This window comes from Marmota flaviventris, chromosome 8 (assembly GCF_047511675.1).
Source record: "Marmota flaviventris isolate mMarFla1 chromosome 8, mMarFla1.hap1, whole genome shotgun sequence".
Lineage (NCBI taxonomy): Eukaryota > Metazoa > Chordata > Mammalia > Rodentia > Sciuridae > Marmota > Marmota flaviventris.
Window position 1 is genome coordinate 14,454,904 of NC_092505.1, and position 72,089 is coordinate 14,526,992.

Consider the following 72,089-nt stretch of genomic DNA (forward strand, 5'->3'; position numbering starts at 1 on the left):
CTCAAATAAAACCGTATGGTCTTGGGCTTTGAAGACCCAAGAAGGGGGCACTATTGGCTCTTTTGAGTTTAGGAGAGGGGCTCTATGGAGTAGTACTAAGACCTTTGAAGACAGTGCTACCCGATTGCTCACTGGTCCCTTTGAGGAGGGCAATAAAGTCCATTCTGAGATTGTTGGAGAAATCTACTGCTGGCTAAAGCAAATGCTGCTCCTAGGGTAAAGGGCTGTTACTGGAATTGTAATGCCAGATTCGTGGGACCCAATAGACCTCCAGGAGCCGAATCCAATGCAATCACACAAGAGTCTTTATTGCAAGCTCCAGCCTTGACTCACAACCCTTTCTGACGCAGTGGTCCCAAGGAGTGAGTCACGGCCCTTAGTTCAGTGAGGATTTCTAGGTTTTTTTGGGTACTCGATGCGTCACAACATCACACAGCAAATCATTTCATACCACAGGGAAATCAAACAACAACTCTCAACATTGATTAGCATATTCATTGGCGGGAACAAGTGGGTAAGGGAACAAGTGGTGGATTCCTTTTAACTGATTGGTTTAGGCTGCGAGGGGTTGCAAGAGTATATACGCTAAACTTGCAGGTTTGCTTAATCATGTTATCAATCATAAAACTCTGGGAGGGTCACCTGACTTTTCAGATATTTTTCCTGGTCCGAATTAGGCCTCGAGCATTCTTTTGGTCTTTTCAGGAACTTGTATTTGCTGAGTCAAGGACATCTGGAGTCTGGTACCAAAATTACTCAGCAGGATAGCTATGTGCCTAAAAAACGGGTTTTCCAAGGACAAGGTCACCACTCCCCCCTTTGGACAGGCCCTGCTCTGAGACAGAGGCTGGTTTCTCAAAAATAGAGTCACATCAGTTTCTCAGAATGATGCTAACAATGGAGCAAGGTCTTCTCCTTCCTCTTGTCTTCCTGTCTTTCTCCAGTGACCCTCTTGAGGGATTCTAACGGGAAGATAGATGAATAAAAAGAGAAACAGTTTGCAGAGCCCTGTCATCATTAAGTAGAAAGGTGAGTGTGTGGACAAGACAGGCAACATCTACCACACAAGTGTTTATGATTTTCTAATGTGATTCTGAGAAGCAAAGCAGTACGTCACAGGACCTGTACATATCATACATTAGTGGAGACTGCCGTACTACCTTCTTTTCTAAAAACTGCACATAACATTTTCAATATGGAAAAAAGGAAGAATATCGTCTAGAGCAGTACTCAAATTTTTACAAGAATGGGAAACTTGTTAAAATTCAAATCTGGTTCACTAGATCCCAGGTGGGCTTGAGCGTGAAACGCACAGGTGTTGCCAATGATTGCATCACTTCAAAAACCTAGCACCTTCCTAGCTTTGCACAGCCACTACAATATCATTTCTTCCATATTTTCAAATCGGTGCCTTACAGTTGTACTACTATATTATTTTATTGATACCCTTATGTGAAACTCACGCTCTACAGTTCAGAACAACATCCTAGGGAACAACTCTGGCCCCTGAAAGCACGGAAGACACGATTTGGCGCCACGGGTCCAAACCGTGGCTTCCTATTGGCCAGTAGTGACGAAACGCAGGCAGGCGTGATTTTAATTGTGGCGACCCGGGCAACCGACGGTCAGAAACTCAGCTGGAGTCAGGAGCGGAAGTGGGGCGGCAGGAGGGCGGGGTGGGAGGCGGAAGGGGAGGGTCGGGGGAAGTTGTTACTGTAGGCCCCCTTCCGGCACAAGAGACCGGAAGTTGTGGCCCGGCCGTGTCAACCTCGGGGCTGCAGATTGAGAGTGCGGCAGCTACAGCGATCATGGGCGGGAAGAACAAGCAGCGGACCAAGGGGAACCTGAGGGTGAGTGCAGGTTGGCCTGGCCGACTGGGGAGGCTGCGCCTCGCCGCCTGTGGCTCCGCCGGGCGAGCAGCCTGAGGGTGTCTGGAGCGTGGCTGTGGGGAGGCGTGTTTCCGTGTCGAGTGTGACCTCTCTGTTGTGAGTCCCTGAGGGCGGGATGGGCTGTCTTTGAGCAGATTGGGCAATCGTGAGAGAAAAGATGTTCGATGCTAGAGCGTGCACGGTTTTCACTAAGAAATGGTTCAGTGTCAGCTTCAACTGGAAGGTTACCTGGCCGAGGTATCGGGCGGCGGGGCTGGGGGCTGGGAGGTAGAGTTGGGTGGGAGGAAATTACCTTGAGCTTGGCGTGCGAGATACCTCGGACCATGTCCTTCCTTTGCTCAGAAGCCTGTCGTGGCTCCCCTCGTGCCTCCGGATAAAGGTGAGTGGCCTTAGGTGGTATACATGGTTTATGGGCGACTTTCTCCGCTTTCTGTTGCTTCTTTCCCATCCAGCCTCATCCCCAACTCCCTCCTCTTAGCTCACTTCATCTGGCTGCGCTGACCTCACTGTGCCTTGGCCTTGCCTGGCAGGTTCCCAGTGCTCTTCTGTTAGGTGGCTCCAGATTTTCCTGTAGACATTTCAGTGATGTCAATGAAATCTCCCGTGGTCGACCTATTTTAAATCTAAATACTGTCCCCTAGTCCCTGTTTTTCTTTCCTACGTTTACTCTGGATGTATGACTTTTAACATTCTACGTAATTTACCGACTTACTTCACTGGAATGTAAAAATAGTTCTTTTTACTTGTTGGTGGACTTTTACTTTATTCACTTATTTCCCTATGGGGTGCTGAGATTCTAACCCAGTGCCTCACACACGTGAGGCAAGCACTCTACCACTGAGCCACAACCCCACCACACTAGAATGTAAATATTTTGAAGGCAAGTGTTTTTATATGATACTTCTGTTGCTCTTATCCTTAGGGATGTAACAATGTTACAATTTATGATGCACAATGTGTTATGTCCAGTTTTATGGAAAGGCCCTTCTTCTGTTTGGATTCAGTTAATTTTGATGTTGAAGTTGTATTTATTTAGATCTGTCACTTAAGTCTGTTTTGGAAGGTAATATCAACAATTGTAGTAACTTACTTTAAGTACTGTGCTAAGTACTTTACTTGGATTTTCACTTAATGATTTATCTTGTAAAACATTTTTCAATATTTTTGAAAAGTTCTTAATATGAGCAAAGGTTGCAAGAATATTAGAACAACAATCTGTATGTGTTTTACCTGGATTCACCAATTGTTAGCATTTGGTCACATTTGCTTTTAGTCTCAATTTATGTATTTTGCTGAGCCTTAGGAGAGTTAGTTGCAGAAATTGGTTCCTTTTTTATTGATTTATATATGACAGTGGAATGTATTACAATTCTTATTACACATATAGAGCACAATTTTTCGTATCTCTGGTTGTATACAAAGTATAGTCACACCAATTCGTGTCTTCATACATGTACTTTGGATAATAATGATCATCCCATTCCACCATCATTTCAAAATTGGGTTCTTTAACTCCTAAGTACTTTAGGATGTATTTTCTAAAAACAATGCCTTTCTTCTCCATAATTGAGAGCAATTATAACATGCAGAAATTTTAATTTTGGTATAACACTCTAAGAATTGGCCATGTATTCACATTCTGTACTCATCTCAGTAGTGTTCTCTATAATCTTTTTATTTTCTTGTTTAAGAGATAAGTCATTTGAAAACCGTGTTCCCTTGATCTAGAGAGTTTTACCAGTGGTTCCCTGCCTTCCCCTGCTACTGGGGGAACATTCAGAACTTGGAAGAGTCTGGGTGAATGTTTTTGTTTAATTTAGATTTTCTAATGGTTTCCATATGATTTGAAACAGTTTTTGACAGAAATGCTTCAAAGTTGATGCATCTTTTTCAGTGCATCTCACTAGGGCACATGACTTTTGTTTGTCCCATTATTAATGGTACTTGTTTAATCACTAGGTTAAGGTGTATCCTCCACTATAAAGTTATCTTTTTCCGGGGCTGGGGTTGTGGCTCTGGTAGAGCACTCGCCTAGCACGTTCGAGGCCCTGGGTTTGATCCTCAGCACCACATAAACATAAATATATCAAATAAAGGTAAAAAATTTAAAAAAATGCTGATTGATCACTCCATTAAAAAATAAAGTTATCTTTTTCCATTGGCTAAAAACAAATATGAATAGTGGTAATCTGAGACTGAATGTACTATTCTCCCACAAACTTTCATTAATGATTTTAGCATCCTTTGACATTACTTGCTGAAATCTCTTATTATTGGATAATAATAATAAGTTTAAATAAGATAATAAGTTTAAATAATAAGTTTAAAAAACTTAAGTTTGGGGCTGGGGCTAGGGCTATGGCTCCATGGTACAGCACTCACCTGGCACGCATGAGGCATTGGGTTTGATCCTCAGCACTACTTAAAAATAAAATAAAGGTATTGTGTCCATCTACAACTAAAATCATAGTATTATCTATCTATATTAAAAAATACATAAAAATAAAAAAGTATTGTGTCCATCTACAACTAAAATAAATCTATCTATATTAAAAAAGTTTGATGTTGACAGGGACTCAAGGAATGGGTTAATTACTCTTGTCTCTAAACTGAGGTTTAGAGACATTAACTTGCCTAAGCTCATGAAGCCAGGAAATGTCAGAGTTTAGAATTGAACTTTAGAGTGACATTCATTTAACAGAAAATTGAGTATTGCATGCCCTTTATGCAAAGATGATAGAGAAATGTCTGCTGTTCTTGAACTATTGGTTTGAAGATAGCGACAGATCATAACCAATGTCATAATGTATTAAATAATTATAATACAGTATAAGCAGAAAGCGTGGGAGAACAGAAAAGTATGGTGACTGATCTGAGGGAGATAAATGTTATAAATATGAGTGTTTTGAAGGATGAGTAGAAGTTTGACAGGCATTGAAAAGGAAGAATTTTCAGTTGGAGAAAGGATTTTATATAAAGATTGAATTTTGAAAGGGCAAAGGGCATGTGACATATTCAGGGAACCTTGAATTCAATTTGGAACTGGAACATGGACAAGGGCAGCAAAATTAAGAGAAAGTAGGTTTGGATAGAGAGGAGATAAGATTTGGAAAAGTTGACATATGAACAGATGATGAAAGACTTTTTTTTCCTATTGGTTTGAACCCAGGGTGCTTAATCACTGAGCCACATTCCTTTAAAATTTTTTATTTAAAGACAGGGTCAAACTAAGTTGCTTAGGCCTTTGCTAAGTCGCTGAGGCTGGCTTTAAATTTACAATCCTTGTGCCTCAGTCTCCCCAGATGCTGGGATCACAGGCATGTGACATTGCCACCAGTGTGAAAGATCTTGTAAGACTTCTTTAGTTTGGTCTTTAAACCTAGACTAAGGGTTGCTACCTCAAATACCTGCAGAAGCCAGGTACAAAAGAATGTAGACAGAAGTAGAGACAGGATAAGAAAAATTAATTGCCAAAAATAGAATCAAGGTTCTTAATTTTGATTAAAGTATGTGTGTAAGCATCTAACCCACAAAGATTATCATTGCAATTGTATTTTAAATTCAAAGTAGAGGGGCTGGGGATGTGGCTCAAGCGGTAGCGCGCTCGCCTGGCATGCGTGCGGCCCAGGTTCGATCCTCAGCACCACATACAAACAAATATGTTGTGTCCGCCGAAAACTAAAAAAAAAAATAAAAAATAAAAGAAATAAATATTAAAATTCTCTCTCACTCCTCTCTCTCTCTCTTAAAAGAAATTCAAAGTAGACATGAGTAAAACATACAATTAATACATTAAAAAATAATGGTTACTTTTAAATTGGAAATTGAAAATATGATACTGTTTATTCTACCCTAGTAATTGTTGTCAGCTTTGGTATTTCAAGTTAGTTTGGAATGTAGCCTTCACTCCTTCAGTGGCAATTAGTCTTATTGTTTTATAATGAAAAACTGTTTACAAATGAAATTATAAGTGACATTCTAATAGCCTGTTGTCATTGTATTTAGTTTTCAGCATTTTATTATAATTCATTAATTACCTTTGTACTCTTTATTCATGTACCAATATTGAGAAAACTGAAGTGAATAATATTAGTTCATTTTAATAAAGCTTCAAATATAGAGATTTTTTTTGTTGAATTAGTCTTAAATGCTGCAGTTTGGAAAAAAAATGTTATTCAGGCCATGATTTTTATTTCTGATTACTCAGTTTAGATTAGAAAGTAGGCCAGATTATTCCTTGTCAAGTAAGTTTTCCAAACATGATTTTGCTAGATACGAGTTGTTTGTATCACACATTTGGATATCCCTTTGCAAATATCCCTATAGAGAAGTAAGAAATATAGAAATATAGATGTCGTAATTCCAGTGTAACATCATCATGGTGGTTGAACTGAGGCATTTTCCGCTGAAATGATAATGAATAAGTTACTTTCTTTTAAATAGTTCAAATATTTTCTTTCTCTGTAACAACTGTTTAACTTTTAGTACTAAGGGAATACTATATTGTTTATCAGTCAAACCCTTGACTATGGTTCAAACAGAAGAGTATATTTTATATTTTGACCATTGCATTGATCTTTGTATCCATAACAATGTAATATTAATCCAAAGAGGTTAGGTGTCGAGTGTGTGGAAATAAATGTATCTACTCTTGAGGGACTCTGTCTAGAAGCAGCTGTCATTAGATCTAGCCCATGGTGATTGCTTAATAAATCTCTGTTGGGCTGGACACAGTGGCACATGCCTGTACTCCAGGCTGAGGCAGGAAGATCTCAAGTTTAAGGCCATCCTTAGCAATTTAGTGAGGACCTAAGCAATTTAATGAGACTTTGTCTCAAAATAAATAAAAAGAGAGCTGGGGATGTGGTTCAAGGGGTATCGCGCTCGCCTGGCATGCGCGGGGTGCTGGGTTCGATCCTCAGCACCACATAAAAAAATAAAGATGTTGTGTCCACCGAAAACTAAAAAATAAATAAATAAATAAATAATTGTTGGGGATGTGGTTCAGTGGCTAAGCACCCCTGGGTTCTATCCCCAGTACTGAAATTAAATAAATAATTACATACCTTTTGAATGAATGGATAAATGAAAAAAATCAGACCCATTTATCATTTAATTTTATATCATTATAAAATGCACATATATGTGAATAAGGGCTATTTATGTGAAAATCTGACAAAAAAACTTGACAAAATAACATTTATGAAAATTTTACTACATGTGATGCATTCTGGTTTTTAAAATTTTATTCTATTCTTTAAAATTCTCAAATGACCCATTATGTTGATACCATAAGCCACTAATGGATTGTATCCACGGTTTCAAAAACATTGTTCAATGTTCAAAAACATTGAAACCAGGAAATAATAGTGGGTAGCTTGTAGGATCATTATTGATAAGTTCTTGGTGACAGAAATAGTCATCTTTGGGAAACTTTGCAATAGATGAAATCTTAGACTAGGAAAAAAATTATTCACGAAAATTTGTTCTTATGAGAGTTGTCAAGGAATTATGTAATTAAAATTAAAATTTGAATTCTTCTTGGAATCTGACTTTTCTTCCTATTTTCTTATCAGCCTTCAAACAGTGGCCGAGCTGCAGAACTCCTTGCCAAAGAACAGGGAACGGTGCCTGGATTTATTGGTTTTGGAACATCTCATAGTGACCTAGGCTATGTTCCTGCTATTCAAGGAGCTGAAGAAATAGACAGTCTTGTAGATTCTGATTTCCGAATGGTGCTTCGGAAACTTTCTAAGAAAGACGTCACAACAAAATTAAAAGCAAGTTTTCTTGTTTTCATAAAATAAACAAAAAACACCTTTTTTTAAAAACAAAAACAAAAAACAAATGGGCATATCCAGTGCAAAGAAAAGTAAATTGTTATTAATTCTTTTACAGTCATATACTTTTTTCTGACATGTTGTTGTAAGTTTAGTTAACACTTTCTGGCTTATAAATTAGTTTGTTGCTCTGAAACATTTTAAATTTTTAGAATTTTGACTATATGTTTTTTACTATTAAGGAATGTAATTTTATCTTTTATTTAAAAATGGAGTCTTACTATATTGTCTAGACTAATCTAGAGCTTCTGGTCTGAAATGATCCTTCTGCCTCAACCCTTTTGAGTAGCTGGGATATAGACAGAGGTATCATTGTGTCCAGCTCAGCACTGTGATTTAAAAAATTTTTTTGTTTGTACATTAATTTCTTTAAAAAGCAGCTGAATAGTTTCTACTTTTATAGACTGAAACAACTGTGTATATTAATCCCTATGACATACACAGAAATAATATCTTCTCTCATTACATAAAATAGACTGAGCTTCCAGAACAGAATAATCAGTAGCCAATATTACAGTTGTTAATACTTAATGATGTTAATAAATTACTTTTAGGCCATGCAGGAATTTGGAACCATGTGTACAGAGAGAGAGACAGAAATTGTAAAAGGAGTTCTTCCATATTGGCCAAGAATTTTCTGTAAAATTTCACTTGTAAGTATTAGGAATTTACTAGTTTATTTTTGTTGTGTATGTTTGTGTGTACACACACACACACACACATATTTAGGTGAAATCATGGTGACTGTCATTTAAGTGATCCATTATTGGTGAGAGTTATGAAATCTTATGTCAGGATTGTTATGCAGTTTAAATCATGTTGGTTTGAAAGAGTGTTTAGAGTCTGTATTTTCAGAAATTAGATCATTACTAGAGAATGACACAGATACTTTGCAGTTGTAATAAATTTTGGCAGTTATTTTATTTCCTTGTATATTTGCAGCCAAAGAAGGAGAATGAATTACATGATTAGTGCCCAGCTTTGAATCTGTCTTGAATACAATCTTAATCTTACTGGGGAAGGGGAAAAAGGAAACATTAATTATTTTACATAATTTCTGATATAATAAATCCCAAGTTCTCAACATTTCAAAATAATTTCTCTGTTGTTATTCTGGGTATCAAACCTAGGGCTGTATGTATACAAAACGTATTTTTCCACTGAGCTATACCCTCAAAAAATTGATTTTTAGTTTGGCTCTGTACACAGGTGAATTCTTAATAATGGGTCATTGTAGCTTAAATAGAAATGTCTGTATTTGTATTTATTTTAAAATGACATGTTTTTTCAATAGGATCATGACCGCCGGGTTCGAGAAGCCACACAACAAGCTTTTGAAAAACTTATCCTAAAAGTAAAGAAACACTTGGCTCCCTACTTAAAAAGTGTAATGGGATATTGGTTAATGGCTCAGTGTGATACATACACACCAGCCGCATGTGCAGCAAAAGACGCATTTGAAGCAGCTTTCCCTCCAAGCAAGCAGCCTGAAGCCATAGCATTTTGTAAGGATGAAATTACCATTGTAAGTTTTTGGAAACTTTTTCTATTTTTTTCTTAAGCATTTAAGGTATTTGTTACAATGACAGTTCTCTTACCTGCCATCATAGGTGTGTCAGGAAAAAAGGTTTTTTGTTTTTTTTTGGTACCAGAGATTGAACCCAAGTGCCCTTAACCACTGAGCCACATCCCCTGCTCTTTTTGTATTTTAGTTTGAGACAGAGTCTTGCTAAATTGCTTAGGACCTTGCTAAATTTCTGAGGCTGGCTTTGAACTCACAATCCTCCTGCCTCAGCCTCCTGAGCCCTGGGATTATAGGCGTGTGCGCGCCTGGCCAGGATAAAAGTTTTATCCTCTACTTTGATCATAGTCAGCACAGAAGACTTTCATGACCTCAAAGGGTATGGGGATTTCTTTCCACCTGCTGGATGTCCTTGGACTTAATTCTGTTCTGATACTGTTTTCTTGGACATAGCTTTAATTGAGGGCTTTTTTTTTTTTTTCCCCTAGGGTGAGGATTTGTATCTTCAACCATATTTTCAAAAGGAGTCCTAATCCTTCCATTGCTTCATTTAAAATACCAAATGATCAATGTTATGAGCGTGAGGTGTCATGGATTTAGACTCTCTAAGAATTTCAGGAAAAAAATTTGTGTTTTGGTTTGGTGCTGGGGATGCTTCACAACTGAGCTGTATCCCAGGTCTTTTTTATTTTGAACCTTAGGCTGGCCTCCAACTTGGAATCCTCCTGCTTCAGCCTTCTGAGTAGCTAGAATTATATGTGTATACCACTGTGTCTGGAGAAAATGTTTTTTTTTTTTTTGGGGGGGGGGTGGGGAGACCAGGGAGTGAACTCAGGGATACTCGACCATTGAGCCACATCCCCACCCCTATTTTGTATTTTATTTAGAGACAGGGTCTGAGTTGCTTAGTGTCTCTCCGTTGCTGAGGCTGGCTTTGAACTTGTGATTCTTCTGTCTCAGCATCCCAAGCTGCTGGGATTACAGGCGTGTGCCACTATGCCCAGCAAAAATGGTTTTAAAGACAACTGATTTGTCTGTTCATAGGCCTTTCTAAAAATTTTTGATTTTGGCTTTGTTGTGGGTAGATACTTGATCACATGTGGGTTATTTTCTCCATTTTATTTTCCTGTTATTTGTCTCTGCCATAGTTCTTTATAACTATTGGGTTATAACTTTCCCAAGTTCAAAGCCAATTTATTATAGAGGTATTAGGAAAACGAAGATCAAAGTGTCAGCATTATAGTTGGATGTGATGTTGAAAGCCTGTAATTGTAGGGATCCAGGAAGACAAGGCAGGAGGATCACTAGCTCTAGACCAGCTTCAGCAATTTAGCAAGGCTCTCAGGAACTTAGCAAGTTGCTAAAAAGAAAAAAAAAACAAAACCAAAACCAAATTGGGGCTGGGAATGTAGCTCAGTGTTAAAATGCTCCTGAGTTCAATCCCTAGTACCAAAAAAAAAAAATTTGGAGGGGGGTGCATTATAAAAAATATAACACACTATCTACTACTGACCCTGTGTCATACCATTGGGTTTTGCCATTTTGCCATTATTTAGGCGTGTGACCTTGGGCAAGTTCTGTGCTTACCTATCCTCATCTGTAAAACAGGAATTGTATTTCATGGAGTTGTTATGAGGGGTGATTTTGTTTATGCACAAAATATACCTAAAGCAATACCTGGCATGTGGAAAAGCTCAATAAATGTTAGCTGCTGATACTTGAACAGTGGATTCCCTGGTACTGCACACTAGAAGTAGGCAGACTTACCCAACATTTGAAAATTTTAGACCTTCCTATTAGATAAAGCAGAGCACAATGTGTGTTCTCTCTGGGCCAGGAGATTCCTGGAAGGAAGAGGAAAGTAGAGCCTAATTTCTTTCTAAGATTTACTAATTCATTATTACATTGCATTGCTGTGTGCAAGAGAAATAAAGGAACAAGTGACCAAAAATATTTAGTGGAAAATTTCTCTTGATGGGAACTGGAAGTGTAGAAAAGGAGTACCTTGTCCTTCTTACCCCAGCAGCTGTCAGCCTTGGAAATTGATAGGAAAAGGGCAGTGAGTAAAATTCAGACCTTTTAGTTTTACTACTTGATTTTGCTTAGGTAAGATGAGGTTTATGGGATTTAAAAAAATAAACTTATCTATATTCTCTCTGTTCATCCTTGACGGTTTAATAAAATCTTAAAGACTCTGGTATTTTTCTTCCATCTTTAGGTGCTGCAAGACCATCTTCTAAAAGAAACACCTGATACACTCAGTGACCCACAGTAAGTTGTATTGTTTGTAAGTAACTCATGTTAATGATTTGTTTTACTCATAGATAACCAGATATAATTTCAATATACTATTTTCTAAAAATAAGGAATTCTAAATGCAGAGATGAGAACTTAATATATTGCAACATACCAGATGCTTTTACTTGCAAGTTGTCTTGCTATTTAATGAGAACTATCTGGGAGCTGCAGATTTAGTTCTATTAGAAAGAGATATTTATATATTTTTACCGTGTTAATCTTATGACAGTCATACTAGGAACTGTTTTCTCATTGAAAATAGTTGAAGAAACTAAGTAGTTCTAAAGTAGTTTTATTGAAAGAGTAGTAGAATGGTTTATTTCTTTTTTTTCTTTTGGTGGTACTGGGGATTGAACCCAGAGCCTATGCATGCAAGAAGGCAGATACTCTATCACTGAGCTACATCACCAGCCCTTTTTATTTTCTGAGACTTGCTAAGTTGCCAAGCATAGCCTTGAACTTGTGATCATTCTGCCTCAGCCTCTCAGGTGGCTAGAATTATAGACAGGCCGCATTGTGCTTGATTGTTTTATTTACTTTTATGTTCTAATTAAACTTAAGACTGAATAAGGGAATGTAATCAGAGATGCTTTGATATCCTTACTAGAATCCCCCCAGTACATGCTACAGAGAGCAGCATACTTGTTCAGTCATTTCAAGCAATAACTTTTCATCTTCTTTCACTTAGTACTAGTAGTAAAACTGCATTTTGAAGAGAATTGGCAAAGGGAAGAGCAGAAGATAGAAATAAAGCAACTTTGGTAGATATTTAATGATAAAACATTTAAAATAGAGATGCAAATTATGTAGTTTAACTTATTCTCAATTCTTATGTATATTTATTTTCTTTTTAAATAAAGAACTGTTCCAGAGGAAGAAAGAGAAGCTAAATTCTATCGAGTTGTAACTTGTTCTTTATTGGCATTAAAGAAATTGCTTTGCCTCTTACCTGATAATGAGCTTGATTCTCTGGAGGAAAAATTTAAGTCTCTTTTATCACAGAATAAATTTTGGAAATATGGAAAACACAATGTACCACAGGTATCTTTAAGTTTATTTTTTTTAAATTTCAAGACATTTCTTATTAAATGATTATGCTTATATTTTATGTTTATTGTTTATATTTAAAATTTTGCAAGCACATCCTTGTGGTGGGTCATTTAGGTCTGAAGTACCTCTCTTTTAGAATGGTGTTCTTTTTTTTTTCGTTCTTTTGTGTGTGTGTGTGTTTGTGTATGTGTGTGTATGTGCGTGCACACACACATGCCTGGGGATTGAATCCAGGGAACTCTTGCCTGCTGAGTACCTGCTTTACGACCAAGCTCCACCTCAACTGTCTATTTTCACGTTTTTAATTTAGTTTGAGCCTCAGGTTCAACCTTGAATTATCATTTCTTTGTTCATGATCCCTTAAAATTGTTCATGTGTGTAGCACTCTTCTCATTTAATATATTATCTTTTCTCTTTTGTCCCTATCTCTCTCCCCTTTTCCATCTCCACTGGCTGATCCTTCTGACGTTTTTAATGTATGTATTTTGTTTGTATAATCCATTCTCATTATTCATAGTAGTTTATATTCTGTGACAGTATAACTACTGAATTAGTGAATACTAAAGCTTTGCTTTTAAGGAAAATACAGAGTTAGGTTTCTATGAGCCTCTGGTTGCATTTTTTTTTTTTTTAAACTGATCAATACAGCCTTTTCTTATGGGTTTCTAGTTAAAACACTGTGTGTATCTGATTCATTAACAGTAAACTCACAAATGGCAGCACTGAACTCATGCCTGAATGAAGCTTATCTGTTACATTTTCTCTGTAAGGCACATCACTGTTTTCTTGCCCTTAGACACAGTAGTCAGCACTTCAGCACTGTACTTGGAGGCCATTTAAAATGTGAAAATCATCAACCAAAAGCACAGAGTTTTAAAAGATACGGTAAAGCTTGAAAAGAATACTTTCTATAGTTTAAGAACTAAAATAAGAAGGCAGAACATCACTTTGTTTGACCACAGCTGGGAAAGTACATTTTGCTATTTAGGTCCTTTGCATCTAAGAATGCTTTAGTATTCTTTACAGTGAATATGTCTTTGTGGCTTTTATTGTTATTATGAAATGGGCTTTCTTATTTCATTTTCTACTTTGTTTCTACTGTTATGTAGGGAGGCTGTGCTTTTATATGCTAATTTTGTATCCAGTTAACTCTTTCACTCTTCTAGACTCCAGTTCTCAAAATTGTTTGTGTAGATTTTATTGTTTTCTCTATCTTGTTATATTGCTGCAATTATAGTTATTTGGGTTTTATAGTTATTTGGGTTCTTTTTCAAGTCTTTTTTTCCCTCTTATTTATTTGTATTGACTTATTTTGTATTGTTTATTTGTCCTCTTACCATGTTAAGAAGTGGTGATAGCATATTTTTCATGTTTCCAACTTCAGTGGAAATAGTTCTAGACTTTCAATGTTAAGTGTGGTGTTTCCTGTAGATTTTATAAGGTTTGAGAATTTCCTTTTTTTTTTTTCTTTTTTGTTATTTTGGTACTAGGATTGAACCCAGGGGCACCTAACCACTGAGTCACATCCCTTACTCTTTTTATTTTTTGAGAAGGGTCTTAACTAAGTTGCTTAAGGCCTCACTAAGTTGCTGAGGCTGACCTCAAACTTGCAATCAGGCATGGACACTCCACTTGGCTTATTTTTTGTTCATTTGGCTGTTTTATAGGCCCCAAATGAGGATTCTGCTAAGAAAAAGGAATTGTGTTTACTTTAGTCATTGAAAATGTTTTTTTTTTTTTTTTTAATAAAGAGAGTGAGAGTGAGAGAGAGAGAGAGAGAATTTTTTTTAATATTTATTTTTTAGTTATCGGAGGATACAACATCTTTGTTTGTATGTGGTGCTGAGGATTGAACCTGGGCCGCAGGCATGCCAGGCGAGCGCGCTACCACTTGAGCCACATCCCCAGCCCCCATTGAAAATGTTAAATTAAATCTTTCTGCCTTTACTTTGCCCTTATAATTCCTGATGTCTTTTTAGCCATTTGATATTCTTAAGTAGATTTTAAAAAGTATTTTTATAGCTATTTAGTTTTATCAGTGGCAGGGTTTATGTGAATATTCTTATCTGCTACTACCATAAATAAATCTTATCAAACTTTACTAGGTTTTAATTTAATTCACCTTTCTATTGCTTCTTTTAGATCCGCTCAGCATATTTTGAGTTAGTGTCTGCTTTGTGCCAACGCATTCCACATTTAATGAAAGATGAAGCTTCCAAAGTGAGCCCATCTGTTCTACTTAGCATTGATGACAGTGACCCAGTTGTTTGTCCAGCACTCTGGGAGGCTGTACTCTATACACTTACAACTGTTGAGGTATGTAAGAGAGGCACATTTATGCATTGGGGGAACACTTTTCTTTCTAGTTGTATTTTAGAAATCTTAGATACAATATGAGAGAGATACCATCAGATAATAATATCTAAGACTTACTGGAAAAATGCCTCTTGGAAATAAATACTTAATCTAAATTTAGTACAAATATTCAAGTGACTATAAAAATGGTGTAGAGATTTTTATTTTACTTTGTGTTTGGCCAATATTAATTATTTTTTGAATCTATGTTTCAGTATAGTCAGCATGCCTGAATCTTATATAAGATAAAATATAATTTGTCTCTTTAAGAGACCAGCTTTTATGAAAATACTTTAAATTAAATAATTATTCCTGATTAATATTGTCCTGTAAGCATACAGAATATGTGATTTTATATGTAGTATATTTATAATTTTAGATTTTTGTTTTAATGATGGTGAGATTTTAGTCTTTTTTAGGTAAAATATTTGATTTTTATTTTTGAGAGTCTATATGTCTATGTCTCAATTGAAAAGTGTTTATGATCTCTCATTATTATTATAATCTTTTCTTTGGTTAGGACTGTTGGCTTCATGTAAATGCAAAAAAAAGTGTGTTTCCAAAGTTGTCGACTGTGGTTCGTGATGGTGGTCGGGGCCTAGCTACAGTCATATATCCGTATCTTCTGCCATTTATCAGCAAATTGCCTCAGTCCATTACAGATCCAAAGTTGGATTTCTTCAAAAATTTCCTCACCTCTCTAGTAGCAGGGTAAAGAATTTAAATTCTATGTTTTTAAAAGCAAAGGACATTTTCTTGTTTATATTCTTATTTGAATTTCTCCAAATTGTTTTGCTGTTCATTAAATACTGTTAAACTTTTTGGAAAAATACAATTGGAGTTATTGTTATTATTATTATTTTTTACTGAAATGAGGGTTTCATTGTGAGTAGTAGTCCAGGCTGGGCTTGAACTCCTGAACTCAAGTGTCCCTTCTGCCTCAGCCTCCTAAGTGGCTGGGATTAAAGCACCTGAGAATATACTCAGCTCAGTATTGTTCCTCCACACCCCACCATACTACTAAACCCATGGTGTCATGCATGCTAGGCAACCACGCTGTCATTGAGCTATACCTCCAGCCCAGACTTCTTTTTTGGGGTACTCTCAAGGCTTCTTATTAGTACCTAGCAAAAAGCTAGGTAAATATGGTGAAATTCCTAGAAGAAATAGTCCATTTTTCAAATGTTATATTATTCTAATATTGATAACAAATGCCTTAATGCAGAAAATGAACCAGTTTTTCACTGATAAATTTTATAGTTGTTTATTAATACTTGAAAAATCTTTTCACTTAGTAAAAGATATACAGTTATGGTTCAAATTTCTATTTCTTCTTATGTTCTTATTCATGAAAGAGTAATCTATAGTTATTTATTATTTCTTAGGCTGGCAACAGAGAGAATTAGAACCAGCTTTTCAGAGTGTTCAGCAGTAGTGTCTGCTTTTTTTGAATGCTTACGTTTTATAATGCAACAAAACTTAGGCGAGGAAGAGATTGAACAGATGCTCATCAATGATCAGGTACTTAACATGAAAATCATCAATGCTTTGTACAAATATAATAAAGACATAAGCTCATTGTGTCTTGTTGCCATTTTCAGTAGTTAGCCTTCCATATATAGATTTTATTTAAATAATGTGTATGTTCGACCAAGTAAGTAAAAATTCTATTTTGTTAGTTTCTAGTGTAATATAATATCGAATGACTATGCATTAGGCTGATTAAATACTCCAAGTTCTGGATTTAAAATCCTGTTTGAGATATATACAGTGCAAAATTTTCTGAATTTGAAAGATGCTGTTATCTTTTGTTATTAAGTTTAAATTGTATAATATCATCTTGTTACTTTTAAAATACTCAAATACATTTATACTTTTGTGAGCAGTTGGGCTTGGCTTTTAAATCTAGTGATGAAAGCAGGTTCCACAGTATGGTCCCTACAATATGAAATTACAGAAGACTAGATCTTAGTTGTTGTTGTCTTAGATAGGTAACTTCTCTTACCTTTGAAATTTATTAAGAAGAAGTTATGAATTCTTTAGGCCTCATCTTTTACTTGTAGTCTCATATCTAGATGTTCCTGTAAAAGAAAGAAAAGCAAAAATTACCTGAAAAAGTCATGAAGATGCAAAGAAAACTGGATTATAAATCATGGTTAATCATAGCACAAAAATAAATAATTTCAGGTGGAATATGGTAGAATCATTAAGCTTTTTGTATGATAGAAAAATGATCTTTTTTTCACAGTTCTGAGGAAAAATTGTTTTTTGGTTATTAAATATGAAATTTTATAGTCTTATAAATTTGTTTAAAATTTATTTTTCTTGAAAACTGAATGTTTATATATTTTACTTTCTCTTTCAGTTGATCCCTTTTATTGATACAGTTCTCAAAGATCCAGGATTGCAACATGGTCAATTATTTAACCATTTAGCAGAAACTTTAAGTTCCTGGGAAGCTAAAGCAGACATAGAAAAAGATGATAAAATGGTGCAAAACTTGGAGAATGTACTGTTCAATTTCTGGGAAAAACTATCAGAGATCTGTGTCGAGAAAATCAATGAGCCAGAGGCTGATGTTAAATCTGTTTTGGGTGTATCTAACCTGTTAGAGGTCCTTCAGAAGCCAAAGAGCTCCTTGAAATCAAATAAAAAAAAAAATGGTAAGGTTAGATTTGCTGATCAGACATCTGAAGGTAATAAAGAGATTGAAAAATATGTATCTTCAGAAGGAGAGAACAGTGAAGCCTCTGAATTACCAACTGAATCTGAATCTTTTCTCACTAATAATTCTTCAGACATTATGTCTCCTCTAAGGAAAAAACCTTTGGAAGACTTGGTCTGTAAACTTGCAGAGATGAGTATTAATTATGTTAATGAACAAAAGTCAGAGCAACATTTAAGGTTTCTGTCTACTCTTCTTGACTCCTTCTCTTCAAGCCAAGTATTTAAAATGCTCCTTGGTGATGAAAAAGAGAGTATTGTCAAAGGCAAACCTCTTGAAATAACCAAACTTGCACAAAAAAATCCTGCAGTGCAATTTTTATATCGTAAACTAATAGGTTGGCTAAATGAAGATCAAAGGAAAGATGCTGGTTTCCTGGTGGACATTTTGTATAGTGCCCTCTGTTGCTGTGACAGTGACGTAGAAAGAAAAGATGTCTTGGATGATCTAACCAAGGTATTACTTTTGTATATCTTTCTAAGTTATTGTAATAATAAATGAGAGTAAGAAGTTTTCTTGGGATTGTTTTTGCTTTATTTCTTGCCTATGAATGTCAATGTAAAAACAAGCAATATGGGCTGGGGATATAGCTCAGTTGGTAGAGTGCTTGCCTCTCATGCACAAAGCCCTGGATTCAATTTCCAGCACCTCATACACCCCAAAACAAAAGAAAACAAAATAACCCAATGTATTTTTGATTGGGAAGTATCTGAGGCTTCTGGGCAGGTTCAGCAAAACAAAATGACAAAAAGTTAGGAATAAAAGGGTGAGTTCTTTCAGTCCATAATTTTTAAAATCGGACGAAATGTTTTAGTTTTGGATTGGTTACACGGAGATTTCATTACTTTAAAAAGTTTTGCTGTTCATTTTAGCATATTGTTTCTAACTCCTTTTCTTCTTTCAGGAGGACCTGGAATGGAATTCTCTTCATCAGGTTATTCAAAAGGTATCTTAGGCTTTTTTCTTTCTTTTTTGTATTTGTAGGTATAGAAAAGTCAAAGCCACAGTTATATTCACACACTGAATATGGCCAGGTAATCGGGTATCTGTGTTAGAGAACTTCCTTACTATTGTAACTTCCTTACCTTAATTTGAGAAGACATTTAGTTTTGCCTTTTTGTACAGTTATTCTTCTGGTTAGGCATATCAGGGAAAAACAAACAATTTCTGGGAAAGCCAGTGTTTCTTTCCTAACAAGCAATGCAGGGAGAATTAAACATTTTATTATCTTTTAATTAAGTATGCAAGTTGCTACTCTTATCCTAGGTACTTTATCTTTTGTAGAAGTGAATTGAGTGGTTGTACCTTTGCTAGAACAGTTCAGAAAATTAAATTTTCCCTACTCTGGAATACTGTGAAGGCAAATTAAAATATTCCAGCTTTTGTGTGACATGTAACTTGACTTAATAGGAATATTAATGGTGAAAATAAAGAACACACAACTTAGAATTTTAAAAAATGGCTTAAGTATTCCTTTCTAATGAAGATATGTTATAACGTTTTTCCAACTAGAATGACTAGCCATCTAAAATTCTTCCTCCTTTTAAAGCATTTGTTGCTTTTTTGTTTTACAAGTTTTTTTTTTTTTTCTTTTTTTAAAGTTAATATAAAGTTTATCGTCCTTTCTTCCTTCCTTCCTTCCTTCCTGGGAAGGAAGGGAATTGACTCAGGGCCTTATGCATGCTAACATTGATTTATATATATCCTAACTCTGTTCCAACCATTTCTTAATATACGGTTCAGTGGTGATAAGTATATTCACATTGTTGTGCAACCAGTCCTTAGAACTTTTTTGTATTGTAAGACCCATACTTGGTGTATATTAAACAATAAGTTCCCATTTTCCCCAGTAGTTTACTTTTACAAAACATACAAAATTTTACATTTCTTATTATTCAATGAACGTATAACTTACCAGGCACACTATTAATTTACTCAGTGCCTCCTTTCCCATAGCCAAGCTACATGAAATGCCAAATTATCACACGGCTGCTTGATAAGCCTAGAATTTCAGCTGAGGGAGTCAATAATTAGAATGATGAGTACTGTTTTGGCAGTACTGGGTATTGGACCCAAGGCCTCAGGCTTGCTAGGTAAGCACTCTACCACTGAGCTACATCCTCAGCAGGGGTCAATAATTAGATAAACATAGACTGATAACTCCTACCAGGTAGTCCTAGTATTCAGACCTTTTTAGAAGAATATCTGCTTCCAGCATACTGTTTGGAAGTTCCTAGCTAGTATTTGCCTCCTGTGTTTCTATGACTCATTAGCCTTGCATCTCCTTACAGCTGCTTGGATTTTTACATTAAACATGTCAGTGCATAAGATGTTGAACTTTATGACTTGCTAACCTGAGAGACGTTTTACTCAGAAGTTTTTTTTTTTTTTACTACAAGAATTCTATAGAATAGGTTGGATTATTTGGTAAATTAATTTAGGAAAGCCAGTATTATAGCCATTTAAATGCTAAATATTTTTAAATGATTTATAGAACCTGTTTCTTTAGGTAGAGTTATAAAATCAGTTTATTTAAAAATGAACCAAAAAAAAACAAAACTGAAATTTGGAATCATAAAAGGACCTTTGGGTTTCTGTAGGTTAATCTTTCTAGTTTTCAAATTAGTAGATAGGCCCAGGATGGTTAAGAGATTTGTCCAAGGTCATAAGGCTAGTTTAATGGTAAAGCTTGGACTAAAATATAAGCTCTGATTACTTATAATTTTTAAATAAAAGGATAAGCAGTTTATCAGGCACTACCCAATCCGCACTTGGATTTTTTTTTTCCAGATTGCTTTGAAATGAACCAAGTTGCAAATTCCTTTCTTCTCAGCCCATAAAGCAAAAGAAGCTCTGGGAACATGGATCAGCATGCTTTTGGGGGTGGATTTACAAGTTTTTTTCCTTACTTCTCCACCCAATGCAAATAAATAAGTTGCTGTCAGATACCTATCCCCAGTAATTCTGTTTCATAGAATTTGGGGAAATAAGTCCATTTGTTCATATTGAAGTAATTTACCATTATTATACATTAATTGTTCTTTAATTTTAGCAAAATTAATGAACAAAATGTCATATCTATAGAACGTTTATAAATCTTATCTTCAAAGTTCATCCATTCATTATTCATTGAACATAACTGCAGTGTTGATAGCAGGTATCAAAGAAGTTTAAGACAGTCTCTGCTCTCAAGGAACTTACAGTCTCATTGGAAAGACAAGACATACACAGATGAAACATTTAAGTAATAATACAATCCAGTAAGTGCTTTAGAAATTCAGAGAAAAGCAGTGATCTTTGTGGGCTAGAGCGGATGGGGGAAGATGTCATAAAGCAGGTGGGATTTAAACTGATTTTCAAAGAGTGGATGGGGTTTTGATAAAGAAGAGGGGTAATATTTATGGTTGGGAGGATAAACATTGTAACACATGGAAGTGTACATGAACCAGAGGTAGTGGGGAACAGGGTATATACCAATCTTTCTTGAACACTAGGATGAGGAGGAGTGGGGGATAAAGTTACGGCCATCATGATGAAGGGTGGTGATAATGGTACAGATAATAATTTAGAAATTTGTACTTTTTGATCTTGCTTCTAATCTTTGCTTTAATTTTATGGTTTTAGGCATGTTCTAGTTCAGATAAACATGCTTTAGTAACTTCTTGGCTAAAAGGCAATATCCTTGGAGAGAAACTGGTTGCCTTGGCAGATGGTCTTTGTAATAAGAACTTGGAACCCACCTTGTCTTCAGATTCTCACTTCTCGGAAGAATGGACTCTTCTAAGCTTGGTATTATCCCAACATGTTAAAAATGGTAGGGAAAATATGTTTTTTGTTCTCTAGCAGGAGATAATAATTTTTTTCACCTTTTGAGGGGATTCCTTGCTCAGATTGCAAATTATTGGTTCAGATTAATGAGACTTATTCAAATATCTTGATTTTTTTTTTTAAAGTACACTAAATGTTTATTCATCTTCATAGTGTGACTCCAAAGGTATTTAGTATTTTCTATTCAAAATGTTTTGGATATGGCAAAGCTACTTTTAATTTTGTAAACTATTGCAATTTTTTTAACTTAATTTAAAACTGCTTTATCTTTGGACTTTTATGTGTCAGGACAGATTGATTTGTTAATGTAATCTTTTATGTAATACATGAGCACCTTAAAAGACCCACATATAGGGCTGGGGTTGTGGCTCAGTTTTTAGAGCACTTGCTTAGCATGTATGAGGCACTGGGTTTGATTCTCAGCACCACATAAAAAATAAACAAAATAAAGGATTGTGTCCATCTATAACTAATAAAAATATTTTTTAAAAATTCACATAAAAAAGCTAATTCAAGGTAAGATATTTTAAAATACACTGTTAATATTTTTTATTTTTTGTTTGGACTTTTTTTTTTTCTAGATTACTTGATTGGAGAAGTATATGTTGGAAGAATTATTGATAAACTTCATGAAACTCTATACAAAACAAAGACATTGTCAGAAGCTGAAAATAGTGATTCATCAGTGTCTTTTATCTGTGATGTGGCGTATAACTATTTCAGCTCAGCAAAAGGATGCTTGCTAATGCCATCATCTGAAGATTTATTATTAACTCTCTTTCAGTTATGTGCTGAGAGCAAAGAAAAAACACATTTGCCAGGTAATAGCCTACTGCTCAAATATTTTGTTGGGAATCTCCGGCTCTGACCTTCATAGTGAGTGTAAGTGCCCAGGCTTTATTAATTGAATCATAACGTGTTTGAAAGTTTAAAGCATTATAAGTAAATATCTACAATCTTGTATAAATCAGTTTTAGAAACCAAATTAAAGATTAGGTGTTACTTGATCAAAGAAATAGTTTTGGAAGGGGGTATAATAGATAATTTAGAATCTTAGCCTCTCTACTTAGTAGCTCTGGCAGTTTGCTTAATTTCTTGATGCCTCAGTTTCCTCATTCATAAGAAGAGGGAAATCCTATTTCTTTGTTATTGTAAGAAACATTCTGTCTTGGTGCATATCAAAATGAAGTTGAGATTATGTGAGATCATTGCAAAACTTTTTCTTGCCCTATGTGTCAACTCCCATTTATTTATCAAAGGGATATAAAAAATGATATGATAGAGAACCCTTCTTCCCCAGCCCCTTCTTTAATACTAACTTGTCTGTTTGGAAATAGTGATCTCCTTATTGTATCTCCAAAAGGAAAACTTCTTTAGTAAAGAAGTTCAGAGCAGTAAATGACTTAACTTATAAAATCTTACCATTTTACATTTATATGATACAGGCTAGCTTGTAGTGTTGCATGTGTACAGCACAGTTAATTTTTAGCAATTGAATTTTTATTTTATTTTTAAAATGATATCTTAAATATCACAGATCTGCAATGAGTTCTTTAAGACATTTTGTATTGATGAGATTTAATTCAGTGAGATTATAAATTCCTATTAACATCTTAATTTTAGATTTTCTAATCTGTAAACTGAAAAATACTTGGCTGTCTGGTGTAAATTTATTGGTTCATCAAACTGGCAGTACACATAAACAGAGTACCTTCCTACATTCGTCTGCTCTGTGGCTGAAGACACAAGCTCAGTCTTCATCTTTGGATAACACAAGGTAAATTTTTTGTAGACAATTGCACAGTGTCTCTTTTATACCAAACCATTGTCCTTAAATAAGATTCCATGATTAGTGTGAGTGCCTATGAAAAATAACTTATAGGACTCTAAGAGATGATGCAAATATACACATTTTTTTCCAAAACAATTTTTTTAAATGATCTTCCATTAAACTTTCAATTAATTGAAGAATGATTTGTTTTATCTGCTGGACTGCTAATTTGTGGTCAGTGATATGGTGTTATTACTATCCTGTATTGAAGGCTGGTGTAGATTTTTTAAGTGTAATCTCTCATGACATGTGTATTCATTGTTCTTGGTTGTTTTATTGAATTACAAATATATTTCACATATCATACCTAAATACATATAATAAGAATGGAAACAGTGCCTATAGAGGTTTTTGGGGTTGGATCAAAGAATTGTGCTCTTTTCATGAAATAAGGTAGTTGTATTTCAGAAATATCGGATCTGAAATTGGTCTAGTCCCCTTCATTATGAAATAGAAGCAGCTCTCTATTTTGTTTGACTGTATGTCTACAGGGAAGAGGGCGTCTTTTACTGCTATTTCTATTTTTGTCTTTTTTCTTTCAAGTATGCTATTATCTATTAGAGTATTAAAGCTGGTCATAGCATAATTACAACAGTTAAATTCTTTACATTATTTTCAGTCTGCAGGTCCTCTTGTCTGCTGTTGATGATTTGTTAAATACACTTCTAGAGAGTGAAGGTACTTATCTTTTGGGAGTTTATATTGGAAGTGTAATGCCAAACAACAGTGAGTGGGAAGAGATGAGACAGTCTCTTCCTATTCAGGTATGTTTGAGATTGGAGAGTGCATATCACATTCTTAAGTTTGGATTTCATACAGACTTGAATATTTTATTTTGTTCTGGGAAAAGAAAAAAAATGAGTATCTTGTTTTGCCTTTGACATTGTCAGAGCTGGGTGTAAAGGTGAATGAGACTTGGTTTTGTCCTTAGAAATCTTGAAGAAATATACATGTTGATAATTTCCTGTAATAAAAACCAAACTTCCATGTTTTTGAGGTTTTATTAATAAACTATACATTCTAATAACCTCAGCTGTTTCCTGCATGAATTACATAGATAGTAAATAATTTAGAATGTTAATGATTTTTGTATATAATTGTATGTATTTTTTTTTTTCACAGTGGTTATACAGACCGCTTTTAGAGGGAAGACTGAGTTTAAATTATGAGTGTTTTAAAACAGATTTTAAGGAACAAGATACAAAAACACTTCCCAGCCATTTGTGTACTTCAGCATTATTAAGCAAGATGATCTTTGTTGCACTAAAGAAGAAAATAGTCCTAGAAAATAATGTGCTTGAGAAAATAAGTAAGTAATATGAGAATTCAGATATAATGCACAAATAAATATAATTTTAAAATAATATTTACATAGTAACTTAAATATATAAGAATCTTTAGCTTTCTATTAATTATTTTAGTGATAGGAAGCTTGCAGTTACTTAAGTGATGTTAAATTGCAAATTGGATTCATATATACTGAAATCTTGCTATAATTTGTTAGCTGTACATCAAAATTTGGTATAAAATCAGTTATCAAGTTGGTATGACATAGGGAGAAGGAGAACCTGGGGCACATGCCCTAAGGAGAGTGGTTGTGAAACTTTGGTATGTTTTTATCAAACATTCTGAATTTTCCCTTGATTTTTGAACTTCTGTATTTTTTTTTTTGCACTGGGTACTTGAACTAGGGGCATTTAACCACTGTGCTATACCACAGCCCTTTTAATTTTTTTATTTGGGATAGGGTAGTATTTCATTAAGTTGTTGAGGTTAGCCTCAAACTAGTGATATTCCTGCTTCAGCTTCCCAAGCAGCTGGGATTATAGGTGTGTGCCACAGCACCCAGCTGAACCTCTCTGTAACTTTAAATTTGAGCCCTAATTATTTTTCTGACAAGTGGAGGTTGAAATGTTGAATTTCAAAAGGACTTAGAACCTCAGGAACTATTTCCTCATTCGGAGACCTGGATTAGATGGAAGATAGCCTGCTTTCTCCTTAAGACTGTATTCTTTGCTTACCCCATGGGCATCTGTCTTTTGAGATTACTCCCTGACTTTGTTCTCCCTTGAATGTCTATCTGCTTTCCTAAATAAACCTGTTTATGTGTTTTGGCGGGGAGGGGAAGAACAACAACTGTGATTAATGGTGTGGCTTATACAGATGGTACTAAAGGTAGAGGATTTGCACTGTGTCAGTTTTCTTGTAATCTCTCAGCTCTAACACAGTTACTAATAGAAGAGAATATATGCTCTGTGGAAGTTAGCCAGCTGCACATTTCATTGAGGACAGGGGGAGGCAAATCCACAGTTTACAGTTTTGCTCAGAATTAATCTGTCCAAACAAAAGTGGAAATTAGAGGAATAATTCATTTTTATTAATTGTGCTGCTAATTCTTTTTTAAAAATATTTTTTAGTTGTTGCTGGACCTTTATTTTTATTTATGAGGTGCTAAGAATCAAACCCAGGGCTGGGGATGTGGCTCAAGCGGTAACGTGCTCGCCTGGCATGCCCAAGGCCCTGGGTTCGATCCTCAGCACCACATACAAATAAAGATGTTGTGTCCACTGAAAACTAAAAAATAAACATTAAATTCTCTCTCTCTCTCTCTCTCTCTTAAAAAAAAAAAAAAAAAAAAGGAATCAAACCCAGTACCTCACACATGCAAGGCAAGTGCTGTACCACTGAGCCACAACCGCAGCCCCCATGCTACTAATTCTTATCAACCCTATCACTTGATTTCTAAAATTTTTGTTATTTTTATTTTTTAAACTTTTTTTAGTCATACATGACAAGAGAATGTATTTTGATATATAATACATACATGGAATGTACATACATATTTTGACTTGATAAGAGTTACATAGCTTGTGAAGGTCTTTTCTGAACTAGGTCTCAAGGCTTCTGACTCCACAATCTGTATGTGGTTTTAGAAAAGGGAGCTGTGATTTTTATGTATTATAAACCTATGAATGCCAGGTTTTGTGATAGACACTTGATCATTTAATTCTCACAACAGTCCTGTGAGATAAGTTGTAGTGTCCTCAGGGTTAACTATGTATATACAGTTGAGGTGGACATAGAATTGAATCCAGACCAGACTACTCTGTTACTTGGGCTCATGGTGGTGTTTTTTTAACCCCCTTCTCCTGTCATATTTTTAACCAATCCAAAAAAGCATCAAGAAAGATTTGAAGAGGAATGGCCTTTTGTTTTGAGACTGAGTTTCCTAGTTTTTTTTCCAAGTTTCCTAATCTCAATCCTCTCCTAAGCCTCTTAAGTGGCTCAAACTAGGGCACAGGCTGCCCCATACCTGGCAAGGGTGATACTTTGTCAGACAACTCTTCTCAGTTTTCATTATCCTTGTACATCTCAAATCAGATTTGAAACTCATTTTATAGATGTTTTGAGGTAAGTGGGCATAGCAGTGTTAGAAAATGAGGCATCGAAGTGAAAATGATTGAAGAGTTTAGTCACATGTACACTTGATAATTCAGTCCTGTCCATTCTGTTAGTTGCAGAACTGCTCTATTCACTTCAGTGGTGTGAAGAGCTAGACAATCCACCTATTTTTGTGACTGGATTTTGTGAAATGCTTCAAAAAATGGATATTACATTTGATAACTTTCGTGTGCTTGGTAATACTGCTGGCCTTCTACAGCTTCTGTTTAATAGGTAAGAATCCTTTTCAATTTCTATTTTTTAAATGACCGTTTTAGTTGTGTATGATTTTGTCTTCTCTAAGGGATAAGCCCACTTCATGCTAATGTTTTGGAGGTTTGATTGAAATAATCCGTATTCATGATAAATACTTAATGGATATTATTGAATATTTTGGGGGGGATATTTGGTCTTGGCTTGTATATTCAGGGAGCAGATGTTGATGAAAGAAATAGAGCCCTATAGAAAATTTTAATTTGTTATGTGTGATCCGTCCTGCCTCTACTTTCAGATTCAATCTTTATTACATGTTCTGGGTATGTTTTAATGTTGCAATCACAACATGAAGTAAAGGAAAGTACATAATGAAAACAGTCATTGTGGATCTTATGGTAGTTAGGTATTTGATTTTTTGAAAAGACTTTTTGTTTAAGAGGTTATCAGTTGTTTATAATAGTCTGAGCATGTTTTATAGTGGCAGAGGACCCTGACTTCCTCTCCAACCCCAACCCACAAATTTGACACTCACAACTTTCCTCAGTGGGTATTAGTGCTTGTTGGGTTTTCACCCTAATCCAGACTAACTATCCTCTGGGAGATATCCTTTTCTCAGCTATAGTCTCTGGTTTTCAAGCTCATCACCTTTGTTGGGATTTGAGGGACTTTGGAATTGACTTGGAATGAGAGCTCAGTCTCAGTTGTGGAAGGAGTATTAAAAGCCTAAATTCCCAGTCCTTTGGGTAATTATGATACTTGCTTGGATGTGAAGTTTTGGGTGAATCGATGCCTTCACAAAGTGATTTATTTTAATTCTGTAAAAGTAGTCTAGATAGCCAATGTTTAAAACTCTTTTAAGAATGCTTCCCAAATGCAATGTAATTTTTTTTCTTCCTTGTTTAGATCCAGGGAAAATGGCACACTCTGGTCTCTCATTATTGCTAAGTTGATCCTTTCCCGAAGTATTTCATCTGATGAAGTAAAGCCACATTATAAAAGAAAAGAAAGGTATTCTTATTTAAAAGTTTTTACTTTGTAATTTGTTATAATTGCTTACCTGGCAATCTCCAATTGATGAATAATGTTTAATGAATCTGAAAAACAAGGTTTAGGAAATGAGGAAATTAAAGAATGAAAAGTAAAACTTTAAAGCAACTCATGTTCTATATTCCCCCCAAATCTTTTTCTGTTCCCAACACACTTCTTTCATCATTTTATTCACTATGTGAAAATGGTTTATTTCTCTTCTCTTAAATAAAGATTATCCTATGAAATATGTTCTAGAAATGCAATAAATTTGTTACAGAAGTAGATTGTGGGGTTGGATATACTAGTGTAGCACTCAGCATTCACATTATTACTTCAACTTTATCATCAGCTGAGATTCACAAACATTTTGAATTGAGTGATTCACCAAGAAGAATTTTTAAATGATATGTATATATTCTGGCATAGTAAAAGTCTGAACTAAATTTTGATTTTTATAGATCTTACCTAAAATTTGTTTTAGAACTTTTTATTTGGGATAAGTAGATGTGCTAACATTGTAAAAATAACTCAAAGAATAAAAATGACACAAAGAATAAGAAATTACATTGAGGGCTGGGGATGTGGCTCAAATGATAGCGCGCTTGCCTAGCATGCGTGAGGCACGGGCTTCAATTCTTGGCACCACATAAAAATAAAATAAAGATATTGTGTCCACCTAAAACTAAAAAATAAATATTAAAAAAAAGAAATAATATTGATAGTGTATTCATATATATGTATATGTAATATATATATCTGTATATATACATATTTATAATTATGTGTGAATGTTTGTACATTTTTATTTTTATTTTTTGCAGTGCTAGAAATTGACCTAGGGCCTCATTCATACTAGGCAAGGGTACTGAACCATTGCGCTATACCCCAGACCGTTGGTATATTTTTTAAAAAGTCATACATAGGGGACAAATTATGTTCATCTAAAAAAATTAAGACTATATAGAAAAGAGGAGCAGTAAAACAAAACAAAACAAAACCAAGTACAATTTCATCATCTAGAATCAGCAGTTGTCAGTCTCATTATAGTCAAGTATTTATATAGTGGAATTATTAGTTCTTTGGAATAGTTTGAATAAGAATTTTATGAAATAACTGTACATGTAGAATAAATGTGATTCATATTTTTTCTTTAAACAGTTTCTTTCCACTAACAGAAGGCAATTTGCATACCATTCAAAGTCTCTGTCCATTTTTGTCAAAAGAAGAAAAGAAAGAATTCAGTGCTCAATGTATACCTGCTCTTTTGGGTTGGACTAAGGAGGACCTTTGCAGTACTGATGGTTAGTTGCCTGACAATTAATATTTCATTATCTTAATAATTACTTGAGATGAAAGAAGTATTTTTTTTAATATGTAAAAGTAAATGTAGCAAAGCGATAAATTGAATTACCGATGTTTTGTTCCTATTTTATGCTTCTGTTATATAACAAGTTGATAAGACATTAGGATGACCGTGCCTGAAGACTGGATTTTATCATGTTGTAGTTAAGGAATACTAGGTCCTTAAGGAAAGATTTACCCTCAAAAAAAATAGTCATGTGATCATTTCTTTTGCATCTATAGCTTTTTAAAGCCATGCCTCATTTTTCCTGGTTCAGCCAGTGATTGAACATGTAAAGGCTTTTGCAGTATTTGAAACTTTTTTTGAATTCTCTGCACTCTTAGTTTATTAGTTTATTTATTTGTTAACTTAATAAATGCAAAAATCTTCTGTATTGAAGTCTATTGTAGAGAAGACAGACATAAGTAAAGTTCCATCATGTTGTAAATGATGTAGCAAAACAACAGTATGGAAATGGTAGAAAGGAAAGAGTTTCCATTTTGCTTTGAGGGTATCAATGGAGATTTACAAACACAAGTATTTCAACTAGGTGTTGGAGGATAAAGCACCTTTACATAGTGGGACATAGTTGGGAAAGAGCATTCCTGATACACAAAATCATACAAGGGTACAGATAGTTCTGTTCAGCTGGTATGTAAGGTAGAAGGTTGGGAATAGAGGGTGTTAGGATGCATGAGAAGATGGATTTTGAGAATTGTAGGGATTCTAAAGTTTCAGACTCTGTAAGAGCTGATCAGATTTAGAATAGTTTTTGTTTTGTACTAGGTGCTGTTATGGAGATAGGATCTCTGGCCTGTATTAATATGCTCATTTGTTAACTCTTTCATATAAGCCTTTCTAAAGAGTTTTTGATTTGGGCACTTCTCAAGAAAGAGTTTAGCTTTTCAAAGTAGACTTTCTTTTTTAGAGTAGCAATATAATTCAAAAATTTTAAACTTTTCTTTTGATTTTTTTATTCTAGGAGGTTTTGGACATCTTGCCATTTTTAATTCTTGTCTGCAAACCAGAAGCATAGATGATGGAGAGCTGTTACATGGTATATTAAAAATTATAATATCTTGGAAGAAAGAACATGAAGATATTTTTCTTTTTAGTTGGTAGGTGATTTTATATTTTTTTCTTCCCATATACAAGGTGGACCTAGGTTATGTATAGTTATAATTTTGTATAGTAATAGGATGGTAGATATTTAAGTCAGTTATTTACAAGTATATGATTTAAAATGAAGTATTTTCTAATTGAATATAATTCTTTAATATGTTTTGATTGTTTTGTTTTTATCTTCACCACAGTAATTTATCAGAAGCAAGTCCAGAAGTACTGGGTGTAAATATAGAAATAATCCGGTTCCTTTCCTTATTTCTGAAGTATTGCTCATCTCCTTTGGCACAGAGTGAATGGGACTTCATCATGTGTTCCATGTTGGCTTGGTTGGAGGTAAATTAACTTGATATATCTTTCCTTCTTTTTGGTCTTTGTGCTTACCTGTGTTGTATCAGAACTATTTACTCATTGGTGGTACTGGGATTGAAACCAGGGGCACTATACCACTGAGCCATATCCTTAGCCTTTTTTATTTTTTATATGAGACAGAGTTTTGCTAAGTTGCTAATGCTGACTTTGAACTTGCTATCCTCCTGCCTCACTCTCCCGAGTAGCTGGGATTACAAATGTGTGCTACCATGCCTGGCTACTCATCACATTCTTTAGGTGATTTTAATTAGTTCTTTTTTGTAGATATTATACTCACTAGGTACTATTAGGCAGACTAGGAAAATGACTGATGATGACTATCATCATAATTCAGTGATGAGATCCTTGAGCTGATATTAAAATGTATTTAAAGAGGATATTGGTATTCTTTTTATGACCCAAAGCAACCAGAGTTTGCTTGTGGCCTTGAGGATGGCAAGTCAGTCAGGACTGAATTGTTTTTTGAGTCTCTGCTTTACCTGATTATTAGCTGTGTGACTTGGGATTTTAAACTTGAGCTATATGATTTAAGTTTCTTTATTGTAAAATAATTTAGTGTGCAACTTGTAACAGGGCTATTGAGGTGATTGGAAATGCACATTTAATGCATAATTGTAACTGATGTTAGATGTTAATATTTTCTTCCAGAGTTTATAAATAAAAAAGGGCATCTCAGAATAAGTTGTTGCTAGTATCTTACTTTGAAAAAAGTTGTTGTGATGTAACATACATAAACTTCTTCAGACTATACACTTCAACTGCTTTTTATTTTTTAATACAGAGAAGTATAAGAAGAATTTCCCTTTTTTGTTCATAGTATTCTGGTAGAAGTCGGCTTACTGATTTCATTTCTGTTGTTTCTTCAGACAACAAATGAGAATCAGGCATTGTGTTCTGTTCCACTCATACAACTGTTTGCCTGTGTCAGCTGTGATTTGGCCTGTGATCTCAGTGCTTTTTTTGATTCAACAACTCTGGATACCATTGGCAATCTTCCTGTAAATCTAATCAGTGAATGGAAAGAATTTTTTTCCCAAGGCATCCACAGTTTGCTTTTGCCTCTTTTGGTGACTGTTACAGGCAAGTAAAAAAGGGAATAATAATGAGAATGATAGAAAATAACATGTTGAAAGTTTAAAACAACAGCTTTAGATGTTTGAATTGAATAGTACTATACAGTAAAAGAAAAGAGAAGAAAAAGCTTGTATATGATGCTGCATTGCAGTATGGACACAAATAGAAAAATGGCCAGTGTATCCAAAGACCATTATACATGAAAATAATAGTAATTCAGGTAATGTGAGTAGAACATCTTTATTGAATATTTGTTTGCTTTCTTAAAGAATGTAGTAAAAGTCATTAAAACAGTTGATTAACTGAAATAAGTATTCACTTCTTATTTCTAGTTAGGAATTCTGTAATGTCTATGTCTAATTTTCATTTTCTTAAATGATGTCGATCATGAATCAAGCAACTTCTATTACTAACTCTCTCTTGGTATGTGTGTGTTTTTTAATTTGTTTTGTCAGGAGAAAACAAAGATCTGTCTGAAACATCCTTTAAGAATGCAATGCTGAAGCCCATGTGTGAAACATTAACATACATCTCGAAGGATCAGCTGTTGAGTCAGAAACTTCCTGCAAAATTGGTTGCTGGCCAAAAAACAAATTTGCCAGAACATCTCCAGACTTTGTTAAATACATTGGCCCCATTACTCCTCTTCAGAGCTAGGCCTGTGCAAATTGCTGTTTATCATATGCTCTTCAAGTAAGCAATTAAGTGAATATTACCATGGTCTAACAAATAGAATATATACATTTTTTTACTTTTAATCATTGAAAAAAAGCCAAATTAAAAATAAAAAGGAGACCTGACTGTTTCAGGAACAGGAATGCCAACTTGTTTTTTTGATCTTTTTGGTCATTTTTTTCCTTACCCAATTTATGTTGAAATAGTTCTGGCCATAGATAGTTATTTTATAAAGGACTCACTAAAAGGTATCTTCATTATAAGCCATGCATGGTGGTGCATGCCTGTAATTCCAGCAACTTGGGAAGCTGAGTCAGGAGGATTGCAAGTGTGAGGCCAGCCTCGGAATCTTAGCAAGACCCTGTCTCAAAATAAAAAGTAAAAATGGCTGGGGATAAGGCTCAGTGGTTAAGCATTGCTGGGCTTAATCCCTGGTACCCAAAACAACACAAAAGGTATCCTCATTCAAAATAAGTATTAGTCTTTGTGCTCTGAAATATGGTATAATAATTGATAATCTAATTTAAACTATTTAAAATAATCTATTTCCAGATTAATGCCTGAATTACCACAGTATGATCAGGATAATCTAAAGTCATATGGAGATGAAGAAGAAGAACCAGCCTTGTGAGTAGCTTTTTGTTTTATTTTGTCCTTTTTTGTTGTTGTTTGTTTGTTTGTTTTTATAACTTGGTTTATTAGGTTGTCATAATCTACCTTATGTCTTTTTAAGACTAAACAACACAGAAACTCTCAATTTAGAGTACATATTCATTCTGTGGATAGACTATTTTAAAGTTACCTTGAAATGTAAAATTTACCCAAAAGGGTTTTCTCTTTTAATTGTTTCTAAATCACATTTTGGCTTGCCTATTATTCTGTAAAACTTTGTTTGGCCACATAGTAGCTTTGGAAAAGGGTATGAGTTCAATATCTATTGAGCTTCCACTTTGTGAAAAGTATTTAAAATGCTGCGGAAAGAATACAATAATGAAATATCGATGGTACTATCTTGTAATAAAAGGTATAGTGTATGATAAGTGCTAAGAAAAAGGAAGGATAGCATATTATGGGTACATAGTTATTGTACACCAGGAAGATAAGCCTTTCTCTTAAGGAAGAGACATTTAAACTGGACCTTTAAAGTTGGTTAACATGTATAACTAATTAGAACAAATTTTAAAAAATTAAAAACTAAAGTTGTTTAACATTTCAACAGGACAAAAAAATAGAATATAGGTTAAGAAAATGTCATGTGCAAAGCCACTGAGGCATGAATGTTCTGGATGCCCTTGGGGAATGTTGCCACTTAACATTTTTTTACTGTCAATATCTTCTTTCGCTAAAGTGTAAGCCCTGTGAGGGCAGGAATTTTTGTCTTATTCTTTACTATATCCACAGCATTCAGAATGGTTCTACTGTTACTTGTTGAATGAAAGAAAAAATAAACCACTAGATACAGAGTAGGCAGAGTCTGGTGGAAGATTAAGCTAGAAGAGTAGTCAAGGGATCAGGATAAGTGAATAGGTGATGTCCTTAAAAATGGCTCTGTGTGTGTTTGTGTGTAACTGGGGATCGAACCCAGGGTGCTCTGCCACCAAGGTACATCTGTTTATTTTTTATTTTGAGATAAAAATCTCACTGTGAGACTGGCTATGAACTTGTGATCTTTCTGCCTTAGCCTCCCAAGTAGCTGGGATTAGAGGTGTGTGCCACCACATGTGGCAAAAATGGCATTCTAAATTAAGATTTGAGACTTTATTTGGTAGGAGTTGAGATACAACCAGCTGATTCTAGCAATAGTGTGAGGCATGAATTATACTTAAGAAGCAAGCAGAGGAGGAGGCCATTACAGAAGTTAAAAAGCAGCATGTAGAGGGCATTGTGAGAAGTAAAAAGATTTCAGACCTGGTATTTGTAAGGTGTGGCAACTATTGTTAAGGAATAGAGAAGTCCTGGTACTTGAAGATAGAGATGTTGAAGATGTAAAGGCAGAAAAGCCTGAATTTGTGGTCTGAAAGAAGGAAGTCACAGAGAAAAAAGATCACAGAGGCAAAAGGAGAAAATTGAGGGTGGGGCACATGATTATAAAACAGTTTCTTTGGAGAGGCAGGACAATTACAAGTTTGAGACCAGCCTGGGCAATTTAGTGAGACTCTGTCAAAATTAAATAAAAAGGACTAGGAATGTAGCTCAGTTGTAGAGCAGTTGGTTAGCATGTGCAAGGCCCTGGGTCAAAAAAAAAAAAAGAAGATGTAAATAATCTCTTAAATTCTCCTGGAAGTGTTAATTAGTTCAGTAAAGGAGAAAATCAACTTACATTGTTGTGAATTAATGTGAATGTTAAATTTCCTGAGAATGCTATATCCATAGCCCTTTATTTTCTGAGACAAAAGTCTCATTACATTGTCCAGCCTAGTCTTATGATTATAAAAGCACATAATTATTTTCTGTTTATTCTTTTGATAAATCGTGATGATTGTGACATTATTTATACTGCTAAGTAGAACGTATGCAGCAAAATAGAAAGTAAGATGTAGTGACAGAGTTCCAAGTCTGAATCCTCCCTCTGCCCTTTAGAGAATGATAAAGGATTTGGTAAAACTTGTAAGACTTACAGTTCTCCTGACTAGCTGTTGTACTAATCATTTGACTTCCTGAATGTGTGACTTTTATCTATAAAGCAGAAAGTTGAAATAGATGTTTTTCAAGTGTCGTAAAGTGCTAACATCTAGGGTCCATTTTTTAAAAAATCTGTTTATATTGTTTTAATCCATGTCAAATGTAATTTAAAAGGAAAAGGACAAGTACCTTTGTATAGAATGTACAGTCATAGCATCACACCACAGGGCCCACAGGATGGGCGGGGAGACAACTTTTCCCTGGGAAGAGCATCTCTATTCCCAGGAATGGTTCTCAGCAGAAGGCTGGGCAGCTGGGGGCACCTTCAGTCAGCCCCAACCTCATCTTCTGCTTCAGCTCTGGACCTACTTCCTGCCCTACTCTCAACTTGTTATGAAGAACCTCATGAGCTAAGACTAAAGAGGGTCATGTCTCTCAGGGCATGTACCTGATATCTGGGAGGAAAAATATACACCACTGAACACCAAGCACATGAGAGAGGGAAGGGATGACTGGAGTGGGAGAGGCAGATAGGTGCCCTAAGAGGGGATGGGCCAAGCCCTCAGCCAGCCCTGAGGGAGGCACTGCTTCCAGAGGTTCTTAAAAAAAGAAGAAAATCATACAACTAAAGCTAGGGGTGTAGAGGGCAAAGGAGTTGTCCTATTTATAACAACACTGTAAATATACATGGTCTATATTACATGCACTTCAGTCTGGTGTTTGTATGTCTGTCCCTCTGGGAGCTGTATTTCAAGAGCCTTGCCTCTCTACTCCCCACCCCATCTCCCTACCCTACCCTGGGAACAGAGGCCCAATGGGTATGGTCCCCAGGCTTGGTGGGAGCTAGCAGGCAGGGCCTGGGCCTCAGCCTCCACTCTGGCTCCAGAGTCCTGTGTGTGTATATCTGTGTGCATGCATGTGAATGTATGTACATGGGGACCCTGTGTGCATTATGTACAAGGGGAGAGGGTCACTGTCACAGAGGATGGGGGCAGGTGAGGCTGCTTGGGGCGAGGCCCGCCTGGGTGGCTAGCTCACAAGTAGATCCTCTGAAGGTCTCTAGGTACTGTGATGGTGTTGCACTGAGGGCAGAGCTTCTTGGAACACAGAGTCCACAGCCAGTGTTCCTGTAGTGTACAGGCCAACACTGGATTGACATTAGGGGCAATGAGTATGAATCAATGCAGATGAGGCATTTGTATTGCTCAGAGCCTTCAGGGCCTCAAACATGGTCACAGCTGAATCAGAGATTTTCTCCATGTCCCTGTTCTTGCTCATCTTCTGCATGACCTCCTGCTTGCTACTTTTTATCTTTGCTGGTGAACGGCATGTCATCACTGGCCCATTTAGAGAACTCAGGTGTGGCACAGGTCCTGGGAGGGCCACCATTTAGGACTGCTTCCCTGGAATGCCTCTTTCTCCTTGGCTTCACCAGGCTTCGCGCTGACACAAGAGATGACAACGTCTTCCTCCGTGTATTGTGGCTTCCCAAACTGTCATCCCCATCCACATCCAAGTCAGATCACTGTCCTGGTTCTCGCGGCTGTACATGAGGAAGCCAGAGCCTTGGAAGCTACCTTCTGGGAGAGCAGTGACCCATATCCGTCTGCCCACAGCACTCATACTTTTCAAAGCGGTTGCTGTTTTCTTGTTCTATGTTCACAGCATCATCCTCAGCCATGCAGGAACCTTCCTTCTGGGCCTCATCTTGCTTTTTCCATTTCATTTCCCCAATCTACACATTTAGTCAGGTGTGCTGGTTGGCTCCCAGTCTCAGGAAGTTGTACTTCCTCCCTCCGGTCCCCTGCTTCCCCGGCTCCCCCAGGGGGCTGTTCTAATGGGACCCCATAGCTGCCACGTGGTGCAGCCCCAGCCCCGGCCTCTGTTGCTCTGGGCCCCAGGTGGCGACAATGCTGGCAGATTCTAGGGTCCAAATTTTATAGCATATCTTTTAGATTTGTCATTTGTCGTTATGTGAAATTAGGAGTTAAAATTGGATGTATAAAGGAGAACATTTTTAAAAGGGTTTTTGGAAAATAGCGATTTAAAAAAAAAAATGCTTGAAGTTTATAAACACTGTCAGTATGTTAACTTTTGAAGAAAATGTTGCTATTTAAACATTGATTTCTAGGTCACCACCGGCAGTATTGATGTCTCTTCTCAGTACTCAAGAAGACTTGCTGGAAAACGTTCTGGGGTGTGTTCCTGTTGGGCAAATAGTTACTATTAAGCCACTAAGCGAAGACTTCTGTTATGTTCTGGGGTACCTCCTCACTTGGAAATTAATACTAACTTTCTTCAAAGCTGCTTCATCTCAGGTAAATAAATGTATGGCAACTTTTTATTTTCCTTCATGTTGGTGATCAAATCCAGATGACAACTTTTCTAAACACCATCCTTTTTAGAACAAAAGGGGACATGCCTTACGTTTTAATCTAATTTTATCTGACCAAGTTTAGATAACTCTGCTATTACTTACTTTTCTTACTACTTCCTTACTCTTCCAGATATAATTTTTTTTTTTGGCAAAATAATTAAGCTCTGAAATGCAACTTCATCAGTTTTTATTCTAACTGAATATAGTAGTCACATACCTATTTATTATAAGGAACAATATTTCATATAGTTTTTAATTTTGTACTGTCATAGTAATTTCAAAAGAACCGGCATGGAATCTTGTTTTTTTTTTTTTTTTTGGTGGTGCTGGGGGATACCGGGGATTGAACTAGGGGCACTCGGTCATTGAGCCACATCCCCAGCCCTATTTTGTATTTTATTTAGAGACAGGGTCTCATTGAGTTGCTTAGTGCCTCGCTATTGCTGAGGCTGGCTTTGAACTCTTGATCCTCCTGTCTCAGCCTCCCGAGCCTCTGGGATTACAGGCATGTACCACCATGCTGGCAGGAATCTTGCTTTTTAAAAGTGGTTACGTAAATGGAAATTTACCTATTAGAAAAATCAGTATTCAGGGAAAGATCTATGAGACATTACCTGTGTAATTCAAAATGTAATCTAAATGGAGAAAATATCCTATTGTAATTATTATGCCCGGAGTATTCCAGCAGCCACTAGATGTCTCTGTTGTCTCATGTTTGGGAAGAAAGCTCTCTCATTATCCAGGAAGAAATTGGGAAGATCTACTCTAGTTTTTCTTTCTTTCTTTTTTTTTTTTTTTTAATATTTATTTCTTAGTTTTAGGTGAACACAATACGTTTATTTTATTTTTTTATGTGGTGCTGAAGATTGAACCCAGTGTCTCACGCATGCCAGATGAGCGCTGTACCTCTATGCTCAGCCCAAGCTTTTATTTCTTTTAGAAAAAAATCTCAAATCTCAATTGAAAGCCTAATAAAATAAGTGCCACCTTTGACAGGTCAATACAAAAAGCATAGTTTATTACTTCATATTTAAAATGTGATTAAATATTGTGGTATTCCTTTCCACTGTGATTTTTTCAGAATTATTAAAGTTATTGTTTGTGTTGTTGCTCACATCCATATTGCGGCAGAAATACATCAGTTTATATGTCTTTACATTTGTATATGTAAGGAGAAGATCAAATCAACGTTGATCTAGTTGTTACATAGATTAGTTTTATTTGTCTTCAGGCCTGTCACAGTTTGTGACTTATACTGGTTTTATTTGCTTATGTTTTTCAAGAAGTCCTTGTTAAGCTTTTACATTTGTTTCTTAAAATATTGTTGATCTTTAAAAGATTGCAGCAGATTGAACCTCTGATATAGAAGAATTTTTTTTATTATCTTATATTCAAAAATCAGGAAAATCGCCATCTAGCATGTTTTTATTGTCAGGATGTGGGCAGGAGTGCAGATAATTATACAGCAACATTTATTATTGAGCCTGAAACCTGAACCGAGCTGTGAAGATAATGTCAGAATAACCCAGTAAATAAAGCAAATTAGATAAATCCTGAAATAAACAGAATTTAATTGGTCCTAAATTATGGGTTGTCTTAACGTTCTTAAAAAAAAAACTTCTAGCAAATCAAATTGAACTGGAAACAAAGCTCTGTGTTTTTTAGATTTATTGAAATATATTTCACATCCTATAAAGTTTATGCATTTCAAGTGTACAGTTTGGCTGTTTTAGTATATTTTTAAAGTTGTGCAACCATCACCACTAATTTTATAATATTTTTAAGATCCCCCAAACAAACTCATATCTTAATATGAAAACGTTTTGGGTGGGGTGTGTTCCTGTTCGGCAGATAGTTACTATTAAGCCACTAAGCGAAGACTTCTGTTATGTTCTGGGGTACCTCTTCACTTGGAAATTAATACTAACTTTCTTCACTTCCCATTCCCTCTTAAACCCCATAGTTCTCAGCAACCATTAATTATGTTCTGTCTCTATGGATTTGCCTATTCTGGATATTTTATGATAACTTGATAAATTGTATCTGCCTTATTTCACTTAGCACAATAGTTTTTAGACTTAATCAATTTTGTAGTAAACAATTCCATCTCTGAAAGATCTTCCATTGTCAGGATAATACCACATTTTGTGCATCCATGGGTGCACATTTGTTTACACTTTTGGCTGCTGTGAACATTTCTATACAAGGTTTTGAGCATGGGGTGTCCAGGTCATGTTCATAGTCTAGGTTTTTTGTTTGTTTGTTTCTTTTTATTAATTTTTAAAAACCCACTGATCTAATTTTAAAAAATTTTCTTTCTCCTCCAATTTTTTTTTAAAAAAATATTTATTTATTTTTTTAGTTTTCAGCAGATACAACATCTTTGTTTGTATGTAGTGCTGAGGATTGAACCCGGGCCGCACGCATGCCAGGCGAATGCGCTACTGCTGGAGCCACATCCCCAGCCCCAATTTTTTGTTTTGAAAAAAAAAAAAAAATAGAGAATTTGGAAAATAATTTGAATGAAAAAATCACACACCCTTCTAGATCCACAAGTTTTTTTAAACATGTTGCTAAATTTGCTTATGTTTTCTATATATATTTACTTAAAGTCTTTTTATTGACACATTGTAAGTATACATATTAGTAAGATTAATTATTATATATTCATACATGCACACAACATAATTTAGTTCTATATTTTTTTTCTGCTGATCCTCCTTTGAGATTTAAGTTGCAGATGTCAGGATGCTTTGCCAAAAGTATTTAAGTATATAATTACCTAAGAATAAGGGCATGATATAAGTAAGCATAAACATTCTACAAGAGCAAAATGTAATCATTATATTTAAGAAATATAATTTTGGTACATGAATATAGTCTAATTTATATTCAGATTTCTATAGTTGCCTCATATTATCCTTAGTTTTATTTCCTTCTCTATTGGGGATTCAGTCAAGGATCATGTTTGCATTTGTTTGCTTTATTTCTTTAGTTTCTTTAACCTATAATTCCCATACTTTTCATGTTTTTCTTGTTGTTTTGGATAGCTGTTTGTAGTCTATCATGTAATTTTTGATTTTTGGATGTTTCTGATTGTTTCTGTTTTTATAGATGTTTGGATATTTCTGGTAGATTCTGGTTAATAACTTAGCAATAGTACTTACTGTCCAAGTTGTGTGATGTGTCCTCAGGGTGTTAGTTCAGGAGGCATATGTCAGTGATTTTATTGGTGATGTTAAATTTTGATTGCTCAATAAAGGTAGTATCCACAGATTTCTTTATTGTAAAGGTACTTTGATCAACATGTTTTCAGAATTAGTCCCAAATCCTATAGCTTGATCATTGTATTTGAGTAGTCATAACATTCACAAAATGGTGTTTTTGTACTAAGAGATAGATATATGGTATAGTAGGAGAATTAATGTTAAAACAAATGAAAATACCAAAGAACTACAAAGTAAATGTGACACAAGTATCACACAGATACCTTTGGTGCTTCCAGTGGTACCAGATTTTCCTGTTTTTAAAAGAGAAACCAGAAATCCATATTTGTATATGAAATTTCCTAATTGATAAACAAGTGAGGAGACCCTAAGACATAATGGACTACTAACTAGTTTGTGCTTTCTATACTAAAAGGATGATGTAGTTTTGATAATAGGTTATTCTTGAAAATGGGATGAGTTTTGTTTTACTCAGGAATTTACAAGATTAAGGACTATGGTGTGGAAGGAATGTGGGGAAGACTTGGGAGGACAGTGAGCAAGTCAAAGTCATCTGTGGAAAATGGTGAAAAGATTTTCTTGGCTTAGTGACTCCAAGCCATCCATACTGAGCATATTAATGGACACAATTTGAGAAAAAGTTAGAAGCATATGTGTAATAATGAGGGAGGGGTTAATGAGAAGTTCTGCCAGTCTGAAGAAAGGAGGCAGGGTCACATCATACGATACATTTGGAAAGTGAGAATATGGCATATATTTTGTATGACTCTTGCATGTAGTTGAGTGTTCAAATTAATGCATTTTTTTTTATTGTGTTTTTACAATTTGTTACAGTTTGTTTTGTTCTTTTCTGCTGATGGTCTTGCTTTAATTGGATTTGCTAACAAATTCTTTGCCTTTCTATCAGCTTCGGGCTCTGTATTCAATGTACCTTCGGAAAACAAAGAGTTTGAATAAATTACTCTATCACCTCTTCAGGCTTATGCCAGAAAATCCAACCTATGGAGAGACAGCTATTGAGGTTTCAAATAAGGACCCTAAAACTTTCTTTACTGAGGAGCTCCAGCTGAGTATTAGAGGTCAGTAAGATACAGATTTGTGTCCTTTCCTAGAGACTAGGCTCAGACTAGGTTGTAATAAACTTTACCCTGGAGTGTAATGACAAATGTGAGTCCTAGCTAAAGAATGTTAAAATGCAAGATTTTCTGAACTTCTTTAAGTAGGACAAATAAATCTTGTGGATAAGGTTGTAGAGAATTTAATAATTTTTAAAGTGTAGAGGTTTTTATCTTTTACTCTATAAGCAAGTATTGGTTATATGATAATATTTTGTAGCCATGTTAATAATAAGTAGTCTTCAGTTAGGAAAACAAGATGAGTAAAATTTGTTTCCTTCACTCTAGTAGCTCAAATATTAGCCAGAATGGTAGACATAAAGTCATTTAGCTATACTACAGCATTATAAATACTTTACTAAGAATAAAAAGTTTTTAAATGTCTTAAGAGAGCTGAACTGTGTCTTGTGAATATTAAAGTGATTATTCTAGGACTTTTGCACAGCAGCTCAGTGAGCTCAGGAGAAAGAAGAGGAGGCCAAACTCCCTTTCATAATTTATGACAAAGAATATGTGGGCTCCATTTTATTTGTGGTCTTTTATGTGAAATACAGAGTATTATTTCTAGGCAGATTTTAATTGTCAGGTGGGATTTTTTTACTCTTACTTCCTTTGTCATTCTTTTGTAGTTTTTTTTTAGTTGTAGTTGGACACAATATCTTTATTTTATTTATTTTTATGTGGTGCTGAGGATCAAACCCAGGGCCTTGCACATGCTAGGCAAGCACTCTACCGCTGAGCCACAATCCCATCCCCTCCTTTGTCATTTTTTTTTCTGTTTTACAGAAGTTTTTTTATATTTGTTTTAATTGTACATGATAGTAGAATGTATTTTGACATATTATATGTATATACCATATTCTCTATATGTATGGAGAATAACTTCTCATTCTTCTGGCTGTATGTGTTATAGAATTATAATGGTCATGTAATCATATATGCACATAGGATAGTAGTGTCTGATTCGATTCTTGCGGTTCATTTTGAATGTGTGGCAGGATGCTAATGCTCTAGGGTTCTGGTTTCTCTGGTGTGTTTGTTTTATGAGCTAGACACTGTTGTTGATTAAGGATGACTTTCTAAGGAAAATACTAATACACGGCTGTTGTTATTTGTAAGTGCATATAACTAACTAAGAATTCTATTTTTTCTTCAGAAACTACAACTCTTCCGTACCACATTCCACACTTGGCTTGTTCAGTCTATCATATGACTTTAAAAGATTTGCCTGCCATGGTTAGGCTGTGGTGGAATAGCAGTGAGAAGCGTGTTTTTAATATTGTAGATAGATTTACAAGCAAGTACGTCAGCAATGTTCTTTCTTTTCAAGAAATATCTTCTGTGCAAACAAGTACACAGCTATTTAATGGCATGACGGTTAGTATTGTCTTTTTCCAGAAAAGTTTACGAATTGGTTATATCTATCATTATAAATATCACAGAGTTGTAGCTCTTGATTCAGAATTTACAGAAATCTGTCTACCTTATTTTCTGATTGTTGTGTTTTGAGAAAGATATGGTAGATATAGAAGTAATATACTTAGGGCATCTTTTGTCTATTAAAAATGATATATGACAAACCTAATAATAATATGCAGTTTTATGAATAGCATATTTTCTTTTAACACAAACTGTGTCAGAAAATCACTGTGAAACATGCTAAGTACTACTTATTAAATGGCTTGTGTCAGATAAATGAATGTTTACCTGTTTTTTCCTTATGAAGACATTAGCTGCTAAATCAACCTAACAAAATGTGTTTTGAATGGAAGAAAGGAATTTGGCAAAAATATTACCTTTTGTGTTTTAGGTTAAAGCTCGAGCTACTACTCGAGAAGTAATGGCTACTTACACTATTGAGGACATAGTCATTGAACTTATAATACAACTGCCTTCAAATTATCCATTGGGTTCAATAACAGTGGAAAGTGGGAAACGAGTTGGAGTGGCTGTTCAGCAGTGGCGGAACTGGATGCTGCAGCTAAGCACTTATCTCACCCATCAGGTAAGGTTTTGCTCATACACTTGGATTCCCAAACTAGAGAGAGAGAGAGATTATGTCTTTGAAGGGTAGTTAAATACAAACTGTTGTTTCTTCTGCTTAAGATATGTGCTTAAATATGCCATCTCTGCTTTAGTTCTTAAGGCTTTATAATTTATTTTCTGGTGTATGAGAGGGATTGATTTTATTTCATTGGCAGTATAGAAGATGTAGAATAATATATGGTATTAAGGAAATGGAAATTGAGACTTTTTTGAAGGATAATGGACTAGTGAATGCTTTCTTTCTGGGCTACTTTTTTTTTTTTTTGATATCAGGGTTTGAACTCAGGGGTGCTTGACCACTGAGCCATATCCCCAGCCTATTTTGTATTTTATTTAGAGATAGGGTCTCACTGAGTTGCTTAGCGTCTCACCATTGGTGAGGCTGGCTTTGAACTCGTGATCCTCCTGCCTCAGCCTCCGAGCTGCTGGGAGTATAGGCATATAACCACCGCGCTTGGCCCTGGGCTACTTTTATGTTTCAATTCTTCTTTGGTTAGAGAAATCCCACTTTGAAAGACCTTTGAACTATAAACACATTGTAAGTCTCCTCTAGTTTTCTTTGAACATTGTGATATATCTGAGACATTCTGCATTAAAGAAAAATTAAAACATTTTCACCAATATTGTGGAGCTGGAACAAATCATTTGAGAAGGTAAAGTAATCTGATCATTTTTGTTAATAGTTGGGAGATCTTTAGGTCATTTATGATTTAATTATTAAGAGTTTCATCAAAAAAAATCAAAACCATAGTTCAGAAGCCCTTGAAGTTTAACTTTAATGGAGAAAAATTATATCTGTTCCTAAAACTTTGGAGATTATTAAAACAAAACAAAACAAAAAAAAAACCCCAGCACTTATAAAACTTAGAAGATGTGAATGTAGTCAGGCAGATTGTCTTCTTCCAGAATTATAATTCAGCTTTGAAATTTGTGAAATTGAGAGTAAAAATAACATGGTCTTCAGTATATACTGATTATTTTTCTCTTTGTTAACAGAATGGAAGTATTATGGAAGGCTTAGCATTATGGAAAAATAATGTAGATAAACGTTTTGAGGGTGTTGAAGATTGCATGATCTGTTTCTCAGTCATTCATGGTTTCAACTATTCTCTTCCCAAAAAAGCCTGTAGAACATGCAAGAAAAAGTTCCATTCAGCCTGTTTGGTAAGTCTGAGGCAAAATTAAGTTTCGTATGTTTTATGTATTCTTGATGCTTAACTTTGGGAAAGAACACAATTAGTAATTATTATAGAGACTTATAGCATCTAAGTACTTTAATAAAAGGATATTTTTTCTTTTTTTATAATATAATTATACATAATATGGGAATTATTATGCCATATTTATACAAGCATATAACATAATTTAATCAGCCTAACTCCCCAATACCTTTTCTTTTTTCTTCCCCCTAATTAGCTTGCTGTACTCTACTTATCTCTCTTATATTATTATTTTGATTAGTGCATTATAATGATATATATATATATATATATATATGTGAGATTCATTGTGGTATATTCATACATGATCATAGCACAGTTTGGTAGATTTCATCTCCACTACTTCCGGTGCCCTTCTCTCCTTCTCCTTCTGAATTCCCTTCCTCTACTCTATTGGTCTTTCTTCTATAGTGGATATTTCTAATGGAGCTCTTAGCACTCAAGAAATGGATAATCAAGTGAGATCTAGACCATGAGGAAAGATACAGGAGTTGAGCTGGGGCCCTCTGGCATCAGAGCCCTTTACACTTTTAAACATCATGTCAAAAAGGCAATTCCCTATGTTAACTTGCTTCACTGGTCTTTCTTATGATTTTATGGTTTTGAGCACGAGCCTAGAAAGAAAGAATCTAGGGTAGCCTTTGGAAGTTATATACAATTGGAAGTAATATTCACTTGTGCTGATTTTGTGTTCAGACATGGGGAGAGAAAAATTTTAATATTATCCCTTTTATATCTTATGAATTTGAAGGTTACTTTGATGTATTTTTATGAGATGATAGCTTTAAAAAATTCTCCTAACATTTAAAACCTTTTCTTTTTCAGTACAAATGGTTTACATCTAGCAACAAGTCCACCTGTCCACTCTGTCGTGAGACCTTTTTCTGAGATTTTTTTTCATTGGAAGTGATCCCTGAAGTAAATTAAGCAAAGGCATTGGATTTGGATCCAACTTAAGGTGTTGATGTGAGAAAGCCAGTCAGCATTACTTTTAAATAGGACCTTCTCTGGAAAGTTATTTTGGTTAATGTGATAATCTTAAAATCAGGTTTACCTATCTTTAGATTGCTTTGTAAATGTTTGGAAACTTTTTCTTTTACAAAAGAATATTACATATTTGAGAGAAAATATTTATATTAATGGTTAATCTCTTTGTATATTTAAAAATGAATACAAAAGCCCTAAATTATAGAATTAAAATTTGTGAAAACATTGTACAACTATATTATAACTTATAAACCCATTCGGTTTATTGGTCTGTGTTCTAGAATAGTCCAAGAGTCAGCCAAAATGAATTGAGAGAGTTGATTTAAGACTTATTTATTAGTTATGACAGCAAATTTAGTAGTGTTTTGATTTTTTAGATTATTTTAATGATAAAAATAACTGTAAGCTATTAATATGGCTTATCTTAAGCTATTTGAAGCATGCTATGAAATCCTATATAAAAGAATGTAAACTGAACTTTAAGGTGCCTCCGTTTATCAAGGGTTACGAAATTCAGAAAATTAAATTCATGACACTGACCTTTTGCTTGTGGAAGAATTATTTCCATGTATTAAGTGAAATTTGAATAGTAAATTTGTCAGTGAATTTATTACTCATTTTGAGTGTATCTTCAGAGGGTGGGAATTAGAGAGAAAAGGTAATTTGATTATTTCATTTGTGAAGCAAAATGGAAGTTATCCCTCTATTGAGAGGGAAGAAATACATATAATTGGAACTTTAGGATTGATGGAAAAACCAACATTTAAAAATGTTGTAGGAGGCTTTCAATTTTGTAAGCAAATTTTGCTATTCTAACTAGCCAAAGTTACACTAAATAAGGGATTTAGGGAAGCTATTTTTTTTTTATTTTCAGCATCCAGAAATGAAAATTACGGATTTTAGTACTAAGTAAAATTAAGTATAATAGGCTGAAGTATATGTGTAGGTAAAAACCTGCCTTTTGCCACAGCACTATTACTCTTAAAAATTGTGCCCAAAGTATAAAAGTGTGGAAGTTTGGAACTTAGAATAATTTTATTACAGTCTTCCATTTCATGGAAAATAGCATATCTAATAGTTAGGCTATTTAAGAGATCAGCTAATCATTTGTGTTGCAAATGTTTAATTGGCAAAAGCAGCTCATGTTAAATAAAATTATTGCTTACCATCAACTGGGTAAAATGACTATTATTGAAATAGTATGAATGTGGTCAGAGGATTATAGTTGAGAGTGAAATATAATGTGTGAGTTGCACATCTCTTGAGTTGTATTTGTAGGTGTAGTGTCCTACACAGTTTTGTTCTTGAAAGTTTTCTTTGTAATATCTTATTATTTTCTAGCCTTGAGACTCAGAGTCAGTAAATGCAGTACAGATAGCAAAAATTCTACTACCTCTTCTTGACCCCTCTCTTAAAATATTCTCTATGTCTGTCTTTGACATAGTAATCCCAAAGGATTGTGTTACTCTCCTGTGAAAGTTACACACGTTTCCTTTAAAAATGGTTTTATAATAAAACTTTGTTTATAACCTCTCCAGTATTGGTATTTCTTGGCTTCTCACTCAACCCCAAGTAGGGGGGAAAAAGAAGGAACAATAGAGCATTGTTTTTCTACAGAAGTATTAAGGCAACAGATTTTTGTTGAAACAGTGTAATTAAGTAGTTATAATTAAATAACTACTCTTCATACTTTTAGGACTCTTAATATATGTCCTTAAGACCTGTAAGTATAATTGTAAAGCTTGTTACTGTTTATATTTAGAAAAGACTTTCCAAAATAATACTGAAATTTAGAATATTAAATTAATTTTATTTATAATAGTTTTAACAATTATAAAAAAGGATAGTAGCCTTTAAAATATTAGCATAAGGACATTATAAAATTGCATGAGATTCAGACCTCATTACAAAATTATTAATTTAAAACCCCCAATTGCAGATTTTAAAATTTATTTTTGATTATTATTTATCTCATGCTCTAATGTATGTGCATATGTTTTGTGGTTTACATAATGTTATTGATTCATTTTTGTGGTGTGAATAATGTTACTTGATTGATATACCATATGTGCCCATTAAAATTCTTTTTAATTACAAAATATTTCAAATATACAAAAAAAATTAATATAAATGCCCTTGTACTCCTTACCTTCTATTTTGCCATATTTGCCTCTGATTTTTAAAGAAATAAAATGTTACTCTTTTGTACTGCTCCCGGCGCCATTTTCCTCCTTCCCCCCCGCAGAGCTAGCCTCCTATTCTGAAGTTGGTATGACTCCTTTCTATTTAAGATTTTATACTTTATCATGTATTTGAATCCATAAATAATACGTAGTGGTTTTTAAAAAAAAATTAGTCATAATATCCTACTATAGGTAATCTTTTGTAACCTGCTTTTTTACTTACTATAATTGCTGTTTAGTATTTATTTACCAGTCTTTCCACTGATGGTCATTTCAGTTATTTTTTGCCATTTTGAACAGTGCTACAAGTGTACATTCTTTGTCATTCTTCCTTATTTAAATGATATATGCCTCAAGGTGGAATTCCAGGTAGTAGGATATGTGTACTCTGACTTTAAATCATTGCTCTCCAAAGTGGTGTGTTAGTTTGCACTCCCAGCAGCCATGTGAGAGGATTCTGGTTTTTTTTTCTACCTTGTCACCAACACTTAGTCTTAATCAGAATTTTTAAGTTTTCTAGTTGGAGGGCTATGAGATAAGTAGCTCTTTAATTTATATTTTCCTATTTGCCAAGAAACAGTTTCTTTTATATTTATTGTTCATTGTTTTATAAATTTGTTGTCCATAATCTATGCCTGTTTTTCTACTAGATTACTTGCAGTCTTCCTGATTACCTGTTATAGATCTTCTAGTATGTGGCTTGTCTTTAACATGGTCTTGTGAATCTTTGATTTTGCAGAAATTTTTCAGTTAGTTTAATCAAATTAATGATTCTTTTCCTTGATGAATGAACCTTTTTTTTGTGTTAGGTTTTAAAAATTTATTCCTCCCCTGAGATTAAAAAAAGAAGAAAGAAAATTTGATTATATTTTGTCATAAAAGTTTTAAATTTCAAAATGTGCATAATTAAACAGCAATATATACATATGTATATTAAATGTATATGTATATATTGCTGGTTAATATGTGTATTTATATATATATTTATTTACTGTTGTTAGATAGAATTCTTCCTCCATATTGATAGCAGTTCTTTATTTTATTTTGTTTTATTTATTTGAGGTACTGGGGCTTGAACCAAGTGCCTCATTCCTGCTAGGCAAGCACTCTGCCACTGAACTCCCCAGCCCTCCATATTGATAGATATTTCTTATAGCATCATTTAGTAAATATAAATAGTTCACTCATTTCCCATTAACTTTATAGTGCCTCCTGTTTTATATTACTATTTCCTTTTGTATGTGTGAGTTGGTTTCTGGGCTTTATTTTGTCCCCTTGATCTATTTATCTATCTGTTACTAATTCTACATTTTTTTTAAAAAAATAGCTTTATAATTAGTTATGAGAAGTTCTTCAGTCTTGTTCTTTTTCTGTGCTTCTTGACTTCTTTGGAGCTATCCATGACTTCTGCTACCTAAAAATCTTGTCTCTTTCATTTGTTTAATATCATGATCAATCAGTTCTTACTAGAATAGGTCATCTTGGGGAAGAATTGGACAGTGAATGTCCAACTTAAGTTTTTCTGGTATACCTAGGTGGCTCTTCTGGGTTTGCCAGATACTCTACTCAGGGGTCCTGCAACCAGTTATTATTCTTTCCTTCCTTCTTTTTTTTTTTTTTTTTAATAAATGTACTTTGCAAAAGGACTTGTTAGAATAGGGTATTTATTATGGGAGTCTTCTATTTTCTGCAGCTTTGATAATGTCTTTTCATTGTGGATTTCTCTTTTAAGAACAACAAAAATTTCTGTTAGCAGCACAAACACATCAGATAATTTTTATGTTTGTGTCCAGATTTACTGAGGTACTTGAATAGATTAAGAATCTAGATTGTCTCCAAATTCATCACTATTTCAGAAACAAACCTACATCAGTTGTTCTCAATTTGACATACCCAGTAGTGAACCACAGATTTGACCGCTTGAGCATATTTGGGTTCTGGTAAAGTACTGGCTTCTAAAAGAGTTTGGTTTAATTATTATGTAACCAGTTGGCATTGTTTGTTTTCACTGTTTAAAACCCACTAACAAGCAATATCTGTGAGAATTTGGGAAGGAATTGTTCAAACTGACTTCTGAGCATGGATATTTGTCAAACTGTAGAACCATAATCATGGGTTTCTTCTTCATCACCTAAGGGTAAAAAAGTTTTTCGATTTCAGAGGGTTATACCAGTAGATGGGGAAACAAGAGAAATTGATAATATTATCCTTTTTTTATGGCATTATTATAATTATTTTTGCATATTAATTTTATACCCTGAAACCTCCTTTGTTAATTCTAGTATGTCCTTTTTTTCTTTTCTTCTCTCTTTTTTTTAATGAATTCCTTGCTTTTTCTCCTTAAACAGAGCATGTCACCTGCAAATAGAAATAGATTTTCATCTTTTAAAGTCTGGTTGTCTTTTAATTCTTTGTTTTTCCTAAGTACCCTGGTAAGAGCAGACATCCTTATGTTTTTCCTGAACTTAGCTGATGGGGATGGGGGGTCTGTTGGGGGGCTGCTTTTAATCAGTCACCACTGTGATGTTAGCTTTGAGTGATATAATCAGCTTTAAAAGTGAATTTAGTACAGGATCTGAAGATCCTTCAACTAATTAGGATGCAGTTTCTCTAATATAAGGGGTCAATTGTTGGGTCAAATGATAAGCGTAACAGGTAATTAATATTTTTTCCTTAATACTGAGGATTGAACATAGGAGTGCTTTACCTCTGAGCTCTACCCCAGCCCTTTTTATTTTTTATTTTGAGACAAGGTCTTGCTAAATTACCAAAGTTGGCCTCTACCTTGGGATCCTCCTGCCCCAGCCTCTCAAGTAGTTAGTATTACAGGTGTGTGCGTGCCACTATGCCCAGTAAGGCAATGAATTTTTTATTTTGAGGCAATGGAGTTTTGATGTGTGCCATGTTATTGAGAAATGGTTATTCTCTAACACTTTTGACATTTTCAGCTGTATAATTCTTTGTTTGGGGATCTGTCCTGTGTATTGTAGTGTGTTTAGCAGCATCCTGGTTCTGTCCTTGTGACAACAAAAAGTGTCCAGACATTGCCAAGTATCCCTTGGATGGCAGAATTGCCTCTGGTAGAGAACAATTGCCTTAGAACACAGATTAATTATCATTCAATAGAAATATAATGTGAGCCACATGTTATTTTAAATTTTACTAGCAGGCATATTAAATATGTAAGACAAAATAGATGAAATTATTTTTAACACATTGTGTTTAATTCAGTATATCCAAAATATTATTTTAAAATGTAATCTGTATAAAAATCAACTACATATTTTACATTTTTTCATATTAAGTTTTTGGAATCCAGTGTATATTTTGAATTTATAGCACATTTCAATTTGGATATGAAGTTTTCATTACAGATACTTGATGTGTATTTAGATTTCAGAAAATTTACAACTGAAAAGTGAATTCACATACCCAAGTTCCAAATATACTTAAAATTTCCAATAACTGGATCAAGCAATGACCATTTTAAAATTTAAGTTAATTTAGTTCCTCAGTTACACTTCCACATTTTAAGTCTCAGTAGGCACATGTAGCTAGTGGCTATTGTGGGTTTTTTTTTTTTTTTTTTTGTAGGTGGGATCGAATCCAGGGGCTTTTTACCACTAAGCCAAGTTCCTAATCCCCCTGCTCCCTTGTTTTTGGACTGGTTCTTGCTAAGTTGCTGAGGTTGGTCTTTAACTTGCAATCCTCCTGCCTCAGCCTCCCAAGTTGCTGGATTACAGGTGTGCACCACCATGCCCAGCAAGGTTGCTGTATTGGATAGTATACACCTAATCTTATATGTATATACAAAAAGAAAGGTTTATGATAATTTAGAAAGAGTCAGTCTGAACTCTTAAGCTCAGCTCCTGATACTTTACCTATGATTACAGTCTTGTTCATTAGAGTTCTGTGATGTAGCTCATTTGTTGTTTTTTAAATCATACATAGTATAGCTATATGTCCAGATTAGCTATACTTTAATTCTATGCAGAATTTTCTAGAACTTAAAAAATAATTCTGCAATTAATTTTACCTGAAGTTCCATTTATTAAGTCAATCCCTAATTATTAGCAATGGCTATGCCATGAAAAAGAAAGTACTATATCTTGATAATGTTCCCCAAATTATGTAATAAGTTCTTAGAAATTTCTACTTATTTCATAGCTTTAGTACTCTGAGGGATTTGATGTTCTATGTTAGGAGAATTAGGTAACATGACATATCTGTATTTCACTGTCCAGTATTTGTAGACCATTCTCTGAAGGAGTTTAGAAGAATATTAGGGAATTGTTAAGTACTGATGTTTCCTGGAGTGCCGTTGCTATAGGAATTTTGGGTAGTTTGTTTCTTAGGATGTTAATTCTTCCCATGGCCCCTCTGCTTACACGTGTCATTAATCATAGCTTCCCATTTTTATGTAGTTTGTTTCCTATATGCTTATGTTTTCAAGATAAGTTCTTTAATTATGAAGAGCTGGGCTATTTAAACCATTTCTTAGGTTTGTTGTTTTATTTGCTACATTTAACCATTTTTCTCCCACAGAAGGGGATAATGATTATTAAATTGATTGATACATACTTGGTAGTTTGGGAGAATAAGTAAGTAATAGTAATCTGAATTCTGCAGCAAATCACTTCAAGGTTAAGAAGAGATTAATTAATAGCCTCAACTTGATTCTAGACCAAGGTTCAAAATAATTTTCTGTAGATCTATGTGCTAGTTTAATAGTTTTGAAGGAATATGATATGATGTAATTGTTCTTTCCTAAGAAAAACTTTGAGAAAAGGATTACTTGTTTAGGAGGTAAAGGAATGTGCAGAAGGATTGAAGGTTTAAGTTTATGGTAAAAATAAATCCAGATAAGGAGCTGGAGATTTGGCTCAGTGGTTGAGCACTTGAGGCATGTGTGAGGCTGGAGGTTCCATGCCCAGCATCACAAAAAGAGCTGTACAAGGAGAGAGGGTTTCAGAATGGCTTGAATGAGAACTAACTAACTAGTGTCTCTTTAAGAGAGGGTCTTTTTAAGCAATTTTTCCTTATCTATCAATCATATGAGTTAGGATTATAGTGAAAATTCTGCCAGGAGGAGGTTATGACTTTGACATAAGGTCAATAGGGATAGACGATTACATTAGTCAGATTTGTGCTTGTTAAATGATCAGAAGATAAGAAAGAGCCTTGTGATCAAGGATCCCAACAACTGATAACATCTGAAATATGGACTAAAAAAGTGAACTTCTTTCATGAATTGGCAGGACGCAATGTCATACATTCAACAGACACAAGACAATAAGGGACAAAATAAGAACACATAAGACAATCTGTACAAATAGGTGAACAAATAAAGAGAAAGCAAACCAAGCAGTGGGAGAGAGAATAGTTTTGAGTAATGGCAAGAATATTTACTTATGGGAGATGCTCTTCTGAACACAGGATTAGGTTTGATTCATAATGAAAAAACAATAAAGATAAAATGGTTTAAACTAAGAAATTTACTTGCCTCTGTAAATGAAGTCTAGATATAAGCAGTTCAGGCCTGTAATAGCTTTATTATCATCAAGGACCTGAGTTTGTACTATCTGGTTGCTGGACAATATTCTCAACATGATTTCCACTTTATGGTCCAAGATGAGTCCTCAAGATTCAGACATTTTTTTGCACTTTAATCAGTACAAAGGAAGGAAAAACAAGACTGTGTTCCCTTTTTAAAGAACATTCCTTAGAAGTCACATAGATAATTTTACTTACAGCCTATTAGAAAGGATTTATTCTTGTGTCCATGCTAACTGCAAGAGAAGCTGGCAAAAATCAGAAATTCTATTGCTGGGGAAGATGAGGAAAATATAGTCTAGAAACAAGTAACAGTGTATCTTATAACTTCTTATCTAGTATTTTTATCTAGTTTTTGTGAAAGCAACTTTGTCTTTCCTTATACTAGTTAATATGTCAATATTTGAAAACTTGGAAGGGCATAATTTTCTAGAGGTTATTGTGCTTTTTTAAAAAAATATTTTTTTAATTGTCAACGAACCTTTATTTTATTTACTGATACATGGTGCTGAGAATTGAACCCAGTACCTCACACATGCTAGGCAAGCACTTTGCCACTGAGCTACAACCTCAGCCCGAGTATGCTTTTAAAATGTACATTTTTTTTTGTATTTTAATTGTAATATTTAGTTAGTTTATATAATTATTGATGCATTATAGTTAGTTTTCTAATAATTTCTTGTGTCTGTCTCTGCCTTTTTTATTAATTGGGAACTTTTTATTATTTCCATTTCTGTCTTGTTTTATATTATAAATAAAATATTTATATTTTATTATTAAAATTTGAGATTATAGCCTTAATATTTATCAACATATCTCAAAAAATTTATTTATTCTGATTTGTTATACATGATGGCAGAATGCAATTTGCTTCATATTACACATATATAGCACAATTTTTTTCAAGACACTGGTTGTACACAAAGTATTTTCACACCATTCATGTCTTATACATGTATTTAGGGTAATGATGTCTAACGAATTCTACCATCATTCATATCCCCTTGCCCCTCCTTTCCCTTCCTCTGTTTTTCCCTATCTAAAGTTCTTCCATTCCTCTCCCCGATCCCCAGTCGCTATTACTCATCTACATCCTCATTTCAAAAAAATATTTGAGCTTGTGGTTTGTTGGGATTGGCTTGCTTCACTTAGCATATTCTCCAACCTCATTCATTTACTGCAAAAGCCATGATTTTATTCTCTTTTAATGCTGAGTAATGTTCCATTGTGTATATATACCTAAGTTTCCTTATGCATTCATCTACTGAAGGGCATCTAGTTTGGTTCCACAATTTAGCTATTGTGAATTGTGCTGTTACAAACATTGATATGGCTGTGCCCAGTAGTATGCTATTTTTAAGTCCTTTGGGTATAAACTGAGGAGTGGGATACCTGGGTGGTTGCATTCCCAGTTTTCCAAGGGTTCTCCATACTGCTTTCTATATTAGCTGCACCAATTTACAGTCCCACCAGAAATGTATGAGTATGCCTTTTCTCCCACATCCTTGCCAACATTTATTGTTGTTTGTATTCTTAATAGATGCCATTCTGACTGGAGTAAGATGAAATCTTAAAGTAGTTTTGATTTGCATTTCTCTGATTGCTAGAGATGTTGAACATTTTTTCATGTTTGTTAGTTGATTGTATATCCTCTTCTGAGAAGTGTCTGTTTAGTTCCTTTGCCCATTTATTGATGGGTTATTTGTTTTTTGTGTTAAGGTTTTTGAGTGCTTTATATATCCTAGAGATTAGTGCCCTATCTGATGTGCTTGTGGTGAAGATTTGCTCCCATTCTGTAGGCTCTCTGTTCACCTCACTGAGTGTTTCTTTTGCTGAGAAGAAGCTTTTGAGTTTGATTCCATCCCATTAATTGATTCTTGGTTTTAATTCTTGTGCTACAGGAGTTTTATTAAGAAAGTTGGGGCCTAAGCCGACATGATGAGATTTGGGCCTATTTTTTTCTTCATTAGGTGTAAGGTCTGTGGTTTAATTTCTAGGTCCTTGATTCACTTTGAGTTGAATTTTGTGCATGATGAGAGATAGAGGTTTAATTTCATTTTGCTACATGTGGATTTCCAGTTTTCCCAGCACCATTTGTTGAAGAGGCTATCTTTTCTCCAACGTACGTTTTTGGTGCCTTTGTCTAATATAAGATAACTGAAGTTATGTGGGTTAGACTCTGTGTCTTATGTTCTGTATTATTGGCCTACAGGTCTATTTTGGTGCCAGTACCATGCTGTTTTAGTTATTATGCTCTGTAATATAGTTTTAAATATGGAATAGTAATGCCAACAACTTCGTTCTTCTTGTTAAGGATTGCTTTGGCTATTCTGGGTCTCTTATTTTTCCAGATGAATTTCACGATTGCTTTTTCTATCTATAAGGAATGCCATTGGAATTTTGATTGGGATTGCATTGAATCTGTATAATCCTTTTGGTAGTATGATCATTTTGACCATATTTATTCTGCCTATCCAAGAACAAGGTAGAGGGGCTGGGGATGTGACTCAAGCGGTAGCGCGCTCGCCTGGCATGCGTGTGGCCCGGGTTCGATCCTCAGCACCACATACAAGCAAAGATGTTGTGTCCGCCGAAAAACTAAAATATAAATATTAAAAATTCTCTTTCTCTCTCTCTCAAAAAAAAAAAAAAAACAAGGTAGATATTTCCATCTTCTAAGGTCTTTTTTAAATGTCTTTCTTTAGAGTGTTGTAGTTTTCATTGGAGAGGTCTTTCATCTCTTGTTAAATTTATTCACAAGTATTTTTTTTTTTTTTGAGACTATTGTAAATGGGGGTAGTTTTTCCTAGTTTCACTTTTAGTGGATTTGTCACTGATGTACAGAAATGCCTTTGATTTATGGGTGTGGATTTTATATCCAGCTACTTTGCTGAATTCATTTATTAGTTCTAGGAGATATCTGGTGGAATGTTTGGGTCTTCTAGGTATAGAATCATATCATCTGCAAATAGTAATAACTTGAGTTCTTCTTTTCCTATCTGTATTCCTTTAATTTCTTTCATCTGTCTGATTGCTTTGGCTAGAGTTTCAAGAACTATATAAAATAGAAGTGGTGACAAAGGGCATTCCTGTCTTGTTCCAGTTTCTAGAGGGAATGCTTTCAATTTTTCTCCATTTAGAATGATTTTGGCCTGGGGCTTAGCATACATAGCCTTTACAGTGTTGAGGTATGTTTCTGTATCCCTAGTTTTTCAAGTGTTTTGAACATGAAGCAATGCTGTAATTTATCAAATGCTTTCTCAGAATCTATTGAGATGATCATATGATTTTTATCTTAGAGATTGTTGATGTGATGGATTACATTTATTGATTTTCATATGTTGAACAACCTTGCATTCCTGGGATGAATCCGACTTGATGGTGATACACTATCTTTTTGATATTTTTTTTTTATTCAATTTGCCAGAGTTTTATTGAGAATTTTTACATCTATATACATTCGAGATATTGGTCTGAAATTTTCTTTCTTTGATGTGTTTTGTCTGGTTTTGGAATCAGGGTGATATTGTCTCATAGAACGTGTTTGGAAGTGTTCCCTCTTTTTCTATTTCATGAAATAGTTTGACAAGTATTGGTGTTAGTTCTTCTTTAAAGGTCTTGTAGAACTCAGTTGTGTATCCATTCGGTCCTGGGCTTTTCTTGGTCGGTAGACTTCTGATGGTGTCCTCTATTTCCTTGCTTGAAATTTATCTGTTTAAATTGTGTATATCATCCTGATTTAGTTTAGGCGTATCATGTGCCTTTAGAAATTTGTCAGTGTCTTCGATATTTTCTATTTTATTGGAGTACAAATTTTCAAAATAATTTCTAATTGTCTTCTGTATTTCTATAGTGTCCATCATAATATTTCCTTTTTCTTTTTTTTATTAGTTTTTTTTATTAGTTGCTCAAGACAGTATGATCTTAACATATCATACATTTGATTCAAATAGGGTATGAATTCTCATTTTTCCATGTGTACAAATAGCACATGAGTTAAAATCAAGAATCAACAAATGGGACATATTCAAACTAAAAACTTTTTTTCTCAGCAAGAGAAATAATAAGTGAGGTAAATAGGGAGCCTACATCCTGGGAACAAAGTTTTATCCCTCACACTTCAGATAGAGCGCTAATCTCCAGAGTATACAAAGAACTCAAAAAGTTAAACAAAAAAACCCCCAAATAACCCAATCAGCAAATGGGCCAAAGATCTAAACAGACACTTCCGCAGAGGAGGATATACAATCAATCAACAAGTACACAAAAAAATGCTCACCATCTCTAGCAATCAGAGAAATGCAAATTACAAGCACTCTAAGATATCATCTCACTCCAGTAAGAAAGGCAGCCATTATAAAGTCAAACAATAACAAGTACTGGTGAGGATGTGGGGAAAAAGGTACACTTGTACATTGCTGGTGGGACTGCAAATTGGTGCAGCCAATTTGGAGGGCAGTGTGGAGATTCCTTGGAAAGCTGGGAATGGAACCACCATTTGACCCAGCAATTCCCCTTCTTGGACTATACCCAAAAGACCTAAAAAGAGCATACTACAGGGAAACAGCTACATCAATGTTCATAGCAGCACAATTCACAATAGCTAGATTGTGGAACCAACCTAGATGCCCTTCAACAGATGAATAGAATAAAAAAATGTGGCATTTATACACAATGGAATATTACTCAGCACTAAAAAATAACAAAATTTGCAGGAAAATGGATGGCACTAGAGCAGATTATGCTAAGCGAAGTTAGCCAATCCCTAAAAACAAATTCTGAATGTCTTCTCTGATATAAGGGAGATGACTCAAAACAGAGTAGGAAGGAAGAGCATGAGAAGAAGATTACCACGAAACAAGGAAAAGAGGTGAGAGGGAAAGGGAGGGAGAAGGGAAATTGCACGGAAGACGAAGGAGACCCTCACGGATTCACAGAATACATATACGGTGGTGTGAGGGGGAAGGGAAGAAAAAAAAGAAAGAGAAGTTTCACTATAGAATGGGTAGAGAATAGTGATGGGAGGGGAGGGGGGGATAGGGAGGGCAGCAGAATACAACCAATGTGATCCTGCAATATTTCCTTTTTCATCATGGATGTTGTAATTTGAGTTTTCTTTCTCCTTCTCATTATTAGCATGGCTAATGGTTTATCAATTTTCTTTATTTTTTCAAAGAACCAACTTTTTGTTTTGTCAGTTTTTTCAATTGTTTCTTTTGTTTCAATTTCATTGCTTTCAGCTCTGATTTTAATTATTTCCTGTCTCCTGCTGCTTGCGGTTGATTTGTTCTTCTCCTTGTAGGGCTTTGAGATTAATGTTAGGTCATTTATTTGTTGACTTTTTCTTCTTTGAAGGAATGAACTCCATGCAATGAACTTTTCTCTTAGCACTGCCTTCATCGTGTTCCAGAGATTTCATATATTGTATCGGTGTTCTCATTTATTTCTATGAATTTTTTAATCTCCTCGATATCTTTTGCAACCCATTGTTCATTCAATAGTGAATTATTTAGTCTTCAGGTGTTGGAGTAACTTTTATTTTTTATTTTATCATTGATTTCTAATTTCATTCCATTGTGGTAAGATAGAATGCAGGGTAATATCTCTACTTTTCTGTATTTACTAAGATTTGCTTTGTGGCATAACATATTGTCTGTTTTAGAGAAGGATCCCTATGCTGCTGAGAAGAAAGTGTATTCGATCGTTGATGGATAATATACTCTATAGTCAGTTAAGTCTAAGTTATTGATTGTATTATTGAGTTGTGTAGTTTCTTTGTTTAGCTTTTGTTTGGTAGATTCATCTGTTGGTGAAAGAGGTGTGTTAAAATCACCCAGAATTATTGCATTGTGATCTGTTTGATTCTTGAACTTGAGAAGAGTTTGATTGAACGTAGATGCTTCATTGTTTGGGGCATATATAACTGTTACGTCTTGTTGATGTATGGTTCTGTTAAGCAGTATGAAATGTCCATCTTTATTCCTTTTGATTAACTTTGGCTTGAAGTCTACTTTATTTGATATGAAGATGGAGACCCCTGCTTGCTTATGTAGGCCATGTGAATGGTATATTTTATCCCAACCTTTCTCTTCAGTCTGTGGATGTCTTTTCCTGTGAGATGAGTCTCTTAAAAGCAGCATATTCTTGTGTCTTTTTTTTTTTTTTTTTTTAAATCCAACCTACCAGCATATGTCTTTTGATTGGTGAGTTTAAGCCATTAACATTTAGGGTTATTATTGAGATATGATTTGTATTCCCAGTCAGTTTTGTTTATTTTTGATATTTAGCTTGACTTGGTTTCTCCTTTGGTTGGCTTTTCTTTTACTGTAGTTCTTCCCTTTGCAGACTTTCACTGTTGTTTTTCATTTCCTCCTCGTGGAATATTTTGCTAAGAATGTTCTGTAGTGCAGGCTTTCATGCTGTAAATTCTTTTAGCTTTTGTTTATCATGGAATATTTTTTATTTTATTGTCAAATTTGAAGCTTAATTTTGCTGGATATAAGATTCTTGGTTGGCATCCATTATCTTTTAGAGCTTGGTATATGTTTTTCCAGGATCACCTGGCTTTGAGAGTCTGAGTTGAAAATCTACTGGGATCTGAGTTGGTCTTCCCTTATAGGTAATCTGATTTTTCTCTCTTATGGCCTTTAAAATTCTATCCTTATTCTGTATGCTAGGCATTTTCATTATAATGTGTCTTGGTGTTGATCTGTTGTAATTTTGTACATTTGGTATCTTATAGGCCTCTTGTATTTGATTTTCCAATTCATTCTTCATACTTGGGAAATTTTCTGATTTATTTCATTGAAGAGATTATATATTCCTTTGGTTTGAATCTCTGAACCTTCCTCTATCCCAATAAATCTTAAATTTGGTCTTTTGATGATATCACATAATTCTTGGATGTTCTGTTTGTGGTTTCTTACTATCTTTACTGTGAGGTCAACTTTATTTTCAAGATTATATATTTTGTCTTCGTTGTCTGAGGTTCTGTCTTCCAAGTGCTCTAGTCTATTGGTTATGCTGTCCATTGAGTTTTTTAATTGGCTTATTGTTTCTTTCATTTCAAGGATTTCTGTGTTGTTTTTTTTCCCCACTATCTCTATTTCTTTCTTCAAGTAATCTCTTGCAACCTTTATTTACTCTCAACTCTTGTTGGTGTGATCAATGGTTGCCTGAATTTGTTCTCATCTCTTTGTTGGAGTGATCAATTTTTGCCTGTATCTGCTCACTTAGGTCATTCTTTAATTCCCAGATCATTTTAGTTATGTATATTCTGAACTCCTTCTCTGACATTTCATCTACTTCACTATGTATGGATTTTATTGTTGTACTGTCTTGGTTTGTTTGGGGCACTTGTTTTTTCATGATGTCTATGTGTCTTCCTCTCTTGCATTGTAGATCTGAGGTATTACAGCTTCTGCCCTATTGTTTTATAGTGTGCCTTCAGATTACCAGTACTTTTAAGGGAGAGATCAATATTGTAGCACTCAATGTACGCAACATTAAGCCATATATCAGTTAGCTTCTATTTTTACATTTACAGTTTTGTCACTATAAATAGAAATGATGAGTTTGGTTATCTTCAACCATATAATCAATAGGCTTGTGTAATGTTTTACAGTTTCTGATGGTGGAAGGGAGGATGGGGGTGGTGGCTGAGATGTTTATGAGGTAGGATGTGAGAATATGGAGGTATTAGATTATATGACTAGTGAGAGGATAATCATAGGAAGTTGACTGTTAGTAGGAGAAATCAGAGATAGGAAACCCTATGCAGGAGTCCCTGTTACCTCAGCAACAGGATATCTGTTAGCACCCCTAGTAGAGAAACCTCTGATGTAGCCAGGCCATAGGGACCTTGGTGATGTCTTACCAGGTCCTTATTGTTGTCTCTTGATAGAAATGGCAATATCCCAGTTTCTTGGTGGTGGCAGCCTCAAGCCTGTATATTTTTTGATGATAGACTGTGGAGCCACGCTTTGGTAAATAAGGAACCTCAGCGTGGGGTGGCTCTCAGCGTGGGCATGGGGTGGTTTTGCCCTGGATCTCTGGTCCGAGGATGTGGGGCGGTTGGGTGGACTCTGCCTCCTGAACTCTACACCACAGTGGCATGGACATCTCAAAAATTAATACTTTAATTTTATTAATTTTTTTAGAAAATTCAAGGACCTTAAAATAACTTCAGTTGCATTGTTTTTTGTATTGCTGTTTTCAGGTAGTCTGTTTTCCTATATTTTAAATCCACAGGTCATTATTGTTGTTTTTAAAGTCTATGTGTTCACTAACATTTTCCTTCATTATTTACTCTATGTATTATTCTTCATTCCTTTTTGCATCTTTTGCAGGTCTTCTCTTTCGTTACCTTGACAGCATCATTCTGTTGTACTGTGGAGTTACATTGTTCTATTGCAGAGTCAGCTCTAAGTCTTTTATTCTCTTTAAGAAAATGTGTCCTCCCATCCCAACCTACCCTCACTGCTTTTATGTTTTTGTCTTTGCTTTTGGTATTAAACAGTTTTACTATGATGGTCCTAGGTATGGATTTTTTTTTTCCTCCTGCTTGAGGTTGTAAAATTGTTTGAATTTGTGATTTGATGTCTTTTTTCATTTTTGGAAAAAAATTCAGGCATGACCTCTAATAATACTGCTTTCATCCCGTTCTCTCCCTCCTTTCCTACTTAGTTGCATTCACCCTTAACCATTTATATCTTAATTTTATTTTTTCTGTTTTATTGCTGTATGCTTTTTTTTTTTAATCTTCAGGTTTAGTCTGAATTCTTTTTCTATTGACCTATCTTCTAATTCAACTGTGTAATCTATTTTTAGCTCATCTATTATAATTCTTCATCTTGTATGTTTTCTTGAGCATATTAATTATAGTTAGTTGGAAGTTATGGTAATTGAGGAGGGACAGCAATTGAATCCAGGGGCACTCTATTTATATCCCCAGCCCTTTTTATTTATTTTTTTAAAATTTGAGACAGGAGCTTGCTAAATTATCCAGGATGGCCTCAAACTTGTGTTCCTCCTGCCTCAGCCTCCCAAGTTGCAGGGATTATAGTCATGTGCCTCTGTGACTGACATGTTTAGTAATTTTTAATACAGTTTCAGTTTCTCTTTTTCTCTTGACTTTTAGTCATTGCTTTTCTAATATGGTAGATATATTTTTTTCCTGAACATCTGACCTTATGAATGCAAAACTGAGTTGATATTAGTTTTTTATCTCTGTTTTTGTATCTATAAAAGTATATGTAATTTTGGTGGTATAGTATTTGGCCTGGTAAAAGTTTATTCTAGCCAAATCAGAAGTTGCCACAATATTTTCCATGCCAAAATCTCCCATTGGAGTGAAGCAGTCACCTATCTAGGTGACTATTCTTCAACTATCAATTCCATTCTTTCTCTTTTTTGGGGGGTGGGGTGGGGTCAGGGTTATTACCTTTATAGCAATAACAAATGCATATACTATATTTTAGCATCTTGCATGAGGACTTTTTGGAAAGCTTTAACCTCTATGGCTTAAAACTAATTGTAGTACCAGTATAACTTAAAATTTTATCCAAACTATCAGTAAAAATAGTCCTATAGCTCTCAATTTGCACATGAACAATTCTTACTAACTGAACTATAAAATACACTGACAGTAAAGCAAAAAATATAAACAAAGCAATACTTCTTTTTCCTCTTTGCTGCCTGTCATAAATTGGATTTTAGATATATTTTTCTAACCTCTGAGTTTTGATTGCATTTTGTTAACCCAATTGGAATTTTTTAATAAATGAAAATGACATTTACTGTACTTAAAATGACATTTACTGCTAACTCTGTGTATTTAGCAGATTTGCTATCTACTTCAAACATTCCTGATTATTAAAGTGGTGGTGTCTTAGATGGATGCTTGGATATCGGGACTCTTCCAACATGGTGCAAGACACTCTTAAATAAGTCTGTGCCAATGAATTAGAAGAATAATTGTACCAAATTTACCAAAGAGCAACTGAAAATTCTCATTAACACCTTCAACCAAGATCCTTACTCAGGTTGTGCTACCAAACAAACTTGCTTTGGAAATCAACACTGAAGGGTCAAGAATACAGGTTTGATTTCAAAATTGAAGAGCTAGGCACTGATCCAGAAAAGACCAGAAACTTTAGAATCAAGCCAAGTCCAGGCATGAGATCACGTTTAAGAATACTTTCAAAGTCAAGCCAGATGGTGTCAAACCACATACATCTCCTTTCAGGTACACAACCCTCATCTAGGCATTCAGGAACAACCTCTACCCTGGAATTAATTTCAAAGAACAACCTGCTAGGGAAATTGGAGTTCCTAAGTCAAGAGTACAAATTTGGTTTTAAAATAGGTCTAGATTCTGTGTGCAGAGAAAGAGAACCTGATGAATCCTTAGAACATGGCCAGGGACAAGGTATAGAAGGCACAAAAAAAGGGCACCAACTTGAACCCTTTTGATCTAGTCACTTCCCTAAAGCCCATCCACCTCTGAATATTGCCGCACTGGGGACTTTAACACATGAGCCTTTGGAGGACATTCCAGAACCAAACTACAATGGTAATATTTTTGGTCGTAACCAATTTCCTTTACAAACTGAAGAATACATTACTAGAAATAGGGGAGAATTAGGTCTGAGTCTTCATGATGTAAACATTGCCAAATATGCCTTATTCTGTGCCCTCTCAATTCTTGTTAATGGTTGGTCTCTGTGGAGTTTTTTTTTTTTTTAAAGGTGTTGATAAGACAGGAAAGAGCGAGGCTGACTCACCAACAAAAAGCTGCAAGTCAAGCAGCTTGCATTTGGAAAAACCTATGTGAAAAAGAAGATATCTTTTCCAGTCTAGAAACAGAACACAACTCTGAATTCAATTTGGCTAAGACATCCTGCCACCTGCAGCAGTGGCCCACTGATGGAGGGTCAGCAGTCATCAACGTAGGTGCCTAGAAACACTCAGAACTTCTATGGAGGGGAGGTCTGGATCAATTTGCCTTATTCAACAACAACAACAAAAGTCTAATGGCATCAACTTCTCCAGCAACTCTGGAGCTAGAGTGTGGTGGATACAGAAATTTAGTGTATTTGATATCATCAACCTGGACTGTAGGACTCTCAATCTTCCTGGGAATTTACCATTCTGTTGGGATTTCAAACTGAGCCTTGTGGAGATGATAAAAGATCATAAACACGACTTCAGACTCAGACAGGTACAAAAGTTCCCACACAGCCCTATTGATCCAGCCTGGCCTCAGACCTTGAGTAATATAATAAGCATTTTTCTGTCATCACAGTAATGATTGATCCAGGCAAAAATCATCAACTGATGTTCTTCATCAAACTTTCACTTTGAGGTTTTAACAAGGTAGGCATATCACTTTGAAGAATCTCCTCATACTGTTTTTTGTTTGTTTTAGTTGACAAATACTAATCATATGTACTTGTGGGATACCAGGTGATATTTTTTTCTGGTAAAAACATTCAATATAGTTTCCTCTAGATTTTTTTGAAATATACAGTACATTATCTGTAATCATCCTGCTATGCAAAAGAACACCAGAACTTAATATAACTATAATTTAGTGTGCTTTGATGAGCCTTTCCACATTGTTCTTTTCCCCTATTTTTTCTAGCCCCAGTAGAATGGTGGAATTTAGTCATCCACCATTCTACTGTCAAAAATTTTTTCCCCCAGTACTGGGAAGCTATACCACTGGGCTACATTTTCAGCCCTTTTTATTATTTTTTAATATTTATTTTTTAGTTGTAGTTGGACACAATACCTTTATTTTGTTTATTTGTTTTTATATCAAATTTTATGTGGTGCTGAGGATCGAACCCAGGGCCTCTCGACTCTCAAGTGCTAGGTGAGTGCTCTAGCACTGAGCCACAACCCCAGCCCCTAGTTTTTATTTTTGAGACAGGGTATTGTTATGTTGCTGACACTGGACTGAACTTGCAATCCTCCTACAGATGTGTGCCACCATGTCCAGCTCTACTTTCAGTTTCTATGAGATCAACTTTATGAGATTCCACATATGAGTGTGATGATCAGGTATTTTTTCCAGCAGCTAGCTTATTTTATTTAACATAATAATCTCTAGTTCCATTTACATTGTTTTAAATGACAAGATTTCCTCTTATATGGTTGAAATAGTATTCCACTTTCTATGCCACATTTTCTTTATTGATCCATCAGTTGGTGGGCATGTGGGTTGATTTGATTTCTTGGCTAGTGACTAATGCTATACTTAACATCTGAATACAGATGTCTCTTCAACGTACTGATTTTGGGGCTGTGGCTGTGGCTCAGTGGTAGAGCGCTTGCCTAGAATATATGAGGCACCGGGTTCAAATCTCAGCACCACATAAAATATAAATAAATAGAGTTAAAAATAAACAAAAAATACTGATTTTGTTTCCTTTGAATATATACCCAGTAGTAGGATTGCTGGAAAATATGGTAGTTCTATTTTTATATTTTTAAGGAAACTCCATACTATTTTCCATAATGGCTATACTAATTCATATTCCAATCAACAGTGTGCAAGGGCTCTTTATTTTTCCACATTCTTGCAGAACTGGTTATTTGTTTTTATTTTTTTATAATACCCATTCTAATTGGAGTGAAGTATCTTATTGTGATTTTGATTTGTATTTCTCTGATTAGTGATATTTGAGCATTTAAAAAATATACATGTTGGCTATTGTTATGTCTTCTTTTGAAAAATATCAATATAGGTTTATTGTGTACTTAAGAAAACTCAAAACACAGTAGCTTAAAACAAGAACAAAGAATTATTGCTTAACAGTTTCTATGTATCTGAAATTTAAGCATGGCTTACCTGGGTGGTTCTGTGTCATGCTGTCATGAAATTGTCCATGTCTGTAGTCATTATAGGCTTGATTGCAGTTGGAGGATCAATTCCAAAATGGCTCCCTAACATGGCTGTGGGTAGGAGACCATGACACCTTACCACATGGATCTCTCCATGGGGCTGCTTGAGTGCCTTCCTTAAAAATGGCATCTGTTTTCCCCCAAAATAAGTGATTCTAGTCAAAAAGATAAAAGCTGTTATGCCTTTTATGATATGTTCTCAAATCTACCTCATCACCTTGGGATCTCTATTTGTAGCACTCCTAGTTGTAGTCTGTATAGCCCCACTCTGCATGGGTGCCATGTTACATTTGCCAGTCATTACATCGTAAGCCACCCATTACAGCACACTTCTCTAATGATTATTTGCACTTTAAATAGAATTGGTCCACTAGGTGCTCAAGGATGAATTTTAGTCCTTAAAGGTTAAGCCTCCTTCCTGAGAGTAGAAACTGGCACCACCTGTCACTTCTCTTTCTCTGAACCATTGGTTCAGGTACTCTTTTTTTCTAAGTCCAATGTTTGTTTACCTGGGGCCAGTTCAGGGCTAGCCCTATACTTCTTAGTGTAAGTCTTTTCCCTTTTCCTCTGAGACGAGGGAGTTATTCGTTTCTGCAGCATCACGGTACCTGTGAAAGGTGTAGGCAACCTTTTCTAATGTCTCCATTCTTGTGGTTTTTCACCCTGGCTGAATTTTAGGGTCATAGGGAGTTTTGAAAAGACACCAATTTCCAATATTCATTCCCCCACATTTTGATTCAGTGGTATAAGATACAACTCTTGGCATCAGTATGTTTTGTAATGTGTCCAGGGAGATAGAGTGTGCAGCCACAATCAAGAATCATTGCCCTATTTCTGATTAACTAGAACAAGGATTAGCAGCACACTTTTCTGTAAAGAGTCAGATAACTATTTTAGATTTTATGGACAACTACACTCTGCCATTATATCACAAAAGCAAATGAATGAGTGTTGCTGTGGTCCAATAATATACTATTTACAAAAACATATTGTGATCTGGATTTGGTTTGTGGGCTATAGTTGGCCAACCCTTGAATTAAACCAACACAACATAAATAATACCTTGAATATCTACAACAGAAGCAGGGTCATGCTTCAGGAGTCTCACTAGTAAGTTCTAAATTCTAACAATGGCAAATAGTTTGATTTCTCTGATCTTCAGCATTTGAAACTAGCTAGCTGCTCGGCATAGGCTTAGATATGATATGTAATTTGTCTTCAGGTTACTTGAAGTAACTTGAACTGCACCATTAAGAGCTACCTTTCTACCAGAATCCCCACTATTAACCTCATTGTGGCAAGTTCATGTTGGAGACAGTAACCTCTGAGCCAGAGCCCTTGCCTATGGATTGCCACATGCTACAATATTTAGCCAAAAGCCATGTTCACATGCAATTTTGCTCCCAATCCTTGGTCTCCTTCCTCCATTTGGCAGAAGGTGCATGTTGGAAGACAATTCTCCATGGATTTCCTGTGTTCTTGTCTTGCCTGTGAAGCATGAACTGCTTTTTGTTCTGGACTGTATTTTCGAGAATGTTTGCATAGTGAACATCCTTGGGAGATATGGATAGTGTCCCAAAGGAGATAACCGCCTCTGGAGCAAAAAGTCATAATTCTTACTCTTCAGTCTAATAAACATGCTTACCAAAAGAAGACATGTTAATGTCCATAATGAAAGATTATTGTTCCCCCAAGTTTCAAGTTGGTCTCCTAGTGCAAACCACTGTGTCATATAGAATCTACCTGGGCCCATCCATGCTGTCCTGGATTTGATTTTTTGGTCAAGATAGCTGAGTGAAAACAACTCGGGCTTAGTTTCACCACTGTTCCCATAGATTTTAAATCCCAACCAGATTGACCCAGTTTGTTGACAGGAGCCCAGAATTGGCAGGGAAAAAAACCCCATGATTTCAGGGTTTTAGTGTGGAAGGGGTGATTTATAGATAAGTTCAGGAAAACTTGGCCTAAAGATGAAGAGAAAGATCAAAGTTAGTGCCTCAGAGTATTGTTGAGTCAGAAAAAAAAGACATCTGCACTTCAGGTTCTTAAGCAATAGTGCTTCTAGGAAGTTCTTGAGCTCTAAAATAGCAGAAGTGCAAGACAGATAAGGGCTTATCTTGAAAATAAAGCTAATGAAGTTAATCCCAAAAAGATCTGTAGGAGACTTTAAATTTTTGAAGAGAATTATATCCACAGAAATATAGCATGAACCATATAAAATGAGAAGAGGCATTGGATCTCTCAATTGCAATCAGGAACTAGCCTGAGAAAACTACTCAGATGCAAGTACGTGCTACCTTTAATGAAAAAGGAAAAATATATCAGAGGGCAGAACCAAGAACCACGGAGAGTCATTTCTGGGCAGGAGTAGGACTGAATGCTAATTAATGATATTTCAACATGTTCCCAGATGAATTTCAGAACTGCCTGGAACTAAGGACACCCTTGTGCCTGCATTCCTCCTCTTTTGAACAGGGGTTATCTATAGTGACCATCTGTCTCACCATTTTATGTTGGTTGGTTATTAAGGCGAATACCTTGTCTCTAGTTTTAAAGTTCTACAAAGGTTGTTATACTTGAGTTGAATTTAAGGAACTATACCTGAGGGATCTTAGCTACACCTACACATGCTTTTTTAGTCATTCTCTGTGCTACTGTCATGTTAGATGTGCTAGGCACTGCACCTTGGGTCTCCCATTAGAGCACACCTATGATCACTTGCATATCAGCTGCCTGCTGCCTTATAATGGAACAAGCCTATATCTAGGGCTATAGGTTAAAAACAAGATTATCAGATTAAAGACTGAGCTGATGTCATCATAAGACTTTTGGGGTGGGAGGCCTAATTATGGCCAGTAGAATATCAAAGAAGTGATGTTACATCACATGTAAGATAAAGTTATAAAAGAATGAGGCGCCCATCTTGGGCTCTCTGTTGCTTAGATCACTTGCTGTGGTTCAAAACATTGTGAACAGTCATATGAGGAGGCCCACGTGCCAACAACTATGGGAATGAGCCAGAAAGTGGATCAGTAATCGACATTTGAGACTTGAGATGATTATGGCCTTGGCTGACACCTTTATTGAAGCCTCAGAAACCTAAACCAGGGCGTCATAACTGTTACCAGATTTCCGACTCTCAGAAGTGTTGATGTTTATGCTGTCAATTTTGAGAGTAACTTGTTATGCAGAAATAGGTAACTAATGAAAACAGACAACAGTGCAATCACTAGTCATGTCAACTTAAAAAAATAATAATGTTTGAAAATCAGAACCTCAGGTGGTCCCTCTCTAGTCCAATCTGTATCTCTTGGACTCCAGATGGAAAAGTTTGTTTTTATGAGCACTGGTGATTAGATTAGATTAGATTAGATTAGGTCCACTTTAATCCAGGATAATATCTTTGAGGTTCATAGTCTTGATTACATCTGTAAAGTCCCCTTTGCCAAGTTGTGCAACACACCCACAGGTTCCAGGGATTAGGACATGAACACTTTTCAGGGCACGACATTTTTCATTCTGCCTACCATATGCATGTATGTCTAAACGATATACTAATTACATTTTATACAACTAAATACCTTTTATGAATGTTCCCACTTGAGTATTCTGTTCAATATCTTTGTGCAATTAATTCATGTTGATGAATAATTCAATTTTCACTGATATACTCTACTACTTATCTATACATTGGCCAGTGAATTTTAGGTTGTCTCCAGTGCTGCTCATTATAAACAATGTTGCTATAAACATTTCTGTACACAACTAGTACCAATAGCTATAAGTGGAGCTTCTAGATTATGTAGTATAATTATCTTTCACTTTACTCTTGATAGTGACAAATTGTTTCCCACAAAGACTGTGCTAGTTTACACTCTCACCAGCAGTCTTGTAAGAATTCCTATTGCTCCACATCTTTACTGATACTTGAGATTAAAAGACTTCTTTGTTTTGCTAGTCTAAAAGGGTCTAAAGTGATATTGCTTTACAATTTCTTTCTTTCTTTTGGTACTGGAGATGTAACTTAGGAGTACTCTACCTCTGAGCTATATCCCCAGCCATTTTTATTTTTTTGAGACAGGTTCTCTCTTGCTAAATTGCAAGGCTGGACTGGAATTTGTGATCCTCCTGAGTTGCTAGATTAGAGGCATCTACCACTGTGCCTGCCTTGACTTGCATTTTCCTAATGAATTATATGGTTGTGATTTTCATATATTTTTTAGCCTTTTATATATTTTTCTCTATTGTCATTTAAGCATTTTTATAATGTATTTCTATTTTTTCATTTGTTGATTTGTAAGAATTCTTTATTATGGCTATTAAAATCTATATATGTACAAACATCTTTTATGAATTATCTCTACTTTTTTAATGGTGCTTTTTTTCTAGTTGATTTTTAAAATTTATTTATTCTAATTTGTTATATATGACAGCAGAATACATTTCAATTCATAGTACACATGTAAAGCACAAGTTTCAATGTTTCTGGTTGTACACAAATTGGAGTCACACCATTCTTGTCTTCATACATGTACTTAGGGTAATGGAGTCCATCTCATTCCACTGTCTTTCCTCCCTCTACCCCCTCCCATTCCCTCCCTCCCCTTTGCCCTAACTAAAGTTCCTCCATTCCTCCCATGCTCCCCGACATCCCCATTATGGATCAGCATCCTCACATCAGAGAAGACAAAACTCTTTCATTTTAACGTAGCTGGATTTATTGATCTTTTCCATTAGGGCCTGTGCTTTTTGTTATTGTTTGTTTTATAGAAATACTTTCTTCCGGAGGGCTGGGGTTGTGGTAGAGTGCTTGTCTAGCATGTATGAGGCACTGGGTTTGATTCTGAATACTGCATATAAATAAGCAAATAAAATAAAGGTCCATGAACAACTAATAAAAATATTAAAGAAAGAAATACTTTCTTCCATGTAGTCATAAACATTTTCCTATGTTTCTTACAAAACTTAAAATTCAGCCTTTCTTGTTTACTCCTTAATCCATTTTAGTAGGCATTTGTATATGAAGTGAGGTAGAAATCCAATTTCATTTTCAATGTGTGTATTTTTTTTAAAGTTGGATCTAGGGAGGGGGGATAGTAGAGGATAGGAAAGGCAGCAGAATACAACAGACACTAGTATGGCAATATGTAAATCAATGGATGTGTAACTGATGTGATTCTGCAATCTGTATATGGGGTAAAAATGGGAGTTCATAACCCACTTGAATCAAAGTGTGAAATA

General features: G+C 35.0%; 1 protein-coding gene and 1 pseudogene across 2 annotated transcripts; one reads left to right on the forward strand and one right to left on the reverse strand.

Annotated features, from left to right (window-relative positions):
• Positions 1-1,748: 1,748 nt before the first annotated feature.
• On the forward strand, positions 1,749-47,736 carry Ltn1 (listerin E3 ubiquitin protein ligase 1). Of its 2 annotated transcripts, none has more exons than XM_027929211.3 (30): positions 1,749-1,850; positions 7,466-7,669; positions 8,284-8,382; positions 9,024-9,254; positions 11,470-11,522; positions 12,410-12,590; positions 14,742-14,915; positions 15,475-15,665; positions 16,340-16,475; positions 17,320-18,135; positions 18,584-18,625; positions 21,304-21,493; positions 22,089-22,328; positions 23,131-23,284; positions 23,958-24,102; positions 24,461-24,647; positions 26,854-27,013; positions 27,899-28,003; positions 29,183-29,325; positions 30,349-30,484; positions 30,680-30,824; positions 31,727-31,940; positions 32,390-32,627; positions 33,162-33,236; positions 37,363-37,549; positions 41,743-41,914; positions 43,107-43,327; positions 43,761-43,955; positions 44,993-45,160; positions 46,042-47,736. In XM_027929211.3, the coding sequence occupies exons 1-30, from the start codon at positions 1,809-1,811 to the stop codon at positions 46,102-46,104; spliced, it is 5,307 nt and encodes a 1,768-aa protein (XP_027785012.3). In that variant the 5' UTR covers positions 1,749-1,808; the 3' UTR covers positions 46,105-47,736. The 2 variants fall into 2 exon arrangements, with proteins under 2 accessions (XP_027785012.3, XP_071471209.1); XM_071615108.1 differs by having other exon boundaries at positions 45,120-45,160.
• On the reverse strand, positions 36,266-37,032 carry LOC114087665 (E3 ubiquitin-protein ligase RNF220 pseudogene; annotated as a pseudogene).
• Positions 47,737-72,089: the final 24,353 nt, after the last annotated feature.

Bases quoted from the DNA above. Each gene is read 5' to 3' on its own strand.
- Ltn1 (XM_027929211.3), top strand. From the start codon at position 1,809: ATGGGCGGGAAGAACAAGCAGCGGACCAAGGGGAACCTGAGG. The intron at 1,851-7,465 runs GTGAGTGCAGGT...TTTTCTTATCAG, and splicing joins GGACCAAGGGGAACCTGAGG to CCTTCAAACAGTGGCCGAGC. The intron at 21,494-22,088 runs GTAGGGAAAATA...TTTTTTTTCTAG, and splicing joins ATCCCAACATGTTAAAAATG to ATTACTTGATTGGAGAAGTA.